Here is a 72089-nt window from a genome sequence, read left to right on the forward strand (position 1 = left end):
ACAAGTTGACCAAATAGCTGGACTTCAGATTTCTCCCTGACTGTCACTTGAATTTCTTACTCTGGGCCACTGTAGTAGCCAAGGGGTGCGTCCAGATGAGGCTTGGTTCTTTCTTGCATATATCTTCTTACCATGGAAAATCCATTAATGGAGGAAAGGGTGAAATACTGCATGATGCCTTCTAAAGAAGAGAGACCTCAGGTTCAGTCTTAGCACATGGCCACTCAGGCACCCTGACAACTAATGCCAACCCTGTGACCCCCTTCAAAAAAGAAACAATATTCTGATGCTCTGAAACAGCTTCTCATGCCTGGGAACCTGTAGTGTAATTTCTCACAAAGCTATGGAGTGACACTCTGTCAGGGGCATTGTGGGAAACCGAAATGGCTGTTCCCAGCCACTCAGTCTGGACCCAGAGCACTGCTGCCACCAAGAAGAAAGCCTGTTAGTTTTCATGGATATTGAGGGACCCAGAGAGAGCAGTTGGTTAGGGGCCCTCAAGCTTGGCCTTCTCAGAATGTAAATCAACATTCAAAAGTTCCAGATTTTATTTAAATTTCTTCCAAACAAAAAAGTGCTATCTTTTCCTTCCAAAAAGTTCAGTTTGGCTAACAAAGAAAAGGAAATGCGGAATAGATCAGGGTAAGTAAACTTTTGGCCCCTTGGGCACATAAAATGGCTGCCATCGATTGGCAAGCTAGTCACAAAGGATACATAACCTGCTCAGAGGCTTTCATGGGAAATTAAGATGGTGGTAGCTAAAGACTCCTACTTTACTTTCCAGTAATCCCAGACACCAGTAAGAAAATACAAAAATCTTTTAAATAAAAATTGAGAGAGGTATCTTAGTGGCCAACACAGCACATTGCCCTGCTATATATTGACAGATGATTGATTGGTTGATTGATTGAAAAATGCAAAGAATAAAAAAAAAAACCAATAAAATATATAGCCATAATTCCTTTAAATTAGAAACTCAGATAAATCTAGAAGGATCAAGCCAAAACAGTCACAAGTCAAGCAACATTCACTAAGGCTGTAAGCCTGTACATATCCACTTACCTGGGAAGAAAAGCCATTGTGTACGCCAGGTATGAATGTGTCATCTGTAAAAGTATGCCTATCCCCATTTCAGATCAAGATCTTAGCATTATGAAAGGAGGGGCAGTTTCAGCCCCACAGTCATTTTTTCCACAAAATTCTACCTGTTCATGGGGAAGGTGGAAAAGAAAAGGGGCGGGAAGCAGTTCACTGACTCCAGTGGAGACTTTGGGGAAGGAATTTTGCAAGAAGAAAAACAGAAGGCTTAATGCTCCTTCCTTGACATACTGAAACATGGAAATAAGGTAAACAAGCACACATTGTCTCACCACGCATGCTGAGCAGAAAGTTTCATTTTAACCTAAGTCCCACTGACTTGCAATGGGCCTTTATTATTATCATTATTATTATTATTATTATTATTATTATTATTATTATTACATTTCTATGCCTCCCCTTGCCGAAACCTCTGGGCGGCTTACAACACGATAAAATACAATGAAATACAATAGCACATAATAAATTACCATTAAATACAAAATACAAAAAATACATTGGTTTACAAATATAAGATTAAAATTATCAGTATAACTTAAGCCTTATTTCTAAATAGAGTCTAATGGACTGTATCATAAAGTCATGGACAACAGAGTTTGCAAAAAAGGGATGTCAAGGTATGAATGCACTAAATAGCATTATGCAAACTATGGATCTCTCAGCTTTAGCTCCTAGTCTGAAATATGGGGATTATAATACTGGTTTACCCCACAGTGCGTTGTAAAGAATCCCAGGATAATCTGAAGTTCTGACTGCTCAGAGCACTATTATAAATACTGAAGATGGCAAATTTCAGGTTGTTGAAAGAAGTATTTCAAATATTGAAATAAAATATTCTGCTTTTATAAAAGGTTCAAGGGAATTAAGGAAAATATGTGTAACAGATGATGGATACATAACGAGATTAAATGGAGGGGCAGAGAGATAGAATAGATGAGATCGAACAATAAAGATGCAATAAAATAAGAAAGTACCCTTATATCAGCAAAACTCAGAGAATTAAAGCTATGGGGAAAGTAAGAAAAACTCCTCAACCAAAGTTCACTAAGTTATTTACTATTTGAATACTTGTAAAAATGTTTTTAAAGCAATTGAAAACCTTTTTAATGTGTGTTTGTTTAGAGTTGCTTTTCCAGTTTCACAGCATTTTCTATTCATTTGTTTGCCTTGCATTATAAGAAAGCTTGAAATATTTCTTACATGGTGCAACATTTCTGTCTTTACAGTAGTAAATACATTCTAATATAAATATATATCACAATATGATGATTTTCAGCTTACAAATGGTGATAAAAGGAAGATAGCATTTTATTTTTAAGAGGGGGGAACACTTGGAATATACTTTGTAAGTAAACTCCTTTGATCCCTCTGCAAGGATCATATTGAAACTGACTAGGAAAAAAACAGAAACGGCTGTCTGCACAGAATAGAGGTCATAAAGTGCTGCAAAACTTCCAAAGGAATTTAGACTTCCACAATGCTTTCAGTTTTAATAATCTGAGGGGCCCTTTGCAAACAAGAACTGAATGATATGTGAGGTTGTGCAACCCCCAACTTCCTGACACAAGTGACTGTGAGCTGTAAATCATCCTGTTCCGCTACCAAGTGGGATTCCAGTGAGACATGGAAAAAAACAAGTCTTGAATCCTACCCTCCACACACACGCATACACCCCTTGTGCAAGCAAGAGCAGAGAAAGGGGAGAGATTTACACAAACATGCAGAGAAAAATGTTTACATCTAGTATCCACTAGACCCCTGACTTCCAAAGGGGAGCACTGCCAGATTTGACTTTCACTCCCCACTTCGCACAAGTAAAGATCACCTCCTTGCAAGCCACCAGCTAAGCTATGTGTGATAGTTCCTATCAAGTGACTTAGCAATACCACTTAAAATAAGGAAACTGCAGCTAGCAGTCCCCCATGCGTTTGATTCTTACATTTTTGACTCTCACACACCTACTCTAAGCCAGTAAAGGCACCTGGTGTGCTCCCTCCTGTCTGACAACCCTGTGAAGAATGGGAGCCCAGGTCCCCATCATCCAAATCTGACCATCATCTGCTTGACGTCCACTGGCTCCAATCAAAAATGGTCATCAGAGACTATGCCACTTGCTCCTGATCCTCTCTTATACACGACATTCATTCCCAGAAACAAATATTCTCCGGTTACAGAAGCCAGTCATCGTAGCACACCAAACTACTATGAAAATCCCAACCGTGAGCACACTAGGCTGCTTCAGAGAACAAATCCATAATGTTTTATGTTTTTAATATATTATATTTTAATTTATGTTGTGAGCCGCCCCGAGGCTTCGCCGAATGGGGCAGCATAGAAATGTTTTAAATAAATAAATAATAAAATCATGCAGACTTTGCACAGAATAACAGTAAATTTGAAGCTGTAATTTTGAATTGTGATTTTAACCAATCTTAAGAGCTGTCCATTCAGAGAAGGGGAGAATTTGGCCTTTGGACCGATCTGTGCACTCACTCCAAATGCTCATACACCAGGGGAGGCTGCCTTGGGCTCTCTGTTGGTGGTAGCAACAGGGCCTGCTCAGAGCCACCGCTTCGCAGCTTGCCTGTCTTGGGGAGACTGACAGGGAGTAAAGTTCATGGAAAAAAACCATAGCAAAACCTACCCACTAGAACACACTCAAATCCACTGACTTTGCACAGAACAAAATCCCTACATGGAAATACACTGGAAAAGATGGTTTCTCAATGGTAGAAAGCGGCAGCCAGATATAATTTTCCACAGGGCTGATCCAAGACATTTTGCTGCCTGTGGGCACGTACCCTTGCAACACTGCTGCCCGAGTCAAGATGCATGGGCTTTACTGACGACTAGTCCAGTTATTTTGGTGCCTGAACAAAACACACATGCGTGCGCGCACACACACAAGTGCCTTTCCTCTTCCCTGGCAGGAAAAATACAGCAGTGGTGCAATGAGCATTTACTACCTTTTCGTAATACCCACAATCTGCTGCCTCACTCGGCTAAATGGCAGGGCAAGCCTTGGCTTCCCAGCAAGTGCACACACTGCAAAATGCAGGGCTGCTGCTCCCACGAGGAGAGGTGAAACCCCTGCCTCAGGCAGGAGCCCCAAATTATGCCCTGCCCTGCCCCACACCCAGATGGGACTGCCTGCTGACTCCGCCAGGTGCTCTAGGGAGCCCCCTGGTCACACTTCCACACTGCCACAATGAGAGAGTGACCAGGGCAGGCTTTGGAGCAACAGCCCGTTTCCAGGTTCGGTCTGAGAGGCTCCCCCAGGTATAATTATACAAGGGGGGACCCCTCTGGTTCTGCCAGGGTCCTTCCTCAGAACCAGGACTTGTGGAAGGCCTGTCTTCACAATCTCCCAGGACAGCCCTTTCTTCACCATGCCTCTGAAGAGGTGGAATGGGGGTGACAGACATAAGGGGGCCTGGCACAGCACCTGTACAACTCAGGTGTGGGTGGTAACACCTGTGCACTGGTGCCAGCAAGCATCCCCATGACTGCAAAAATGCCATAATCTGCATGGGCACGTAGGTCTTCTCTATACACTGATTGCATGCTCATGATCCAGGTGTGTGGGGCCTTCTCATGATGTTATTGACTTCCTGGGACTCTGCAATTTCCCATCATTTCTGCCAGAGTATGGAAAGTTGCTATTAAATTTCAAGCAGAACAAGAGCTTGCATAGGGTCACAAATCCTCTATACTGCAGCTATACTATGGTGCCACCTTGTGGCTGTTTAATAGAATATACAGAAAGCAAAGAAGTATAGACCACCAGAAAAAAACACTTGCAAAGGACACGCTTTTCCCCTGCAGTGGAAACAGGAGAAGATGCGCCAGTAAAGCAGCAAGTTTATATCATGTAGAAGATCCCTATATCTTTGGTCACCATTAAACCATTCTGCAACCTTTTTTTGCAAGCAGAGAACTAAGCCATGGAATTTCAAAACTGGCTAAAAATAATCTAGGCCTAAATTTTCAGAATGTAGATAAGGAGCTTTAGACAATTTCAAGGGATTCCTTGCAGGCATTGAAACTGATCCACTGCTGCTGGAAGGCAAACATGGCCTGAGGAGACCTCCCTCTCTTTCTTATCCTCAGACATCAGATTTTGTAATTCTGCAAGCAACAGCTGGAAAGAAATGCTCACTGCATTAGAATTCATCAGCAGGTGTAATTCTATTGCCCATGGCTTGAATCAGAAAAGGATCTGAATCACACTATATGTGTAAACTGCCTTGCCTTCCTTCTACCAGGTTATTTCTTATCAGAGACACTGCACTGCAAATCACACTGCTCACAGCATGTCTGTGTTTGCATTTAGTTTCCTTCTTACCACACTGTTCACAATCCCCCCGTCCTCTCCTACCACCACATATAATACATAAAACCCTGAAATTCTCCATAACCCGTCAGATGAAGTGGCCATAGTTTATGTCAGCTAATTCCAGCATAAATTTGTTAGCCTTTATGTTTTCCTGACATTCTTTGTTAACGCCCTCATCAGAAAGGCAAACCCAGAAGATGCCAGATAAGTTCACAAGATGGTGATGGGAAGAGGAAAATGGAGTCACTGTAGCATTTTTTATTCTCCCTTTTGCCAGCTCACATGCACAGATTCTGTGGCCTCTAAAGCTGGTCTGGGGCAGGTTTACACAAGACTCCTAGAAAGTTGAGCAAGCAAAGCAGGAGAAGTTAAGGCAAGTTAAGAAAAAGTTTCCAAATGTATGTATGCATATATCTGTTACAGCTAGTTAGAATAAAGCAGAGAAAAGAATGAAGAGCCTTGTGGGATCCTGAAGAAACTGTGGGCACAGGCTTGGTGGACTACAGCCCACTTCATCAGTTGTGTGATGAGTCAGTCGGGCTCCTTGTGATGACTGACCAGCTGAAAACAAAACCACTCAGCCTGCATACCAAGGCGAAAGTGTTGTGTGCAGGTTGCACTTTCGCCCTGCAGAGTGGCCAAACGAGTCTGCGCCCCACCTGGGAGAGAGGAAGGATGCTTTGGGGGCTGTTTACATCTCAAGTTGCCCGCTCGCTGCCATTGGTGGGTGCTTTTGCTTCCCGAAAGGGAGGGGGCCCGGCTGGAATGAGAGGCTGGGGATGCTGCCCCCTGTCACATGATGGAAATTTCCACTCTTTCTGAAAGGAGGAAAGAAAAGAAAGGAGAGAGAGAGTGGGAGAGGGAGAGAGAGAGAGGGAGAGGGAGAGAGAGGTGGAGGTCGCTGCTCTCATTTTTCTAGTCGCCCTTCTGGGGAGCAAAAGCCACACCTCGGCTCTGCGCCAAGTGTCTTTTCCTAAAAGTTGCCAAAATACAAGGTGCGTGGCTGAAGACCGTTCTTTCCTCTCGATGAAACCCTGAGCGGGCTCGGAGCGCCCAGGAGCACTTTTCTGCCTCGGTCCTGAATCGCGGCTCTCGCCCGCCGCCGCCGCCTCCCCCGCAGCCCGCAGCCCCGTCACCAGGTAAGGGCTACCTCCGACCGCCGGGCTTCTGCCTCCTTGGCCAGCTGCTGCCTCTCTCGGAATCACGGGTTGGCTTTTCCCATTTCAAACCATCCCGCGTTGGGAGGGTCGCAGCGGCAGTGCGTGATGCAGCCCGTTCGCTCGCTCGCTCGCTCGCTGAGCGTCTGCAGCCCGCCAGCTCGGTCCGCTCGACGGCAAGGGCTTGCGCGGCGTGGGGAAGGAGATGCGCAGAGGATGTGGCAGCGCAGCGGCGACGAGCAGAGCAAAACCGCGGGCCCTTTTATCGACTTAGGCGTGCTTTGGGTGGCTCGACTTCTCGGGAGCGCACCTGGCGTTTGCACCTCCGGAGTCCTTTCCCAGCGATCGGCTCCTTTTATCCCTGCGCTTAGCTGCCGGTCCAGCTGAGCCGGGCAGGACAAGGGGTGCGAGGGCCCCGAAAACGAGCAGAGGCTGGGGCAAGGAAAGAAGCAGGCTGCCCCCCAGCTGACCATTCTGCAATGTACCTTGCGTGGATCCTGCGAGGGAAAGTGCGTGGGGAAGACGAGACAGAGGTTCTGTGGGGCGCCCTGGCCGCAGCCTTCGCCGCCCTGTCTCCCGCGGCCGCCCACGCCAGGCGGTAGCGCCATCCAGTGCAGGAAACTGCCCCACGCGCAAGCGGAGACAGAAAGGCAGCCTTCGTTTCAGTGTCTAGAGCAGCCTGCCCAACCTGTGGCCCTTCAGGATGCTGGATATGGTAGTCCAACACATGTGGAAGGCCACAGGTCGGGGTAGGCTGGGATATAGCGTGTCCTGGCAAGGGTACACCGGGGTGGGGGGGTAGCCAGTCCCGAGTTGCAGCGCTGGCGGCGTGGGAAAGCAGCCGGTCGTGGCATCGCTGGCGGCGCCTTTCCTGTGAGCGAGTGAGTCCGCACAAACCCCAGGCAGGGAGCGCTCCGGGCAAGCTCTCTTTTTTGGTGACCCTGCGCTCCTCGCTGCGCTGAGCAAGGAAGCGTCCAGGCAGGAAAGTGGGGACCGTCCTTTCTGTGTTCTCTGTGTGTGCGCGCACAGACGGTGCGTCCGCTAAGCTTTACACACACACACACACACACACACACACACACACACACACACACACACACGGACCCCGACCGCAGCTGAAGAGAGGCCGCTTAGTGGTCGAGCGAGCGGGTGGCGAGGCTGGCGGGACCGATCGCCTCCTTTGTTTCTTCCCGGGAGGCGCTCTCGGGCTGCCTCGGGAGCAGCTAGGCCCGAGCTCCGCTTCCGCGCGCGGAGCATGCGGCGCTGAGAAGGCGCTCCCCGGTCCCTTGTCGGTGGCGGCGCATGCAGACGAAGCGCCGATGCGAGCGTCGCTCGCCTTGTCACATGGCACGTGGGGCCGCAGCGGCGGAAGCGGGGGCAGGAATCCCCTCTCGCCTTCGCCCTCCGCGACCGTTTGGCCCAATGGCCCTTCGGCGGGCCGGGGCGCGCCGAAGGGCTTCTCCCTCTAGGGGGCGTTGCAGAGCGACTCGCCTTTTTTTTTCGTTTCCCTTCGGTCCCCTGCCCTGGCGCCGCCGCCTGGTGCCAGCGGGTGATGGACTTGCAGCGCCCTCGCTGCCCACGGTTTGCCCGCACTTTCTCGTCGTGTGGAATGATTGGGATCGTGCAGTACACAACTGATTCGTCTCCCATCTCACGCGTACCACTTGACGCTTTAAAACCGCTGCAACGTGGTTGCATGTCGTGGCGGAAAAGCAAAGGGGTTTTAAAAACTGAGTGTGCTGAAGCGTGAATATGTGTCGCTTGTCAGAGTGATAGTCTGCTTGGATTCGCGGGGAGAAAAGGATCCTTGCAAGTCCAGCTCGATAGCACTTCCTGTGTATGAATATCTTAGCATACAAGATGCGTCCTTTCTCTGTTAGATATAGGAGGAGGAAAAAGCGGATTGAGTGGATAAGTGTGTGTCAATCTCATGATTCAGTTTGCCAGACTGCCTGCTTGCCTGCCATTCTTTCGTTCTTCAAAAAATAGCCTTTGTTTTCTTGGGGTTTTTTTCCTGTTGCATTTAAACATAAGTAACTATGTGAGGCCATATATATACTTACATACATATATCACTGTCCTTTGCAGCAAAACGTGTCTCCTCATTCCCAGCTCCAATTACAACCCTTTCTGTTCACCACCACTTTTAAAAGCATATTTCAGAGCCTCAAAAAGTGTACTTGAGGTCATCTTTCTTTTCAGCCTTTAAAACCTGTGCAGCTGCCTTACTACCACTACTGCTACTGTTACATGGTCAGCCTGTCACATGCTGATCTTACAGCTGTCCGGTATATTTCCGCTGTCACAGAGAGTGGGGAAGGGGAGCAGGTAGGCTGCATATAGGCTAATTTTGCGTGGTTGCTAGGAACCCATTGTCAGAAGGGGCAGGGACAATATCTCCCACTTAGCAACATAATTTTCTTGATCTTAGGTGTTGGATTGACTCTTCTTACCTCTCCGCACTTTTTCAGCACCTCCTCGACAAAGAAGCTACTCCAGAAAGGTGAAATATTGGCTCTCTTCCCCTCTCACAGCTCCTTTTCAGAGTACTTATTGTTGTAGTTACTGCAGTTTATTTATTTATTTAAAACATTTTTATGCCACCCCCATCGCAAAAGCCTCGGGGCGGCTTACAACTAAAACAAAAATATACAAAATTATACAAAAACAAAAATATTAAAACCCGGTGCATCTTGGCTTAAATTTTTTTTTAAATCCTACACAATAAATTAACACTTAAAATAAGTTTTAAATAAAAAGGTCTTAGCCTGGCACCGAAAAACAAATAACGACAGTGCCAGGCGGACCTCTCTGGGGAGCGCATTCCATAGGTGGGGCACCACCGCAGAGAAGGCCCTCCTCCAGGTACTCACCCTCCTAATATCATTCACAGAGGGTTCCCGGAGAAGGGCATCCATTGCTGATCTCAAGGGGCAGGAGGGCATATATGGGCACAAGTGTTCCTTTAGATACCCAGGGCCCAAGCTGTTGAGGGCTTTATAGGTCATAACCAACACCTTGAATTGGGCCTGGACTTAAATCGGGAGCCAGTGGAGCTGACGGAGAACTGGGGTTATATGAGAACAACGCTCAGTCCCCGTCAGCAGCCTGGCAGCTCTATTCTGCACCAATTGAAGTATCCGAACTGTCTTCAAGGGTAGCCCCACGTAGAGCGCATTGCAGAAATCTAATCGGGAAGTTACCAATGCGTGTGTCGCTGTTGCCAGGCAATCATTATCCAGGAAGGGACGCAGCTGATGGATCAGCCGAAGCTGAAGGAAAGCGCTCCTCGCCACTGCCGTCACCTGGGCTTCTAAAGACAGCTCAGGCCGAGGAGCACTCCTAAGCTGCGAACCCTGTCCCTCAGAGGGAGTTCAACCCCATTTAGGACAAGGTCCAATTCCCCCATCCCTAGTCCCGAGCCACTCACCAACAGGACCTCCGTCTTGTCTGGACTGAGCTTCAGTTTATTGGCCCTCATCCAGCCCATTACCATGGCCAGGCACCAGTTCAGCACAGCCACTGCCTCACCTGGATTGGTGGAAAATGAGAGGTAGAGCTGGGTATCATCAGCGTACTGATGATTCCGCAGCCCACACCTCCTGATGACATCTCCCAGCGGTTTCATGTAGGTGTTAAATAGCAAAGGGGACAAAATGGACCCCTGTGGAACTCCATGGCATAACTGCCATGGCGCAGAGCCATAGTTGCCCAGCACCACCTTCTGGAATCGGCCATTGAGATAGGAGCGGAACCACCGCCACGCGGTGCCTCCAACTCCCAATCCTGCCAGCCTATTCAGAAGGATACCATGGTCGATGGTATTGAAAGCCACTGAGAGGTCCAGGAGAACTAACAGGGACGCACTCCCCCTTCTCTCTCCCTGCACAGGTCATTGTAAAGGGCGACCAAGGCAGATTCAGTGCCGTACCTGGATCTGAAGCTGGACTGAAATGGGTCCAGATAATTAGTTTCATCCAAGAATGCTTGGAGTTGTCCCGCCACCACCTGCTCTAGCACCTTGCCCAGGAACGGGATGTTGACCACCGGTCTATAATTGGCAGCCACCTCTGGATCCAGGGATGCCTTCTTTAGGACTGGTTGGACTACCGCCTCTTTTAAAGAGGACGGTACCTGACCGTCTCTTAAAGAGGCATTGACCACCTCCAGGATCCAGGTGCCAATCCCGTCCTTGGCTTTCTTAAGTAGCCAGGATGGGCATGGGTCTAGTAAGCAGGTGGTAGGGCGTACTTGTCCAAGCACCTTGTCCACATCAACAGGCCACAACAACTGAAATTCATCCATTAATTGTGGACTTGACGGCGTCGTTGGCATCTCCTCAGTAGAATCTGGTTCAATAGTAGAGTCAAGCTTGTGATGAATCTGAGCGATTTTCTCCCTGAAATGCCTGGCAAAGTCGTCACAGCAGGCCTTTGGGGGTGGTATGAGATCTTTCTTTGGGCCTGGATGTATCAGCCCTTGCACCACCTGAAAGAGCTCCGCCGGACGGCATTGCGAGGAGGCAATGGAAGCAGAGAAGAATTTCTTCTTCGCCGTCCTCACCGCCACAGCATGGGCCCGATAATGGGCTCTTAAGTGTGTTCGGTCAGATTCACCCCGTGATCTCCTCCACCTATGCTCTAGATGTCTCCCAACCTGCTTCATCGCCCATAATTCAGGTGTATACCAAGGAGATGAACAGGCTCTGCCATGTGGGAGAGGACGCTTGGGAGCGATCGTGTCAATAGCCCTGGTCATCTCCCCATTCCACAATTCAACCAGGGCATCGACAGGATCACCAGCCTTGTCAACCGGAAAATCCCCCAGAGCTTAAAGGAATCCATCAGGATCCATCCGGCTCTGGGGACAGACCAATACAATCTGGTCCATGCCCTTACAGAGGGAAAGGCCGCTCTCGAGCTCAAACCTTATGAGGAAGTGATCTGACCATGACAAGGGCATCAAACTTAAATTTCTCACCCTCAGATCACCCTCTTCCTGCCCCATCGAGAAAACTAGGTCCAGAGTGTGTCCATGTTCATGGGTTGGGCCACTGATGTGTTGAGACATCCCCATGGCCGCCATGGAGGCCATGAAGTCCTGAGCCGCCCCGGTTAGAACCATCTCGGCATAGAGATTGAAGTCCCCCAGGACCAACATCCTGGGACTCCTCAACACCAGGTCCGAGACGATCTCCGTCAGCTCAGGCAGGGAGTCTTTTGGGCAGAAGGGTACACCAGCAGAATCCCCAATCTGTCTCAGTCGCCCAACACCAAGTGGAGGCACTCCAGCCCCGGCCTCGAGAGGACAGGAAGCCCCACAAGGGAAATAGAAGCTCGATAAACCAGAGCGACCCCCCTCCCCTCCCCACCGGGCGTGGTCGGTGCTGGACCAGGTACCCGGGTGGGCACAGTTGTGAGAGGGTGACATCCCCCCCCTGACAGTTTCTTTATGTGGAAATATATGTGCATTTAATGGCTGGGAAGTAAATGGAAGGCAAATGAATGCACATACAGTGACTGCTGTGAAAAGGAAGGAGAGTTCATATCTCCCCTTTGTGGAATGTCTGGAAGCTTGAGGAAATGTTGAAATGGTGGGAAACATTGAGAAGTGTCACTCCAGTACTTCCAACAGAGAGGGGTACATTGCTAAGGGATTATATTCTCCCTGTTTTCAGGTATACCTGATTTTGGCACTCCCCCTTCCAACACCATTATTTTTCAGATGGCAATCCACCAATTGGTCCTTGGGAATGAAAATAAAACAATTAAAAATTTGCAAAAATGAAAAGTGTGGTAATTAAAAAAAAAAATATTAGGCAACCTTCAGCCCCAGGAACTCTCTGAGGCACTTTAAAGTGACTCCTGGTAGCTGTCAAAATGAGGATCTTTTCAGCTTTCAAGATTCCAAGCAGAAAAGAAAGAAGTTATAACTGCAAAAAAGCCAGAGCAAGCCGGAAATAGCTCAGGGTCATGGCAGCGAGAGGGTAAGCTAGTGCTGCTTGTGCACTTCTGGAACAGCTGACAATTGTGGGCACCTCGGAACCATTTAGAAAGAGTAGCAATGGGTATCGCCACACTTGCCAAATGGTCTGGTGACCAGTTGCCAATACTCACAATGGGGTTGGCTGCCTGAGTGCAGATGACATTACACAATGGGGTTGGCTGCCCGAGTGTAATGACTTTGTAATACAACAACCCCTCATGGGTACCACAACCCCTGTTATAACCTATCAGTTGTCAAGATGGCATGTGGATTTCAAACAAGCTACCCTACTGAGAATCAGTTTGGGTTTCCATGACACAACAATCAAGTTGTCATGTCATGCAAACAGTATGTGTTGATCTCTGAAAACACTAAGTTCCAAAGGATGTTTATGCCTAAATAATACAGTTTGCTTGAAATGAATACAATCTGGCTCCTTATGATCTTTAAGAGTAGTTAAAGGGAGTAGTAGGAGGACCTTTGGAAGATGAGCAGAAGCATCCCATCCTTTGTAATGTCCTGACAATCTGCTTTTGTGTATGCCAGGTTGGTATTGCAGCTGGAAGGAGAAAAATGGGGCTCTGTCAAGTGCTATGAGGATCTCTCTGCACTGGAAAGCGTTATGATTTGTGGCATAAAGCTATCAAATTGACTCCAGATTTGCTGATAGAAATGGACACTTATCACTGAAGAAGAGGCATGATAATGATGATAATTCTGGCAACATTGTTTGAATATGTACTGTCCTTGGGGTTCATTTGCACATTTGTAAAAGAGCCAATTTTCTGTTAGGAAGGCTCAGATTATTCCGTTCAGGGTTCCACAGAAATGTTAAGCTAGGATCTAAGAGTCTTGTTAAGGCATGGCCAAGAGTTTGCATGCACCTAGCAGGATTTCTGATGTTAGTCTGGTCTTATTCTTTGACCATACCCAATAAAAAGCACTATTTGAAAATGCCCCCCCCCCCGCCCGCAATTTCAAAAGCAGTTTGTCATGCCTCCTTGCTCTTTGGAGAATACAAGTCCAAAACACCACCTGCTGGCTCACCCCCAAAATCTGCTAAATAAGAAAAGATGGCATATCTGCATGATGCCTTCTCATGGCTGGTACTTGGATCCCCTTGGTCTGGAAGCATCTGTAGTTGCTGCCGTTTCAGAATGATCAGGGCAGCCAGTTCGAGAAGACAGTGCCAGATGTTGACACCCACTCAAAAGTAACTGAATGTATTTTTCTGTATCAGGTTTTGTTTTGTTAATACACAAAGAACAGTTCTAAGAAGTTTCCTTCAGTGGTTTTAATATAGAAAAGAACAAGTCTAGGGTAGGAATGGTGTGGCAGGGAGCAATAAATGAAAAGCCAGAGGGTGAATGGCAGGGTATGCGTGTGTAATATACATAAAAATAATTATGTATGTGATCACACACGGTAAATATTAACATATGTGTGTGATTTATTATTGTAGGGATATATCACTCTGTGTGTGTATAATTATACATTATTCACATCAGATTATTAATATATCTAATGTGAAAATGATAGAGATACAAACATTAATTTACGTTTCTTTAGAAAGGTTCTCTGTTTCTTAGAAGCAGCATGGCAGCTCTGTGATGTGGAAGTTGCTATGGTGAGTCCACATCCCTTATTTAATGCAGTACCAAAGTAAACAGCCGCACCATCACAGCCAGCTCTCTTAGTGCTGTTTTCATGAAGGTTGTCCGCACAACTCTCACTAGCTCCCTGCCCCTCCCTCCCCTTGTTTTGATGTGGATCTCAGCTTCTGGGAAAGGCTGGGCCAAAGGGGGGGAAGTAGTGGACATGAAAACATATGCAATACTTCTGTCTAAGGTACCATTATTTTAGGGTTGTGTTTTAGCTCAGAGGGGCCAGCCAAATGTTTCACCCTACAACTTCCAACTGTACTAGCCACCTAGCTAAGGCTGATCTGTTGGAAAATCACATTTTCCCAACAGTGTCTGCAATGAGCATGTAGGAAAGATGAACATGAAAACTCAGAGAATACCCAGGAAATATAAGGTTTTGCTATGAAAGCTCACGTGTTGATTTTGGGCAGCTGGGGACCAAAAAGTCTCAGGAACTAATCTGAAGCTGGTTTCACTGGCCATATCTATGGCAAATGTGCCTCTGTTCTTTTTGAATCAAAGCAAGGAGAGGGAGAAGTGGGGAGACAGAGGCTGTCTTTGGAGGCTGCCCTACAGAGCTTCCAGTAGGCCACGTGCCATGCAATGACAACCTCTGATATGGCCACTAATGCATTGCCTTATGCACCACACAGTGGGACAATCTGGACATGCAAGTTAAATTCTGTCCGTGGGTTACTCACTACAGACCAAAGATTCTAACCCCACTTGAAAGATTCTGTTCATAAAATGCTTACCATCTTCTGGAAGTTTCATCCATGCACCCATGCTCATGGAAGGAGGCAGAAGAAGAAGGGGTCCATCACAGAGAAACCCACAACATGGCAACATGGTGTGTACAGAGAGTTCCTGCTGCAATCATAAATTGGTTTAATTTAATTGTGCTTTGTCATGCAGAATGTAAGCATATTCTTAACAAGATGCAATTATGCTTTGAATTCTGAATTCATAATTAAAATTATTTTTCAAAGCCTCAATTATTTTTCAGAGCCTAATTCTGAATCTGAATTATGTGAGTATGAAATTAATATTGAACATCAAGGGTCCCTGTGTTCTATGATGTGTTCCTATGTTAACTCTCCAGAGTATAACAGAATAGCTTTTAAAAGAAGAAGAGCCATGCACAATCAGCCCATGGGTCCATCTCATCCAGCTTACTATCTATCTATTTATTTATTTATTTTTCAATTTATATCCTGCCTTTTTCCTACAAAGGGCTCAAGGCAGCTTACATCACTCTCCTCCTCCATCTTATCCCCACAACAACAACGCTGTGAGGTAGGTTGGGCTGAGAGTCTGTGACTGGCCCAGAGTCACCCAGTTGGCTCCATGGCTGAGCGGGGACTGTTCATGCAGTGGCCAGCCCACCATCCATGGGTTATCCCCACAGAGGATATGAGTGTGATACCACCCTTCCAGTTGTCTTCCCCAGCACCTGGTATACATAGGCATACTCCCACTGTTAGTGGAGGTAGCATATAGACAGCAGGACCAGCAGCCACTGATAGCCTCCTCCTCCATGAATTTGTCTAACTCCCTTTTAAAGCCATTCCAGCTCAGAGCTTGATTCTGAACTCTGTGAAGTACCTCCTTTTTATCTGTCCTTTATCTTGCACCAATAACTTCACAGGATTAGCCCAAGGTTCTAATATGTGAGAAAATGAGAAAAACATCTCCTACCTACTTTCTCCTCACAATGCATAATTTGTGCACCCCATGAAAGCATGCATTATATATAAAATACGTATATTGTGACAAAACATTTTAGTTGCAGTGATGTAAACTAATTTACAATCCACGTAATAAGAGCTGGCATCACAGATAGGACCCCATTATCCTCTGATGGTATAAAAATATACATTGCTTGTCCTGAGGGTGTATAGCTCCCAAGAAAACATCTCTCCAGTTATGAAACAAAACAGGAATGGGGTGGCTCTAGTCAGCCACCCTACTCAAAACCAGAAGAGTGCCTCAAATCTTCTGTACATGCACATGCATGCATTCACACATATTTCTGCAAAATTGGGTTGATAACTTTTTAAAGGAGACCCATTTATACACAGACAGGAGAACTGGATCCGGCAGAGATCAGTCAATATAATTTTCAGCATAGAGTTTCACTTCCAAGTTAACCACTAAGAAAACTGCTTGCAAGAAACATTTGTTTTTGCCATATGATGAGAGCTGTAAAAAATGAACTGCTTGGTCCAAGCAGCTTTGCCCATCTCACTGTTGCCTCTCCCTTCCATTTACATGCCAACTTTATGTTACAGAGGGTCAGAAGCATGTACCATGTGTCATGTTATTATCACATGGCAAATCAGATAGAGAAAACACAGCCTTGATGCATGGAAGCATTTTCCTTTCCTCTGCAGAAGCCACAGGTTCTTCTGCCTCAAGCTTTTTCGAAAGATTGAGGGGGGGGAGGAGTCTTGCGGGAATAGTATCAGCACCTGGAAAAAATACTAAGTGCACAGGGTCCAACATGATAGTTTTAATGAGATATGTAATTCACTTACTCCTTGATATTGGTAAATTACCTTTATCTATGGGGGTCTTTTGTAATCTTAACCATGCAGGATGCATCAACTTATTTAAATAGTGCCTTTGAGAAAGGATTCAGGAACAAATATGTACCATAGCACTGGGCAGCCACACTTTTGGAGTTCAAGCTAAGCAAACATCTGTTACAAAGTCTCATAATGGGGTTGTTTTCTTAGATTTTTTTCAAGGGGTCATGGACACAACCTTGCAAATTGTGTTTTTGAGATTTACGAAACTGCTAATCAGCGTTATCACAAAATTACACAATAGTGTCATAAGCAGCGCAAGTGCTTTCTGAAATGGGAAAATGCATTTGCTGCCGATAGAGCTTAGCGTTTTTTTAATCGTCAGTTTGAGCAGGCAATGCATTTCAGGTGTCTCTAAATGCTATCTGGCTGCAAGAAAAAAATGACAGGTTTTAAACCCTTTTATACTAATTTGTATAAATGTATTAATTTGTATAAATCAGTGTGAAGACTTATCAAAATACAGAAGGCCCATTGTATCATAGGTGAGTGAATTTGCAGGCCCCTCCTTCCCTCATGATCATTGCAAACACTGTGATGTGAATACCAGGAAACTGATTTCTCCACACTCAAAGAACTACATCCAGGAAAGGTAGGAAACTGTGATACAGCTGCAGAGCTGAGCTGAAGGGGACTCCAACACATCAGTGACTGAACAGCTGTGAATTTATTGTATGAAAAGCAACACACGGAAGCTCCTTATAACACTTGGGAAATTTGAAATATGCGATAATCGTGAGGTGTTGCTTAAAAGATGTGAGTCTGATAAAACTGATGCAATTCTGCACAGACTTCCGGAGATGCCCAGAATTGCCTCGTGGTCCTCCATAGGAAGGAAGTTCAGCCTTGCTTCCTGAAATATGGCTTGCCCATCATGTTGAGACATCCCCTGCAATGTGAAGCTATTATGATGGATTATAGTAGCCAAACATCCAAGAGGGAGGTGGAGCCTTAAGGCTAGAAATGCACATTTAAGATGTCCCATAGACCAGACACGCAGACAGCCTACCATGGGGTCGGAAGACTCTCATTTGATCATATTCTGGTAGAAACAGCTACACCGAGTTATGTGGTATCTATTCTGCTTTAGACCCTTCTATGCTCCAGCATATCCATCAGAAAGAGCGTGTTCCTCTGTCATACTCAGTGGGTGTTTCTGAGCACCAGTCTGAGGCTGCCCGACTCCCATTGGTTTTCTAGCCTTTTGGTGCTACCTTCATTTTCTTCTGTTTGCATGCTATGGTTCATCCTCAGAACTAGTGACTGGTAACCCTAGCTAGCTCTTTCCAAAAAGCATCCCAGTATGACCAGTAGTCAGGGATGATAGGTGTTGTAGTCCAAGAGCCTGTGGACCCATACCAGCTGTCCACTCCTGCCTTAAAAGACCAAGTCCACCCATTCTTCTCTTTTTTCTTCTGAACTTATCGCAAGCAATTTCATTTGCATCTGTTGGGTTAGAGCAACTGGAGTTGCCCCATTTTAACCTCCTTTTGCAATCCTACATGCAACACTACAACCATTTCCAACACAGCTGGGGAACCAGTTCAGTGTTCGCAGCAAAGGCCAAATATGTTACATAACCCTTTGGTAATACACGGAAGTCTATGAACAATGAAATATTTGACAGGTTTTACAGTTTCTCCGGGGCCCTTAACCATGGTGGATCCTCATTCTGTGCAAGTTCTTATGAGTGATTTCTTAAAGGACTGAAAATAAAACTGGTCATGTCAGTCACAGACACATGGTGCATTTTCTGTGCCTGCCCACAGTTAAGAGGCAGAGCCTTAACTGCCAGGTAGGCAGGCTGAAAAGGACAGCTGAATATTTAGCCCTTCTGCACCTTGTCTGCCTCTCAGTCTGTAAGACGGTGAGTGAGGAATGCAGGAAACTGCTTGGAGCAATGGACGGAAGGCAGGTAAGGTATAGGAGGAATTTTCCCATGCATTCCTTTCAGAGGTAACATTAAGACACACCCACTCCTCACTTTCCATGTAGGCACAGGAATGAATGATGGCCCATCATACCTAGTTTAGTCCTCAACTTTAATTTCTGTACACATTTGTGAGGCTTTCTGATTGAAATGCAGCTTTTCGAAATGCAGCACTGGGCAACCATCAAGACAAAGACTTGATCATGGGTAAGTCCTGACATTACATCTCTTTGCTACTTTCCAAACTTTTAGACCAGCATTTGGCTGAAAGGAGGAAACTGTAGTTCCGCTGGACAAGTTCACATGTAACACAAACCATGGGAGTAATATACCATGATCGCTTGGGGAAACCCACGAAAACAAGCTTGCCCTCTCCTTCTCCTACATCCCTCCCTGTGATATGCCAGAGGACCTTGCCGGACCACTGAGCCCTTTCTCCCACGCAGCCATGATAGCAAGCCGATGTCAACGCACCGCAGTCACCCGCTTAAGTTTTCCAACCTCGAGACTGTGGAGGCTACCACTCCAGAAGGCTTTCATGGCTCCCTCAGGATTATCCCAGCAGAAGGGCGTTCTACTACTCCTAGAGTTGCAATATCCTTTGTGCCTGCACGTTGCTCCAGCTGAAAAAGGCTGAAAGCTGCCCACAGGATGCCCCTCAGGAACTGAGCCCTGCCTGTGCTGTGGGACGAATCCAGCGGTGTTGAAGCAGTGTCACTGGAGCTGGGACGATATCCAGTCCGGGTCATTCATGCTTGTCAGGCTGTGATGGTGAATGGAGAGGAAGTGGTACACATGGTGTGGCAGAGGCAATGAATGGGGAGGGGCAGGTCAAAGATAGTGGAGGGGAAGGACTTGAGCCCCCCTGTCAAAACAAAGAAGACGTCCCCACCCTCTCTGTAAAATTTCTCAGGTCCGTAACTAGCACTTGCATGTCCCAGGCGGATTCTGATGAGTGTAGCCAACAGAATTATTTTAGCTGGAGGGTTTAAAGGTTCCCTGTTAGAGTGGATGTAGCTGATAATTAATGTTCATGTCTAGAAAGAGTACAGCCTCACCAAACAAGGACTTCTCAGATCTGTCTATGCAATGTATTATTGCATAATACATGCAATAAGCTTCTTGCTTAACATTTCACAGTGCTTTGAACTGGCTACCGCCTCCCTTTCAACCGCTAAAAGCAAAGCTTTTGCTTCAGTGTTTATGCACCTCTGGCCTGTCCTCTACCTGAGAGGTTGTGGTTTTCTTCAACAACCCCCCACACCCTTTCAGTTTATGGTGGGGAGGGACTTGTTTTCCTTCCATATATCAATCAAGAGTTTGACGTGGCCTGAAAGAACATGGGATCCTGCTGTAGACCCATAAACTTGATGGATGGGCAAGTCACAGACTTGTTATCAACACAGTTTCTTGGCAACTTCAAACTGGCTAGATATTTTTATTCACTGGCTCACATTAGTCAGCACATTAATTAAGCATTAACTTTTCTGTCTTGGACTCCCCTTGAATTCAACATGTCAGGTCATACTCAAGTATTCAGTTACAGCGCACTGCCCATGCATCTTCCAGCAGGCTCCCTAGAATTACAGATGATGGAGAGGGCTGGCTCCAGGATTTGGGGGACCCTTGGGCAAAGGACCCTTAAAAGCTCCCTCTCTCAGCAATTTGCCCTCCCAGCACTGCCACTGTGGCACTTGCTCCTCCCTCCCTTTCCCATCCCTGATCCCGTGACACAGCAAACCGTGCCATCACCTGGACCAGTGCAAACGCAGCACATGAGACAAGGCAAGGTGCACAAAACCCAAAGCCAGTCAAGGAATCCTGTCCCACAGAGCAGAACATCCCACAAGCATCTCTCTCCATCCCTGTCAGCTACATTTGCAACATCAGCTTATGAAACAAATCATTTGCTGTGCTTTCCTGACACCCCAAAACTGCCTGAGGCAGCCACCTGCCCCCCTTTGATAGTGGGGCTAGCCCTGGGGGTGGTTGCCCAAAGGTGACACTTTCAGCTCTGAGCAGCGAGGGCAGTGCTGATCCTCAACTTTCCAGTACCCTTGGGCAAGAGGCCCTTAGGGGGGTGTCCTCTGAGTGGGCCACAATCCTTTGCTGCATTCGCAACAGCCACTTGGCTTGCCCTGTCTCTTCTCCAGGTGGCAAGGGGGAAAGGGTAAGGCCAATGGAAAATTCCGCTCCATCTCCCTGCCCCAGTCCCTGCTCGCTTTCAGAAATGAAACAAATGGACAGATTTTCAGAAGCTGCAAGCAGGATGAGGGGCTGTTCCAGAGGTTGGTGCAAAGCCCCTGCTGGAAAATACTCCACTGTTGGCCCCAGTGGGGAACAGGCATTTGGTGCATGCTCAAAAGCATCCTTTTAGCTATTGAAAAGCATTGAAAATGTCATTGAAAAAACATTCTAAAATGAACCCCTGGTCAAATGAAGCCCCAGGAATATCCATACCTTAAGAAAACTTCATAAATAAAAGAATGCTTTTGAGAATGCATAAAATGTCTGTCCCTCACCAGGATAAAATGAGAAATAAAATTAAGCTTGAAGATTGCCAGAAAAACACCCAAAGCCAGCTTTTGAAACGTGGATGATGGTAATATTTGTCATGATGCAAACTTATTAGGATCATAGAACTTCAGAGCTGGAAGGATCTTGGACACACTTCGTCTGATCTCCTGCTCAATTCTGGATTGACATGGCAGGCTGTAACTACAGCGTCCCCGCCTGATTCGATCCATTCTTTGCTTAAAGGACAGTGTCAAACTGCCATTGCAGCAGAACACTTCTTCAGCTTCTGGATGACTCGAGCGCCTCTTCCTCCTCATCCTCCTTGACAGCACTGCTGCTGCTTGCTTGCTGGACAAGTCCAGCATTTGCAAACAGGCATCCATTGCTGCTGCTGCTTCCCACTACCACCACTGTTGGGCCAGAGTGAGAGGGAGCTGAACAAGCAGCTCCAAACAAACAAGAGCAGGAACATCTCCAGAAGGATGATGTGGCTCCTCAGCAGTGCCAAGCCTACCCCTGGCAGATATTTGAGGGAATTAGTTTTAAGGACACATGGAGGATATGTGACCACCTGTAATGCAGAGAACCATGCTGTCTTCTTATTTGGATGAAATGCAAACTTGGAGCTGTTGGAGTTAGAATCTACATATGGTGCACACCTTCTGGAATTGTGATAGCAAATGATGAGAGATCACATCTTTGAATGTGGACCAATATACAGATATGCACATTGCAAGTGGAAAACTAGCATAGTAGGCTTCAGATTACACTTCTAATGCGCTAGTTTCTCCCATTCTAATTACTTTTAAATGTTGCCGTATGTCTGACTATGTGATTTCTCTCTGTGCAGTCCAGAACTGGAAAGCCTCAGGAGGGCTGTTACATGAGTTACATGAATGCACAGAATGCCCCAAATCATTATGACTGGCCTCTATGGAATTACAATGGTACCCACAGCCCATTACAAACATTAGCTGTTATGCTTATGTCCCTGCTTTTGTTAGTTGATAATTGTCATGGCTTTTTCTATATCCTGGGTATCTAGATATATCCAGAAGACACCAGGATAGATCCAAAAGTACCTTTCACAAGGTCCCTGAAACCACCAACTCTGCACATCCTTTCCTCCTCCTTCAGCCCCCTACATTCCTTCTGCACCTTTCCTGAAAGCAAACATTCATGTGACACAGGCAAATGCAATGAGGACGTTGTAGGAAAGCATGAACAAGGCACTGCTCACATTTCTCTGGATCTTACCTAGTATTTTGTTGTACCTTGGCTGTAGATAGAAAATTGCTGAGTGATCTATCTTTTACTTTGGAAGAGATCAATGATCCATCTAATGCAGCATTCTGTTTTCTGAGTGTCAGTGGCCAGCGCCACAGGCAAATTAACTTTTAAGATATGAGAACAATATTAGTTCTGTCTTGCTAATCCCCAAAGTCTAATAATCTGATCCATTCTTAATAATAATAGTAACAGCAATAATAACTTTCACAGAAAGCACCTATAATATTGAAAAATAAGATAGCTCTTGCCTGCCAGCTGACAATCTAATAAACATAATACAAATGAAAAACAGGAATGGGGAAGAAAGAGGAAAGCAAGGACTGGAGCTATAACTTCTTTTTTGACTGATGGAAAGCTATACTGTCTTTGAAGGTAGAAGTTAGCTCTCGGGTTAATAAATGTGGAATATAAACTTAACAAATAAATAAGTTCACTTCTGGTCTTGTATCATGATAACCTTCTGTTCCCTTTTGGAGATGTTTTAGTTAGTGGCTTCCTGTGGTCAGGTATTGTTTATTTATGATTTCAGTTACATCCAACCTGTTTCCTCTTGCAAGGAATCAAAGGAGACCTATCAGTCCTGTTCTTCTCCATCTTATCCCTACAGCATCCCTACGAAGCAGGCTATTCTGAGATTCCATCATTGGCCCACAGTCACCCAATGAGCTTCATGGGCAAGTGGAAACCAAACCCCAGATCTAAGTCCAACACTAACCACTGGACTATACTGGCTTCTACACTGGTGTTCCATAATTTATTCTGTGTTATGTGAAATTGTACCTCTTTTCATTTGTTTGACTTCATAATCTCCTGGAAAATGTAAATGATTTGGAAAACTCAGTGGAGCATCAGGACCTATTTTGGAAATGGAGAACTAAAAGATAAAGGCAAAGTAGCTGCTGTTGCTGTTTATACTGCAGAAAAAATAATATTTAAGAAAATCACCATACAACTAACATCCCTCTTTTTTGAGAGTCATGGTTAGCAAAATAGACCATCAACAGTGGCCTGACAGCATGACAAATATATATGTCAAACCTTCTACAGATGTGCATTTTGTTCTTATGCCAAGTTCACAAAGCAAATAGCTTCGGTTACAGTGATGTTTGCCCTGAAAGTGCACCAGATTTTTTTTTTTTTTATCTTTTTCTTCTCCCCTTTTTTAAAGAGCTGACGCAAGTCTGAGAAAGGGAGGTGTTGAGTTATCGTCATTGTTGATTGGTTTGTCTGATACACTCCCATTTGCCTTTAAATTATTCATTGTCTAGCTGTTGAAGGTCTTCTACAAGGAAACTCTGAAAGATAGGTGCCATTTTTTAAATTAATGTTATAGCTTAGTGTGAAGAAAGTGTGGGAGAGAAAGGAACGAAGAAAAATAGAAAGAAACATAGAGGTAATTATTTTTTTCTTGGTGACTTCCAGCACATTTCAAAGTAAAGGATCTAAAATGAAGATCAATTTATAATTCATATTTAAATGTAAAATATGGGAGGGAATATTTAATTGAAATTAAGGTTTTCTATGATTATTGCCAAATTTTCTTCAGAAGTTGGATTTTTTGTAAGAATTCAATACTATAATTGAGTCTAAATTTTTAGAGATAACTTCACTGATTTGGTCTAGAACAGATTTACATGCATCATTATTACATTGGTCTTAGATACATGAAAAGTATACATTTGCTTTTGCTCATTTTTTATATAAGTTCTCATTCTTTTCATTCATTCTTCCACAAAGTTAATACATTAGTTCTCAAAACAAATTGCCTTTGTGGCTATTTTTGAAACCTTCTCTGCAGTGTGATTGACTAAACAAGGTAATATCAAGTTTAGATCCTATTGATCCAAAAAGGATCTAATCCCAATCATGGGTTTCCTCAGTGGTCTCCCATTCAGGTACTGATCCCATCAGGACTTGCTAAGTTTCAGCAGAGTTGTGGTATCATGTGCCTTAGGACTATGCCTTGAACCAATGGTTCTTCTTCATACTTTCTCTGTACATCACATATATGGGTTTCTGTTCTAGCATGGAGCCTCATTTCAGGAAATTTCCATGGCTAAGGGAGACACGTTCCCCTCCATTCCAGTGCACATGTCCTTAGTGGGTTCCTGTCTATTCCCTCAGTTCCTGAAAGCTCCTATTGCGACTTTGGAACCGAGAGAAATCTGAGCCTCAACCCTGATACAGAGATTGGCATTGAGACCAACAGGCCACCTAGCTGAAAAACCAATATGACTCTGGCAATCCAAATGCGGATTTCCAGTGTGTGGGTTCTGTGCATGCATAGATGACTATTTGAAGAACTACAATTAGAGGTAAGCAACCTGTCTTTTTTAGTCCAATAGAAGCCCATGTTCATAAAAAAAATATGCAGGATATGTAACCTGCAAATAAGGATCCTCTCAGGTTTATGGTCCTGGGGATTGAGGGCATTCTTCACAACATAGACTCCAACTCTTTTGCTTTTTGTACAGAATAAAACAGTTCTGTTGAAGTGGGGACCCACTGGGAGCATGCAGAATTCATGGTTCCAGACAGATCCTAGATTGTGTTGGCACAATAGGTGCTATTTACCCAGTGAAAGAATTCCAGAGCACATTATAGCCTAACGTATTTTGGACATATAAAAGGAAGTTCCAACTTATTGCAGTATGACTTACTTCGAAGTCCATTTCAATAGGGCTGACTTTTAAGTAAATGTCTTTTTTACCGTAGCTTTGTACTCCAATCCTATAAATATCTACTGAAGAGGAAGTCACATTATGTTTAATGGACTTACTCCCAGGTAAATGAATATAGGATTTCAGCTCAGGTGTATCTTTTGCTCCTCTCTTGGTTCATCCGCAGGTCACTGTGAGCCTGAAAAGCATTTTGAACTCTACTCAGTATCTCACGTAGCCAAGGTACTGGCGTCAGTTACATTGTCAGGGTCACCTATCCTGTGATGAACAGAGTGTGGACATGCTCTACCTCTGAATGCACTTATCAGAATAAGGCACTGAATTTTGCAAGCAATTTCACGACTGAAGCAAATCAGGAGTGTCAGCGTAACCCACCATTTAAATCATATTCTCTCTTACATGCTCGGGTTCCCCTACCCCTTGCAATTCTGCCCCAATCCAATTTTTGTTATATTCAGCTAATAGCACAGAACAGACAGGAGTCGCACATGGAATGCACATCCATGTGGCCTATATGAGCACTGGAAGATGGATGCACACAGAGACGTGCATTTGCAATGCATTGGTATGCGTGAGAAAACTAGCCTTCCTGGGTCATGGTGATTATCCTTACCCCAATTCGTTTTGTAAGCCAAAGTTACCATTGGAAAGGAATGAAACACTGATGGGAAGTATAATTCTTAAAGACTTAACTAAATGTATATTAACCAAAAGCCCTGAATTGAATAACATAAGTAAAAACAATGATCAGTAAGACATCCTGGTAATTCCCACAACGTTTGTTGCTACCTGTTTGTTCTGTCACAACTTATTTTTCTCCAATTTTAACAGATTCTAGGTAGCTATTAACTATTAATTAGTTCATTGTTGCTATCTTTTAAAAATAGGGATGTAACTATAGATACAGACCAGGGTCATTGCATGGCAGTCAATGGGGTGCCCATGTCTCCACCAGCTGCTCTGTGCCTCACTGGTTCTGCTGTGCAGACGGCGGGTCCCACCAGTTCCACTGCATGAGTGGGACCCACTGCCAGTGAAAGGACTTAGTATTTCCAGGGAAATGTTCCTTGCTTGTTAGGAACAGGTCAGCAGAAATCCCCTAGGTGGGCTTCACTGATCTGCCCTGTTCCAGAAAGGAGCACCTTTGCTGGTTTCCATTTGCCCCAAAACATACAATCTTCCTTGCATAAACCTGTAGAAAGGAATGGGGTATGAGAGAATTTGTAGAGGTATAAACATGCCATGGGGTTCTACCTATTCCATTTGCCTGAAGACAAATACCTGCCATTGCACTTTTAGCACAACGGAGACAATATAGTTTTGTGCTGCTGTAACGGGAGCTCTTTGTATCTCAGGAATCAGGTCTCTGTAATGTAAACTTCACTAGCTTTCTCTGACCTCATGCCAAATTAGGTGATCACTCTCAGTAACAAGACTGGCGTGATCATGGATGGGAATGTGCAGATCGGCGATCTCTGGTAGGAAACTATATCAGGCAATCCAGCATTTTCTTGCTTTTTAAGACTAGATTGTAGATTTTCAATAACAGGTTTGGCTACCTAGCTTTCCAGAAGTCTATTTTACTCTGGTTGTTGTGCTGTAAAAATACTTTAATGTTCTATGTATATCCACATTTAATGCTCTCATTCTGTAAGAAAATATATAAGTGGGTGTCTTTTGAGAACAGAATGGTAATGGTTTTGTACTCATCTCCTCTAGTTGGAAAATTAGAAAATATGTATTATATCAGTAAAACTTAGAGTTAAGGAAAAAAGGAAGAATTTGCAACTTTTTATGCTGCTGAAGTTTCTCATATTAACTTTAAGAACTGCAACCATTATTTTCAGTAGTAAATATATATGTGGTGGGTAATATTTACGGTGTTTAATTTGCTGGTACACTGTGTCCAATTAATCTGTTATACTGGCAGTCACAGAATCAAATCTTAAGTGTTGATCATTCTTTGGCTAACAAGTGTGTGATTCAGCTTCCTCTCCCCGCTAATATTATTTTTAGCACTAATCGCCATTGTAAGTAATGGGATAGTTTTTGAGCCATGAGAAAAACACACCATTTAACAGTGTTTTGGTATATTGTGTAGGAAATTAAATATTGGTTTCATGTGCATCTGTGCATTTGGATCAAATTGCTGTTAAGGCCAATGCATTAAAATGCTAATGAAAGCATTTGTGACTGTTCATTGAATAAATCGATATTTTATTTCCTCACATGGAAAACAAATGGTTTTGTCAGCCACCTGAAACTGATATAGTTGTGGTAATTCCCACAGGAATGATTTCCACATGTGTAGATTTTGTAATCCTGTTTATGAATGACATTGGCTTACATACTTAGACATTCATCTAGGATGCAGTAGGAGAGGCGTATATACTAAGATCGAATCATACATTACAGTAAGGAATGTAATTATCTGTTAGAAAGGCACATTAGTGTCTGTGAATCTGTGACTTTTGCGATTCTTCCCTCCATTCAGTCCAGATTCAAAAGAAAGAACTAAGTGGAGACTATAGGTATAATGTGTAATCTAGACAGTTCCACTGAGAAGGCATAAGGCAGTGTGTCAGGAAGAAATTAGACTGTAAAAAAAGAAACTGGACTGAAAACCCATTTTGAAATTCTGCTAAACTTGCCGTTCTTCACACATAAGCAATTGTGTGTCTGAAGAGCAACTAATGGCGTTAAAGAGCTAGGTGATGGATCTCAAAGTGGAGCAGACAGATTCTCCAGAGTCCTGCCTGAAAAGAAGATAGTAAAGAGATCCCTAAAGAGGAGAGGGAAGAGAAGCAAAGAGAGGTGGGATCCAAGCCAAGTGGAAAGGCAACTATAGCAACAGAAATAAGGGTCATTGAACTGGAGAAACTTGCTGTGGTGAAGCAGGCCTTGCAGCAACAAGAAAAATTCTTTATTCTGGTATTCACAGTTTGCGGTTTCTTGAAATGACCACAAGGATGGAAGATATGGAGAGATGGTGTTCATAAGATGATGAAGGGAGGGACCTGAGAGAGTTTCCCTGACATCTAATTAGAATTCAAGCACAAGGAGTTGGACAAAGGGATGGACAGGAGGCAGGCAGGAGTCTGAAATAATCATATATGTGACCTCTTTAAGATTTAATGTATTGCACAAGTTCCTTTTGACCATTCACTTTATCTTCATCAGCATCAGTCCATGGCCACTGCATGTGTCTTAGCCATTATACTCTATGGTGTAGTGTTACCACTGTGCATTTTACCTCCTGGGGCAATGCTATTATCAGCCAACTGATAATAGACTAGAAGAGAAACATTTTCTCAAATAAAGGCTGTTTTTTACCTGTAACTGTAATTGTTGCATTAAATATACATCCCAGTTGATGTATATTATGCCAGTAACACATGTAATATAAATTTGTTCAGTATAAATTAGACATTTCACACTAAAAACAATTGTTTGACTATGATGCATTACTTGTGAACATGGCCAATTTCAAACAAAAAGCAGGATGCCTGAAAGTACAATCAAATGTATATTCTATCAACTATACATGATGCATTGAATTATGACATATTTCAAGATAATGTAATTTCTTTCAGGAGAATTTGATTAAAATGTAATCATTATGATTCATGTGTGCCATTCTACTCAGACAGTATTAAACAATATTTCAAGTGAGCTCAAAAGTCTTCCGACTTTTCAAAGCAGGCTTGCTAGTTTATAAATTAATCAGTAAACTTTTATAACTGCAGTGTTACATTTTAAATATAACACTGTTATGGTGTGATTCAGTGTTGCACCCGTAACGCTGCAAACTCAAAGGATTCACACATTCTATCAAGGATGGACAGATCATGGAGGCAAAAGTCACCTTCACATTTCTCCCACCCTGCAGAGGACTTAGATAGCTATCATCACTGCTTGGAAAGAGGAGAGGCTGAGCTGGCGGCTGCACTGCCAGCACACTTCTCCCTTTCCTGTCCCCAGGAACTCCCACCAAATTCTGGCCTCAAGATTGGTCTTCTGGCCTTGGAGGAGCAGCCAGCACAGAAGGAGCTGCAATGGCTGCAAGGATGGAGGGAAGGCGCTCCAAGGTGGCAATCCCAATACCAGTCTCAAGGGGGCGTTTCAGAGGTTGGAACTGGACTCGTCTTCCATAGACAGCACCTAGCTGCCTTGCAATCACAGTGTTAGGCATATTTAAATAACTTCGTAAAACTGCAATTTTACATACTGGCTTTTTCCAAAGTATTATCATTTTTTTCCCTTGCAGATGTTTTTTATCCTTTTTGATAAGCTAACCTGAGCCAAATTTGGAAGAAAAGGCTGGGCGCAAATACATTAATAGAATCAGTTAATGTTGCTGAAGAAAACAATTTGATTGTCATAAATTAGAAACAATTTGAGAATTCTAGATACGTTTGAATTAATCCAAATTTTCAAATACAAAATTATTCCACCTTTCCCCCCGCACGCACACACACAAAAACATATACATAGAGTGATGTTCATGAATGTATCTAATCTGAGATCATTTTTAATGAATGCCTTGGTGTCTTGTTTATAGAACAGAGTGTTCCAAGAGTCCATCTCTTTCAAGCAGAAGGTACAGTTCTGTTGACACTGAAGACACCTCGTTGTGTGTGTGTGTGTGTGTGCATGTACTGGAAATTGCTGACAGCTCAAATGGATCGCATGGAATTACAAAAAGTCAACACAGAACTTGACGAGGAGAGCAACAGTGGTGAAAGCACTGAAGACAACTATACCGATATGGTAGATCCAGAGAAGGCTACTATGAGCAGGTACGTTATCAAGAGTGTAAGAAAAGCAACAGGGGACTGTTCTGCCAAGAAAAAAATGGCCTTGTTTTTAAAGAGTTAAGTTGAGTTCCTGTATTTCTTGCAGTATTGAGCCTAGTTTTAAAAAATCCTTCTATCAAAGTAGTCTAAAGATTAACCTTCAAGACAAACTGGGCATAAATCTATGCTCAGTGTAGGTTATTCATTATGCATTCTTTTAAGCTATTTGAATCTGCATTTAATGCATTTGTATCCTCTGGATAATTACTACTCTTCATTTTACAGGTATTTGAGGGTGGGGAGTGTATGTAAGAGTGGTGATTTTATATTCATGGCACTATATTTTTATGTTGTATTCATTGTTTCCATACCACCTAATGAGGGCTTTGAAGTCCTAGCTGAAGTGTTAGAGATTCTCCAGTAAATAAATGAATGCATCTACTGACCTTATTCCAAGAAGAACAAGGCAGTCTGATTGGTTCTGATCTCAATTTTTATCTTCACAGTAATCCTGCGAAGTAGGTTAGGTTGACAAAAGGTTGACTGGCCCAGGTTCACTCAGCAAGCTTCATCACTGAAGGCACAGATGTATGCATGTTCAGAGTGCGTGTGTCGAGGGGGAGCGCACAACTCCCATATGCCCAAGCCAGCACAGGTGGAAATTCTAGGTCCTTTTTCTTTTTAAACATGCATGGGGTTGCACCCTATTTGATTCTAGCTCTTCTGACTCCTAGTCCAATACATTAACTGACTTCACCACACTGCCTCAAAATACATGGCAATCCATTTCATAAACTAATCAAACTGCATGACATTCTTACAGTGTGCAGTTGCATTGATCTTTCAGTTAGAAAAGGCCCAGCATAAGAGATGAAAAAGAAGTCTGAGGTTGGCCTAGTGGCCTAGGTTCAAAGAACTTGGGTGAAGTAGCATGCAAACATTCATTCCCCCTCCTGAAATGCTACTTTGCAGAAAGAGATATGTCACTTCTTGGGCCTTTTGAATATCTGTTTTTACTTGTCAGATTCTCACTTATTCTAACATCCAATCCATGTGTTTTCTGGCTGGGATCTAGCAGGGTACTTCCATCTGGGAAAGAAGTTTTGACCTGCAGAGTCCTCAGCTAGTGGAACAGGAGGGTGCTATTTTTGCTGGTTCCTCTTTTATCCTGAAGCCCCTTCAAATGTGCCCCAGAGGGCTGGAGGACTCTCCAGAGTAGTGTGGAAGATGGCACTGAGATTTATTAGCATTGCGGTACAATAAATAAGAATGGCAAGTTGGAGAAGGTTGGGATAGAATGCTATAGTTCTAATGGGGAGAGAAGGGTCAAATCATGCCTAGCTGTGAAGCTCACTTGAAGACTTTGAAAGAGTCAGAGCTTCCCACTCCACCATATCATACAGAGTTGCTGTGATAATAAGATTGGATCACCCTATGTGCTCTTCACAGAGTTCACAAAAGAAATAGAGCAAGACAGGCATACAGGCTCAACTCTGTGTCATCAGGAATGGTGTTTTTCTTGCTGATGTGTTAAACGTGATTTTCTGACCCAAAATTCCCAGGGCATCCTAAGAAGCTGGGCAGGGGTGTGGCTCAGTGATTGTTTTTCATGCAGAAGTTTCCAGGTTCAATTCCTGATGTCTTTGGGCAGGGCTGGAAAGCTTTCTACTTGAAACCATGGAGAGTTGCTGCTGGTCAGTGTCAACATTATTGGGCTAGATGGGCCTATAGGTTGACTTAGTATAAAATAACTTCATCTGTTTCTGGTAGCATGTCAAAGACAGCAATGTCACCTTCCACCCCAGGCATGGACCCTGTTCGTTTTAAGACCTCTGCTGCAGAACACCTTGGTGTGCAATTCTTCTCCATACCCATATCCCTGTCTCTCCCACACACACACACACACACACACACACACACACAGAGAGAGAGAGAGAGAGAGAGAGAGAGAGAGAGAGAGAGACTGCCAAGCAACAGCTGAATGACCAAGATAATCAAAGAGGGTCTTTGATTCTCTGAAAGTTACAGGAGAAAAATATATCCCTTGACACAGGGCAAGGAACTCAGTGAGACTTTCTTATTCACTGCAATGCCCCACCCCAGCTTTATAGTAGCTATCCTTGGTGCTGAAATCCATCTGCACCATGTTCACCATGTATACTTCAATAAAGCTGAAAAGAAAAGCTGCAATGGATGAGGAGCCCCACAGACATAGGTGTCAATTTCCTTGTCAGCACCAGCCATAGGAAGAACAGTAAAGGAGCTGCGACCAGTGGCTGGTGGAGGCTAATCCTGGAGGACAGAGATCCACAGCCAAATGTGAATGGACTTTGCTGAATTACCTCATTTCATTGTGCGCGCTCTCTCTCTCTGTCATCCCGAGTGAAATTACATTAAGGAGTGAACACAATTCAGTTGACGGGAGACTTTTTATTTGATATGTTCTTAAGAGGTCCATGATTTAGACTCTGTGGCCTTCCATGTTTTCTCAGATGTCTGTGAATGGTTTGGATAGTAGGTAGAATACATTTTATCCTGCCTATTCAACAGAATGGACCATAAACAATAAGAATGAGTAGCAAAAAGGGACTTTCCAAAGTGAATTTTATGGGAGGCAGGTTGGAATCTTTCACCAGTTTTATTATAATTGGGAAGTCCTTCATAAATTGAGTATGTAGACAAGAAATACTACTCAAACTCATAGCAAGAACAGTCACTTTTGATTTAGTATTTCCACCTCCCGTGCAAATTTTTTATTTGAATTGCACAATAATCTTTCAAAGTTTTAGAATGCAATAACAGTTGTTTATTTTCTTGCTTTTCTCCCCCATTCAGTCAGTTTGTTGGTGGTGACACAGAAAGTCAGAAGTTCCTTACCAACGGCTTTCTGGGTAAAAAGAAGTTGGAAGATTATACAGATGAATATGTAAGTTTGTTATAATGATCAAGTTTTTGAGCTATTATCACAGATACACAGTATAACTAACTGCATGCTTTTATCACCCCTTTCAACAGCATCCAGGAAATACTTCGTTTGGAATATCAGCATTTAACCTCAGCAATGCAATCATGGGCAGTGGAATCTTGGGATTATCCTACGCCATGGCCAACACTGGAATAGTACTTTTTACGTAGGTAACTGAATGTGGTTTAGAAAATAGCTTAACAAAATAGGGAGAGTCAGATTTGAAGGTACAACACCATGAACTAAGAAATGTTTATATTCTATGTATAATATTATATTCTGTGGTCCATCACTTATACAATTGAACCCCAGATGTGGTGTTGACACTGCATTGCACATGTCTATATTAGTCACTGTTTTTCCTTTCAAGTAGATAACAGCAGCAATAGGAAAAGGATTAGCATTCCACTTTTGAGTACTGGGAAGGGAAAAGTAGAGAGAATATTAGTCATGCCATTTCTATTTTGAAATGTGTGCCCAAATAAAAACAGTAGTATGAGAAGCAGCCCAATACAATTATAATCAAAACCTTTAAAAGCTTTCAGATTTTCAGACTACCATTGTTAGAATTTTTAAACAAAGAAACTATAAACTAATAACAACTTCATTTAAACCAGTTAACAGCTGCATTCTTGCAGCATGATAACCCATGCACCAGGGAATGAATGTGAGTTGTTGCTGAAACACGGGTTGTTGTGTTGTCTGAACCCAGCCGACATAGCAAACCATGGTGAACAATACACAGTTTCTAATCAAACAACAAACTATGAGTTCTCTTCATGGCTTATTAGTACAACTGGATTTGGATAACATGATAACCCATGTTTCAGCAACAACTCGCACTCAATCCTTACTTCTTGAAAGTGAATTATAATGTTGTGAGAACCCAGTATTTCTGGGTTCATACAACATAATATGCCATGGTAATGTATAAGCCGTGGGTGGCTTGGCATGTTGTTCAACCCAGCCACAGTGGTCCACAAACCATGTTGCTAATTTCAGACACTATGACAAGCCACCATTGGCTTATCATCCATGGTGTCTTACTTCATTGAGTGAGCCCAGGCTTCATCTGTACAGATGGACTTAGCAGAATTTATTCTATTGGTTATCATTTTCAAATCAATGCAGATAAGTCCAAAATGTTCAGGCGCAGTCACTCATGTTGCATTTTTATGGAAAGAAAACAAGTTGAGTTGTTCCATCCTCTGTAGCATCATCCAATCATGATATTTTGAAACATCCTGTGGGTGGTTCCAGATAGATGACTCCTACTGGTACAAATCAAAGGAAAATGGAATGATAAAGGTAGAAGTTGATGTTGTCTAGACCCCCACTACAATTCTATGAGGCCAGGTGGTTGCACAATAAAAGTCATGTCTAGAAGCAAAAGCCCCATAGCCTCTGAAAGCCCAGTGACTATAGGACAGACCTTAAATATTTAAACACAGGACTTGGAAATGTCTTTATTACTGATCAGCTACACTCCTGATGTCTTTGATGCAAATTGATATCCTTTGCAAGCAAAAAATATAAATTACAACTCTTTCCATCTTCCATTCTATAACATCAATGATGGGACTGCAATTTCAACTGGGAGAAATCTACTAAAAGAATAAATAATTCACCTACTTCATCTCTGTGGAACTAAAGTGATACATGGGAGAAAAATGCTTTCTGCCCATATGGCATGATAGCTCACACTCTGTGAATAGAACCACAGCTATGGACTCACTGTCCAGGCCAAATATGCTAGCAGCGCTGATGGTAATAAGATGTAGCTGCCATACACTATCCATACAGCATATGCCTTGACGGGCAACAACAGATGCCTCTGAGAGACTTTTAAGCCACAGCTAGAGCCCTCTGTCCTGGAGAGAACTTTTAAAATTGTTCCAGTTCAGCAAATGGTTTTGGCTCTTCAGACCTGGAGCAATGTCTTCTAATTTAAGAAAATGCTGCAAATGGAATTGATATTGGGTTTGTTTTCCTATTATTTAAAGAAAATAAGTCAAATATACTCTGTTTATACCAAATTAGATTAAAAGCCCAAACTTATGCTTGTTTAGGCAAAAACAAGTCCTGCAATCTGAGGGTTTCCACACAGCTGAAGGGTTTGCTAAGAATGATAAAATGCATGTTTGGCCTTCATTGTTGGATTGAAAAATCTGACTCCTAGACTTAAAATACACTTGTATTATACATTTTATCAAATATACTAAAAATTTCGGAATTTATCATATATCATTTTCCCTTACATTTGGTCATGTAATTCCTTTTTTTAAAAGACATTTAGGGAAATGAAATTTCATATTTGGGCATTACTGAGAGTCTGAAGATTCCCTAATATAAGGGCCAACTGAAGCCATGGGGCCATTTAAAGAGGTGGTAGCCTGTTCCTAGAGGCTTTCCATTTCAGACCATATAATTATAGGCTGTGGCAGTTATAGGTGGCCCATAAATACACGTATGTATGTATGTATGTATGTATAAATAAATAAATAAATGTGTCACAGTACATTTTATCTATTTGATGCACTGCCTAAGCAATGTAATATGTTTGAAATGCACTGAGTGTTGTTGCATGAGGAAGCCTTTGAACCTTACTATAAATCTAGTCTCCTCTACAGAAGAAGCTCTTTCACCCACTACAGAATCAAAATGGCACTCCTCAATTGAAATCTGAATTTAGAATATATACCAGTTTATCCTCAATCACAGATTTCCAACTTCTTTCATTCCTTACAGAATCTTACTGCTCATTGTAGCTATAATGTCTCTCTATTCAGTTCATCTGCTGCTGAAGACTGCCAAAGAAGGAGGTACGATACGTTTAACTTTGGAAGGGTTCAGTTGGGGTGAGCACCTCCCAAGAGGTAGACAAAAATACAGGCTAATGAGCACTGCTTTTATCAGGCAGTTGGCAAGGACAGGAGCCTATTACTAAAATCTCCTTGTAGCGATGGGAGTATTGCCTTCTGCCTCACATCATGGGCACAATTATCCAAGCAAACTTGAAAAAACTTACTTGCTGCTGATTTCAGCAGGAAAGATTTGAGCACATTTAATTTTTCAATTGAAATAACAGACTTCAGAAATGCTCTGAGTTTGGCTAAATTGGAACTCAAGCTGTTGAACAAAGTAACTCTCTGAATGTGCTTTTTTAAAGAGCCATGCCAAATCCAATCAATCAAAATGGCTTCTAATAAAACTTTTCCTTCTCTGTTGCCCCTAGGCTCACTAATATATGAAAAATTAGGTGAAAGGGCATTTGGATGGCCTGGAAAAATTGGTGCTTTTATTTCACTGACAATGCAGAACATTGGAGGTAAGTGGGATTTGGCTTTTTAATGAGAGGGTTTAACATGAGAATAATTTGTCTCACAATGGAATGCATTATCTGCTGTTCATGGCACAGCAGTCCTGAACACTTTATGATAGGAAGAAACTTAATTACTCTGTGTAGTACATGAGCAATAATTACACTATGGAGGCTAATTTTAGAGCGATTTAGGGTGCTCTCCCAGGCAAGTTCAGACAGAAGAAAGCCCTACAGTTCATGGCATGCCCCAGACAGAATGACTGAAAAAAGTGAAAGGTCAGTTCTCATGTGAAGTTGTGCAGCCGTAGATGGATGCTGCCTGGTTATGATATTTGTAATAGGAAATCCTTATAATGTTGTAAGCCGCCCCGAGGCTTCGGTGAATGGGGCAACATAGAGGTTTACTAAATAAATAAATAATACTTTGCATGGAACATAGCACACCGCCTTAAACTGAAACAGTCCCTTTGCATCTGGCCCAATTCTGCCAACACTGACTGGAGCAGCCTTGCCAGGCTTCAGGCAGGATTCTTGGTCCTACCTGGAGATGCCAAAGACTAAACCTGGAACACTGTCCTTGCAAAGCATGCACTCTGCCAATCCCTTTTCCAAGTTTCGTGCATACTTTGGTCTCTTTGATCTTTGGTTGCTTCTTGAGTTTAAAATACAGGAAGCTGATGGGAGTAGCCCTCTTCTACAAAAGGCTCCACTGGAAATAGCGTTTAAGCTGCAGACCTATATGCACTGACCAAAAATAAAAAGCATCTTCTATTGAACTCAGTGGAGCTTCCTTCTCCATAGGCATGTAAAGGACAATGTTTTCAGAAACTCAAGTGCTTTTAATCCAGTTCAGGTCCTTACTACTACTGTAATCACTATCCTTCCCACTTGTTGAATTGAATGGAGTGATATTATGCTTTCTCTTATTCTGGATATTCCTGTCTGTAAGTTACTTTTCAAAATATTTCACAGTTGTGGATTAGCCATACAAATGGTCTGGCATCCACAGTTCAGTAATTACACTGAAGCTTAGTGATTTCAGCTCTAGGAAAGAATGTTTATTCGCAGTACTCCACAAATTTAAAATTTCTGTTTTTCTGAATGACCAATTTATCCCTGTAGGCCAAAATGAATGGCATATCTGTTCAGGTAGAAATTAAATCATCTGAATGTTTTGGATGTCCATTTTAAGCAAGGTGGTAAAACATTCTAAGTTAATCTATTTGTCTTTTCAGCAATGTCAAGCTACCTCTTTATTATAAAATATGAACTTCCTGAAGTAATCAGAGCATTTCTAGGGCTTGAAGAGAATTCCGGGTATGGCTTTGTTTTCATTCCAAAAAATCAATAAAAATTATATCTGCTTATAAATTAAATAGTATGATTGATACATACTTATGTTGCTCTCTCATTCTAGGGAATGGTATCTGAATGGTAGCTACCTCGTTATATTGGTGAGCATTGGAATTATTCTTCCACTCGCACTTCTAAAGAATTTAGGTAAAACAATTACCTCATTAAAATACATATAAAATACATACCTCTAACAGATATTTGAATTAACAGGCTGATTCACCTGTGATTTAACTGTGCATTCACTTATTGTTTTTGAAGGTTATCTTGGTTATACAAGTGGATTTTCACTTACTTGCATGGTGTTCTTTCTGAGTGTGGTAAGTAATTATACTGTGCAGTTTAGCACTAACATGGGCTGAACCTTTGCATTCTTAATGCATGGAGCAACTGAGTGGGTATAGCTCATGGCTCCAGCTTTTTGCAGTGGGAACCCATCTTTGCTCACCATGTGTCTTCTTGGTGTTTATTAGATCTACCCAGGTTTGGGGTCCTGATAGGAAAAATACATAAGAATTCTGATCGCAACAAAGGTTGCATCTCCCACAAGTTATGCTATGAATCACTCATCATGGTATAGAAGAAAGGAAGGCAGCCGTGCCCCAAAGGAAAAAAACTGTCAATAAATAGCTGACCGCTGCTATAGACGACTGAAACCACAAGAGAATAAGCAGCAATGTTTGCCATTGCAATAGAAGAGTGTGTCCATGTTTAGGACATGGGACTGAGTAATGCAAGGGGATCAGAATTAAGCACTCCTTTGGTGAAAGCATATAAGACTCTTGTCTGGCATAGATAGCTTTGCCATGAATAAGCTCAGGAAGCAGAAAAACAAGGTCACTTAATCATGATCAAGTTGCAGACTACACCCACAAACTTCTTCAGTACCGTTGTATCTTTAAAGAGCAGTCCTTCCAATTCGGTGCTGTTTAGACAGAAGCCATTCCCTGCAATAGCCAGACAGTGGGTGGAATGACGGAGGCATTTTTGCCTCACATTCTAGCTTGACAATCATTTTCAGCAGGACAGGCTGCTCAACTCATTTAGCTATTTAGGAGAGGGCAGGATGGTTGAAGGAGAAGCTCGTGCTTCTAGCAGATCCACTATCTCCTTTCTCCTTCCCTCTCTATTTATGGTCACATTTCTTTTCCTCCCAACCCACCTCTGAGGGTGCAAAAGCAAGAACAGAAGAACCACCCCAGAACTTTCCACAGCTGCTGGGGAGAAATCCCTACTTAAATTCCCCACCCCTCTACCCCTCCACAGCAGCTTGGAGGTCAGCCTTGGGCTGGTGGGAATCTGCACCATCCCATGGTGCCTATGGGCCAATTAACTCCAAAGCATACAGAGACAAATGTCCTATAAAACTATTTGCTTTAGAAAATTAAAACTTCCTTCTGGTAAATACTAGATGACTGTATTTTAGCTTAATTTCAGTGCTGCTACTATGTAACAAACAGGATAAGAATGGGTAAGCCACATGATAACCAGAATGTCAGTAGAGCACTTTAATTGATGCAAAATTCACATGGATGAATTTAATAAACACTAAAGAATGGGCTTTTTTCTACATGAAGCATGTATTGTATGCTTTTCATTCCTTACTCATGGTTTATGGATTCCTTAGACAAAGTCACGACCCTCCAGTTTTGCTTCCTAGTATGACTAGCACTTGTAATTAATTTTTTTAGTGCAGGGATAATGCAGCATTTAATTGTAACAGCAAAATGAAGCAGGACTTCCTTCATGTATTCGTGCTATACCACAGTGCCACCCAGTGCATACAGTGGAAAAACAAGAAAGAAAAATTGCCCCAGAGTGCGGTGATCTCAATTCTGCAACATAAGCAAAAGCAGATAGAGCAGACTAGAAACATTCAGTATCACCAAGACAAGGAAAATAGAAATCTAACCTCATCAAGTATAGCCTTTTGAGAGACAGCAACATTTTATGAGGAGATTTATTTATATTATATTTATATTGTGATTTATATCCTGCCTTTTTCCTACAAAGGGCTCAAGGCAGCTTACATGTCTGTGACTTCACATATTTAGTCTGATGATGCATATTTTAATCTTAGGTCATCTATAAGAAATCCCAGATCCCATGTCCTCTCCCACTCTTGGGTCATACTGTTGGCAACTGGTCCCATAACAGCACCACAGTTCCACTACATGTAGTGGTGATGTTGCCAAATGACTCTGCTGATTCAGAGGTGAACTTTATGATGGACAGCAACCTCAAGCAGTACTCGTCAGGGTTTGAAGAAACCAAGGACAAGCTACATCAAAGTGGAGTCGAATATGAAGCCCATGGAGAGGAGGACGACAAGTGCCAACCGAAGTATTTCGTGTTTAGCTCACGGGTAAGGTACTCTTACTGCGCTTGACAGACAATTGCCTGTACACAGCCTACAGTTTTCCCTTGCCTGAAATGACCCTGGGAGTTGTTCTGAGAGAAGACATCCTGGGAGGTTTGCATGTAGCCAAGGAATCCCAACCAGTACTCCAGCCTGAAACATTTCCTGGAGTCTCCTTAAGATCAAATACCCACTGGGTGCATATCCTTATTGGGATGGCGTGTTATCCTTTTTTCCTGCACAGTGCTTAGCAATACATAGATGTTGCAGTAGCAAGTAGCTATGCCAACATTTGCCAAAGCTGATTGGAGATGATGGCCATGCTAGTACAAAACCGCTGGAAGGCACCAGGCCAGGCTCTTCCATCTCCTAACTTCCTTCATGGGTCTTTATAGACAAGGTATCTTTTCCACAACCCAATCGAATGACTAATTTAAATTCTATTGATTTCCATGGCTCCACCTCAAGTGTGACTAAGCAAGTCTGGAACCAACCCATCATGAAGCATTCCTTCACAAGGTCCCTTGTGCCAAGAGGAGGTACAGCATGGGATAGCGGCCAACTATCTGTCCAAGCTTTTTTATTTGGTGCTTCTGTCATGGACAGAGCTTCTTCAGGAAAGTTGCAGCATAAAGCCGCGTTAACATTGCTTAATAAACCAAATTCAGGTTATTCAGTGAGAAACAAAAATGCTAACCAAAGATGTTTGTGTGCTCATTTTGTTTTTTAGACTGCCTATACGATACCCATCCTGGCATTTGCTTTTGTGTGCCACCCTGAAGTTCTACCCATATACAGTGAACTGAAAAAGTAAGATACTGTATTTTTCGCTCTATAAGATGCACCTGACCATAAGACGCACCTAGTTTTTAGAGGAGGGATCCATGGAAAGCTTCCTGATAATCACAGGCACATTCCCCATCACTTTCCCATGGCTTCATTAAAAGTCGGGTTGCCATTTGACAACACCCACCAACCTGTGATTAACAGCTCTCACCTGCACCAGAGAAGGGGGGCGGAGCAGGGTGTGCCGAGGGCATGCCGGCCAGGTGTGGTGCGGCCGGGCCGGCAGCATGCCAGCAGTGGTCTTCCAGGTGGTGCAGCAGCAGCGGCAGGTCTTCCCAGGCAGTGGGGGTGAGCAGTCCGTCTCTCCATGCGGCCGGCGGGTTAGAGCCCGCAGCTCCTCCTCCTCTGCATCACTCTCCCTGAGCAGCACAGCTCTCACGTGCGCTGGAGGAGGGGGTGGAGCAGCGCGCGCCGAGTGCGTGCCAGCCAGGTGGTGCCACGTGGTGCAGGCAGCCGGCAGCATCCCGGGCGTTGGGCACACACACATTTGCTCCATAAGACGCACAGACATTCCCCCTTACTTTTGAGGGGGGGGGGAAGTGCGTCTTATAGAGCAAAAAATACGGTAACTTTTCATAAATGTACTCATATCAACCAACCTCTGTGCTTAAGCTGGGCTTGTGACTGAGGTCCTTTTTGTTGGTTCTCTTGCTTTAGTTCCTAAAGCATGAATAAGCTTCCCACTAGTAAATAATTATTTCTCTTAAAATCTCTTAAAATAAAATGAGTTTATTTGCTCATTTCCGTACATACCTGCATGACTGCTTTGAAAGTATATATACCTTCAATGTTTGCATTATATTCCTCCCATGTCTTCCCACAAAACCAAAGCATGGACCCATTGAATTTTATCCCTTGCCTAATATAGCCTTCCTAATGACTGTGTTTAAAAGATTAGGCATGGCCAACAAAAGAGATTTGCTGTCTGAAAGTTAATCATGCTCTTATTTTCCTGTCCTGCTTTTGGGATGTTTGTTTGTTCCTGCACAGAAAAAGCATGATCTCAAACATTCATTTTTGAAATAACACGCATGAAGGTGTGACCCCGTGGCTGCTAAACAGAGTCTGAAAGCTGTAGGATTATTCAAAGTCCCAATTCCAACTTCAGAAATTCGCTCTGAGGTCAGAGCTGGAATTCGGAACACCCTCCATCTAAACCACACAGCCAATGAAAAAACAAAACCAAAAAATGCCCAAAAACAGAAAACACAAAAAACCTGAATGGCTACAACCCTGAGGATGTAACGCAACCTCTGCAATCAGGCCTGGGGAGAAGAAGCAACCTCCCCTCGTGTACACAGTATCCTGCTGGCACCTCAGCCTCCTTCCTTCTCATGCCAAAGCACTACACTTAAACTGCTGGAATAGCCGTCCAGGTGCTTGGCATAGAAGGTAGAGCATGGGAACCACCTTCAGCTCCACATGGCTTGTCCCTCTGTAGGATGGTGGTAATCTTCCAAGTTGGAGGGTTATGGGCAGCCTCCTTGAACTGCTCTATGAATACAGTTAAATAGGCAGGAAGAGGCGCTGTAGCACCAAGAAATGTATTTTTGCAAGGAACCAAGAATTTTCTCCCGCCTCTCCAAACTGCAATTCCCTGAATTCCTGGGGGAAGGAATAATTGTTAAAGCAGTTTAAAACTGGCTGTAGGTCTGGAATGTAGGTGTAGCACTGTGGTGTGTCTTACTTTTTACAAAGTAGCTGTAAAATCCAAAATAGAAATAGCACAAAGAAAAGGAATAGCATCTCTCTGGAGGATTGTGCAATATGTGTGCTGGCTTGATTCGATCTTTTTTGCACTTTCCTTCTCAGCCGATCTCGCAAACGGATGCAAAACGTTGCCAACGTCTCCATCACTGGGATGCTCGCCATGTATTTCCTTGCTGCCCTGTTTGGCTATCTTACTTTCTATGGTGAGTCTAAGCAGCTTCTCTCAGAGATTGAAATGGTGTCTATTCTCCTAGCATTTCCTTTCATTCTTTCAGTATCCTTCAGTGTCCTGGAACATATTTTCACACATGTCCCATTTAAATGCACTTCATCCTCAGAATTTCTGGACCAAGTTTCTATTATTTTCCCCTTAAGTCTTGTTGTACAGGAAGGATATTATTTTGCACATTCATGAACGAATTGATACTTCTCCGTATGAAAGACATGCCTGCTTTATAAAAGCAGTAATGCCTTCATTTGCAATTGTTTCTTCACTGTGAAAAGCCATTAAACTGTAACCAGGTGGGCTTTATTCTGAGAGAGAGGGGGGGTGGGGTAGAATGATTTTCTAAGAAAGCTCATTTTGGCCTTTTTTTTTTTTTTTTGCAGGAGAAGTTGAAGATGAGCTGCTTCATACATACACTAAAGCATACAGTTTTGATACATTTGACATCTTGCTTTTGATGGTTCGCCTTGCAGTACTTGTAGCTGTGACACTGACTGTGCCAATAGTCCTATTCCCAGTAAGTCGAAAGACAACCCATTAAATAATTCTCAGCATTCCATATGTTAGAACCTTAATTTCTGTCTTTTTCCCCTTCTTTCTTCTTTCCTTTTTTAATTTATGGTAACTCCATTGTATCAATGCACTCATTCAGTTTAGCACTGCAGTAAACCAAACCTTGTATTTATTTTGAACTCTGAATTTAGCTTCCGCCAAAGAAGTATTGTTATTAAATAGTCAGAATACTACACATTCACATCTAGAAAGCTTTCTACAGTTTTCTCAGGATACTTCAGGCTGCTCAGGAGGAATTTCAAATGAACAAAATGGCATTCCAGAAATTGTACAGATGAACTTGAGTTGTTGAAGAAACTTGCATTATGGTTAATTCCCATCAAGTTCTTCCATATTTGTGCCAGTGTACATATCTGCAACACACTGAAATCCGAGGCATCAAAGAGCTCTTTTCAGCAGCGAATATAGCTTGGCCTTTATCACATGCAAGCCAAATTTGGGGGTTTGGCTTATTCCAGCTGAATTTTTATTTTAAGACCCATACCACTTTTTTGAACCACCTGTGTGCTGGTATTTTCAAACATTCCATTCAGCTGCACCAACACCAAGAAGGTCCTGTTTCTTCTCCACACTTGCTTGATAATTCATGATGAAGGCAGGACCTCCAAAGGAGAACAAGAAACCCAAGCAGATGGATACGTGAACTTGAAATAACTTCATCCAAGACAACTTTAGGCTTGATGAATCAAGACATAATTGAGCCCACAAACAAGAAAGTATCCAAGAATGCAGGAACAAAACCAGAATTGCGAAAACTAGATTCAGGAACCAGGTATAAGACTTTCTGCCACATTTTGGAATAATCCAAGTCCCTGTGCTGTTATAAAAAGGAGCTCTTTACAGAAAGCATAGAAATGGCTCCCTGCCCACCATGCCTACCCTTGACACCAGTTCTGATTTGGGGCTCCTTTACTCTCCAGACTGTTCCAGTCCCAACCATTTGGGTGAGTTTTGAATATTTAAGGAGAATTGGCTGAGATGCAAGGACAGGACACTGGGCAAAGAAAACTTACTTGACCCTCAGTTTTAGCAACACCCATACACTGGCTTTAGGCTATTTACCTATTTCTTCATCAACCCCATTCATGTTTAGACTCAAAAAAAAAAAGACCTACGTTTCCTGGAATTTCTGCCACCAGGCTGGGAATTGTTGGCTACAACTAGAATTGCACCTCTGAAATGTGCAGGGCTGCTGCTGCCCAGGCACCAGTTCAATGTGCCGCCTTGCCATACCCTCCTCCAACATGCTCTGTTCCGTCCCACTGTGAAGACCCGCGATGGGTCGGACACGACTTCGCAACTAACAACAACAATGAAGACCCACCATTCAGTGGGCGCCAGGCATGCTCAGGCTTCACTGGACTGGTTGGGTGAGCTGCCTCCCCCCACCACAGCATGTGTCCCCATCCCTAATGATTTCTCTTACTCCTGCAGACCTTTGGAGATCCACCAAGCAGGCTGATGCTTTTTGGCTGTGCATAGGAGACGTTTCTGGCTACTTTTGGATTGGCACCATCTCTGAATGCTGCTAGTAGAGAATGGGCAAAATCATGATTATGAGTAACATGCAGGAGCAGTCTGCAGACACTGAAATCCACCACATTCACGTGATTTTTTAAGAGCTCTGATGTATCAGCACTAACAGGCTAGTGCTATTTTTGCTGTGGAGGTTTTGCATTCAAGGCTTTGCATTTCACTATCAGAAGATGCCCATGAAATCCTATCCACCCACCAGTGCCAAGTAGAGCCGCTCCTCGCCTTTCACCTACTTACTATCCCTGCAAGAACTTCAGAAATGCTGTTTAGGTTTGGGATGTTTGCATGAGCAGAGCCCAACAGATTGCTGCCTCTTGCCATTTTCCCTTGATACTGCCAGCTGTAGATTAAGGTCCAAACAAAATGCACAAGCTTCTGGAAGCATGCTTTGATATGGAAAGCCAATGCCTTTCAACAAGAGTTTCCACAGCATGTATTAGTTTGTGTTGCCGCGTTATATAATAATGTTTTATGGTCGTTTTATTGGTTTTGACACGATGCACACCACGATTTTTTGTGGGGGGGAGGGTTAAAGGGGCTAAAATACTATAATTAGGATGCAGTTGAATTCCTGCTGTACATGATGCACAGAAGCTTCTGCACTTGGAGGGTTCTGGGACTCCAATGCAGGGACCGAAACACAGCAGTTGCTATGTGCATTCCAGCAAGATGGCTATTTCCAAGCCCCAGCACTGAGCATGCAGGACTGCAGAAAGCTTCCCCTCACACAATACGAGGACGCTGTGGCATTGTGCCACGAATTAATTAGAAAGTAATTAAAGCTGCTCCATAACAGACTTTTTCTGCATGGTTCACAAAAAAAGAGTCTAAATAATATTCTTCATGTATTTCACTGTTTCTATTTAAGTGTGTGGGTGATATATATAAATTTAGATATGAAATGTTCTTCTAACAGCAGAAGTTTTTTTCTGCAAATATTTTCCTCTTGTATGCTTGTTTGTTCTTCTGCACTCTGAACTATATTTTATATTTTGCCTCAAAGTATGCCTACTATTCATAAAACCATGAACATCATACAAAAATATATCTAAAATGTTATAAAATATATTAAAAATGTTTTAATAAAATAAATAAAATAAATAAAACTAAAGGACATATACCATTTGTGTTATCAAATTGCAAGAGTACATCCTAAATTTAAAACTTGAAAGAAAATGAAACTAAGATGCTGTTATCCCTCCTTTTATTTCCCCTACAGATCCGTACATCCGTTACTACACTTTTATTCCCCAGAAGGCCTTTCAGTTGGATAAGACACTTCCTCATTGCTTCAGTCATCCTTGTATTTAATAACCTCTTAGTCATTTTTGTACCTTCTATTAGAGACATCTTTGGATTCATAGGTATGTTTTAAACACCCATCTTATTGTCTCTGCTAAATACAGAAATGTTTATCTAAAATATCCGTACAGAAACAGGAAATATGGAAGAAACAAAATCTGCCTCAGAGAAATGATAACACAGTCAATTTATAATTATATTAAGTTTCTAGTTCTAGGTGTCTGCTTTTTAAAATTTAAAGCAAGCATGTGGGGTCTAATTTAAAACAGGATCTCAGCAATCAGGGAAAGATTTAATTCTCCACCTCTAAGCTCTCTGGCAATCCAGGTCACTTAGGCTTGATGGGTTTTCCCCTGGCCCAGTGGGATCCATTTATTTCCTTCAAAGTTTAAAAAACACACATTAAATGTCATGCATGTTGTCCTTTAGCTAGTTTCACATGTAATCGACCCAACATTCTGACTTTGTTCTTAGAAATAGCAGATGTGGTACTAAACCTCATTTCCAGCATTTTTTCTTGGGCTCTAATTACCGAATATATAAAAATATACTGCATGTCTAGAAAATTAGATGTCAGAAAGACCTGCTCCAGTCAAGCCCTGTCCTTGAAATCTAGTCATCTGTGTTCTTTACCCCATGGAGGACCATTCTCTCATGTGAGCCCTCAGCTGTAGTCTGAAGTAGCACAATCCAAGTGTAGGCCTATTACATAAATTAGCTTTCCACACCTTCTACCAACTTAGCAATGCCCTGTCTGGACAGGAAATATCTGGCTTCAGTCGTCTATGCTCTGGCAACTTCCAGCCTACATTACTGCAATGCATTCTGTGTGGAGCTGTCTTTGAAAATGGTACCAGAACTGCAGCTCATGCAAAATGCAGCAAAGAAATTAATAGCCTGGACAAGAATATCTGAACTTGTATCACTGAATCTGGGCCACTTGCACTGGCAGCCTGACAGAGGTTCAAGGTTTGGATTTTAATCTATAAAGCTTACACAGCTTTTAATCACATAAATGAACCTGTACAGGAGTTGCTTCCTGTAGCCTGAAGTGCCTGATCCTGCCGAATCTTGGAAGCTAAGCAGGGTTGGGCCAGGATGAACTCTGGAAGGCACACTTGAGTTCTGCATTGAGCTGGCACTTGGACTCAATGGCCTTCTAGGCCCCTTCCAAACATATGTCTCTATGATTCTGTGTATACAAATTCATCATATAAGGCCCTCTTCCAGGAGCTTCTCCTCAGAGCAGCTTAGAAGGCAGCAAAATGAGAGAGAGTCTTCTTGGTGGTGACCCCTCAAATTATGAAATGATCTCCCTTATTATACAGTACTTGCCTGGCACCACCATTGCTATCTTCCTGGTCCAACGTTCAGCTTCCTCTTCTCTGTGGCATTTAGCAGCATACAATGCAAAGTCAGGTCTTTGCTTTTGATTGTTCTACAAAATTGTTTAGATATATGATGTCTCTCTGTGTGATGCCTGTCTATATGTTTGTATGTATAGGCAGTTTTCAGGATGTGTTTTTAAAGTTTTTAATCCTTGTAAACCACCCTAAGACCTTTGGCTATTGGACAATATGAAAATATAGTAAAGTACTACAGCTCTCATCATCCCCAGACAGCATAGCCAATAGCTGATATAATCTACTAGATATAGTTTCAGTGGAAATGGGTATGATGTGGAAATGGAATAGAATGGAATAAAATGGAAATCTACATTTACATTGTGGAGTAGAAGAAAAAATGCACATATCTGTGTTTCTTCATTCCGAGATGATCCCAAATGCTGACAATTTCTGTTTCCTATTTCAGGAGCCTCTGCTGCCACCATGCTGATCTTTATTCTTCCTGCTGCCTTTTATCTCCGGATTGTCAAGAAAGAGCCTTTCAGGTCACCTCAGAAGATCGGGGTAAGTGCACCAGAAAGAAGCGGCATCCTGGCTCAGCATTGTAGTATCTTAAGATGTCTTGCCTACTAATTTGGGATTTTTGCTTTGTTCCTTCTCAATTGCAGGCTCTGATTTTCCTCATTGTTGGAATTATCTTCATGTTCGGAAGCATTACTCTAATTGTCATGGACTGGATTTACAACTCTTCTGGTTCCAATCAGCACTAATCCAGAAGAAAATAAAGCATGGTTGGATTTTCCTTCCTTCTGGCTGAATGCCATCATCCAGTGAGGAAATAAAAAGACTTGCAACCTTTAGAAGGGAGCGTGACCCCTAGTCAAGAGCTACAAGATTCCAAAGACTTTGCTAGCGATGCCACTAGGAGGAACCTATGGAATATTAAAACACCCTTTAATAAAGGATCATTATTTATGCAACAAAGCCTATGCCAAACCTGGCTGGGCCAGATTAGGATGTGCTGGATGGGGGTGTACAGAGCTAATTATGTATATAGACCTCAAAATACTGTACTGTTACTGTAATTATTGTTTTGATAAGACTGTTTCTAGAATACTGAAAAGACAATGTAGCTGTTTGAAAGTTGCCCTGATGCCTTTTAAACTTGTATGTGGGTATGGTTTATGTTAATATATTATACCCTGTTTTCAAAAAGAGGCTGGGATATTTACCAGTTGTTGAAAAGCTGAGATGCTCAGAATCTCAAGCACAGTTGCCAAGGTGGCGTGTATATATGTATCTATACTGTATGTACATAGAAAACAGAAGAGAAAATAAATGTAACAATAGCTGTTTAAGTGGCTATCTATGAGGTTAAGAAGTACAATCAAAGCAGGATTTATACACACGGTGTGAGCACCGACCTTTGTAAGTATTTTTACATGTTAAGTGATAAATTATATTAAAGGGTGATTACAAGAATGCCCACAACTGAAGCTGTGCCAGTGTGATAAATTCCTTGCCATGCTAACATTCAACAGCTTTTCAAAAATAAACTCTTACAAGCATTGGCCACCATTGGCTGCCATAGAACAGGTCCATCACTGTCAGAAGGTCGCACCATTTCTTGGCAGCCATTTCTTGGCATTGGTGACTTCAGAAGAGAAAAGCTGGGACTACTGTTTAATGTGATCTGCTGGGTGCATAGCTACACTCTTTGGGCCAATGCATGCGTTACACAGACAAAATTAGTCTCTACGTAAGTAATCTGCAACCCAGCTGTAAATTTTTGAAGTATTTATATTGGTGAGAGGCATGTAAAGAGCCTTCACGCTCCTGTCAGATGTTCCTGGAGGCCATTGAATGAGGATTGGAATCATCAGTGTGACAACTGTGATCCAAGGATAAGCACATGTAAGCTTCGCAACCGGAACAGGGTAATTTTGCAGAGGGAGGCTGATTTAATTCCCATGGTAAGAATATTCTGTATATCAGCCAGAAACTCAATCCTGTTAACCTAATTCTATTTTGATATAAGCATGGAACAAGCAATTTTACGTTTGTAATTTGTCTTCCACCAATAACCCAGATGGATGTAAAAAGATCACAAGGAACATGGAAACACCCAAACTAGTATGATTTAATGCATTTTTATTTGATAAATTGGCAGTGCAGGAAACTCTGTCCTTGAAATACATGCACTACATAAATATTTAAATATACAATCTTATTTCTCAAATATCTTGGCAGAATACAGACTTAGCTTGCATTGATACAACCTATCATGGGTGATGACCAGATCATGAAAATTCAGCCCAGTTCCAGCTGGCCTATTTTTCACAAGCACATGCCTTGTTTGAGCACTTTTGATGCCCACAGTAACTTTCCATGTCCTCCAAACCTTGCAGGACAATTTCATCATGGCTTGTCCGCCAGCTGCCTCTTTAGAACAAGGAACCTCCCTCCCCCTCCTTTGCACTCTCACTGACATTACCACCTTTATCCTTCACTACTTTTCAGCTGACAGCTACCTTTACATTATAGCAATTTCTCCCACAGTATTACTGCTTGGTCATTACAGTTGCGTACATCTCCCAATCATACACATTACTCTGTAACCCATCCCAAAATAAAGCTTGCAATGGAGGGAAGCAACAAGCAGGAAGTGGAGGGATTTCTTAGTTCGTGACCATGCTAACTTTAACAAGAAAAAAAGTGTTTGTTAGGTAGTAATTTAAGCATGGAAGCAGATGATGGGAATACAGCAATGTGTAGTTAAATTTTCAGTGAAGTGGACTTGCTCAATTGCAAAAGTCCCTGGGGCAAAAGTACTGGCAAACAGATTACTCTGTTCATAAGGGTTCATAAAATTTATATATTTGTTGAGCTGATGTGGGAAGGTGGAATTTCTCTCTACAGCCAGCAATGTCAGTGGACCCATTAAGAAAAGGGATCCATTTCACAGGGACCAAGACAATGAGGAATTCTGCCATAAAGTCACAGGGGTTACATGTGGGAGACAGCAGGAAAACTGAGGTGTTCGGAAAGGAAGGCTAAGCCATGGTAAGCCAGTTGTCTGTCAGGAGTCCAGTAGGTTGTCTAGTGAACACCAACCATGGTGGTCTATTCACAGAGTGGCTTAACATGACATGAGAACCCATCCACGGCATTTTGATATTTATACTTGTGTGTGTTTTTGTTGTTGTTGTACCTCTAGTCATAAGCTTTCATATTATTCTGGAAAATATTATTTGGGTGGGATCAAAGGAAGTTCAGTTTACATATCAGTATTTGAAATGTATCCATGAATGACCAAGCAGTTATCTAGTAGAATGAGAAAATATGCCTAACATCATTTTCAATAAACTTCAAGAATTCAGGGTTGTTATCTGATTTTGTCAATCTGTTGTTCAAAATGTCTTATTTAAAGTAGACAAACCACATCTACAGCCCAATACTGGAAATACCTCACTGAGGACTGTATTTTCTTTTGAGTGCACAATATTGCTAATTGTGTTTTTTCACTTAAGCAGAATATAAATGCTTTGCAAAAGTACCTTAATAGAGAAGATAACACTTTTACAGTTTTCTATATTTTGAATTATCGTGTTGAATATAGAATGGGTCTGTTGACAAAAAGTACTCTATTGCAGAAAACACAATCCATCAAAATTTAAACATGTTTAAATTGTGTGTGTGTGTGTGGGTGGGTGGGTGTGTGGGTGCCTTATTATGAGAATGATTCAAACACATACTTGCCTCATTTACTGGAAGCAATGGAATTTAAAAATTGCTTACCTATCCATTAATTGTGCCCCATGAGTTTTATTTGGACAACTTTAAAAAAATCTGACCTTATGCTTTTAATGAAGCAAATATTAGTGGCAAAAATTTGGCATCTACAGCAACTTCTTATACATAAATTGTAAGCGAAATCCAATACACCAAACCCCAATACATGTAAGCATGACTGTTCAATCGCAGCCTTTTAATCAAAGTTGCAAAGGGAGATTACAAGGGTGAAGTGTGACATTCCCTTATTTCTTTAAGGATACAGCATCCGACCCATCAGTCAAACTTATTCTCCTCCAGTGAAGTGCACATGTACAATAACAGATAAATGAACAAACTAATCCCCTTGAAACAAAGAGAATTGGTCCCAAAGTGTGCCGCCAGGCTCCAGCGGGATAGGAGCTGACAGAAAAGGCCAGACTTCTCTTATCTGATAACACTTTTTCCAACTGCAGTTATGTTATGAGAAGCAAGAAAGGGTTTAACTGCCATGGGAGATCAAGGAAAAGTCAATGGGGTTATGGACCAGAAATAATGTCAGCAAGAGCAAGAATTCAAAAATGAAGATGGCCAGAATGAAAACCAATTCTGAAGCAAACCCTTCCTCCGCCTGCTCTGCTCCCACTGCTCAAAATTCCACCTCAGCTCATTATGCTTGAACCAGCCCCCTCATCTTCCAGTTCCCAAAGGCCCAAAGCAGATGTGACATTAATTGCCTGAAATCTATAGACACAATTACATACTCTCTGGGTCTAGATGGTATAGGAACATGGCCACTGGAGACATTATTAGTGGTGTGAGGCAAGCCCTCTCGACCTCATACCCATCACTGAAATTCCTGGACCAAAGTGGGGCACAAAAATAAAGGGAAACTTTCCTGATCTTTCTAAGATACATTTTGTGGAAGTAGGAAGAATCACCTTTTACAGGAACAGAAAGGTAATAGGAGAAGCATTAGGCAGCATGGAGATGCATTGCTAGTTTGCCTCCCCTGCTGAATTTCGGCCTGTTATAGAGTTTCTTCCTCCTTCCAGGGGAAAGTCATAGATTCCAATAGCAGGGAACTTTACCAGACCTGGAAGCTACATTTCCATAGGACGAGTCCAGTGCTATTGTAATGTCTAGAGGTCCATGGTCATAGGAAGTAGGCCAACTATGTGGGTTCTTATCTAGAAAATGTTATCCTCAGCTCAGCATTGAAGTGCTCTTTAAATGGAAAGGTTTCCCAAGATGGGAAGGCCTCTCTCATTGATAGAGCTCAGGCTAGCAAATACTGTAGCAATGCCATGCAGTGAACCCACAGGAAAACAGCTTCCATGGGGTTTCCATAATATTTAAAGCATACCTTAGAAGTGTTATGAGAAATTGATCCGCAAAGCAACAGTGTTGTTTCAAGCCAATCAAGGAGCACATGGTGGCAAGCGGGGTCTGAATCCTGTTCAGAAGTATTCAGAAATGGAACATAAAGAAAGTAAGACCAGCAAGGGGGCAGTCAAGTCCCTGCCAGAGGCTCAGACATCAGCAAGGGCCCCCTTGCAGCATATGGCACGACTTCCTGCATCTCCTCTTTGCAGTTGCAGCTTGTTGACCTGGCCTGTCCAAGTGAGCAAGCAGCGACCAGAAAACAAAAGAGGGCGCAGCATCTAGAGACTGTACCTGAAAACAGAGGACAAGAGAATGGGCAGAGAAAAGGCGCTACTGAACAAACCTTGTCTACTGGCCACACAAAACCTGGAGCTGGCAGTTAGGATGAAAGATAAACATTAATGAAAAGCCTGGGTTAAACATCCACCTACGCACATCCTTTTGTTCGGTGTTGGCAAGCTACATTTATGGAGTTCCAAAACTTTTAACCTTTCCTTTGGCCTTGAAGGTCTAAATAGCCAGGAGGAAAAAAGGAATGGGCATAAAATTGGACTCGCTGAAGCAATGACAAGAAGAGGCAGCGATTAGATGAATTGGTCTCCAAGACACCCAGCCTGCAAAGCATAGGAAAGCACCGGGCCCAGTTGGATTTTATCTTTCTAAACTAAGAGCATTAGTATCCCTCTAGGTTTCCATTCCTTTTCACAAGCATAACTTGGAAGTAGGCCATGTGGTGTATTGCACCAACTGTGAGTGGGGGAATAATTGCTAGCCGCCCATTCACTCAAAAGAACCAAAGGCCTGAACATACATGCATGGGCACACTTTAGAATCCTGCACAGCTTATTAAACCAGTTTGGTGAAGGCAATAATCACAGGATGATGAAATATTGTTGAAACTCATGAAATATATTGCAGTTTCATCTGTTAGTGCAACGTTTGAAATATATGCAGATAACTAGACTGAGGGGCTTGGTGCCACTGGCATCCTGCACCAACAGGGGTTGAACTCAACGGCCTTCTTCGACCCTTCCGATCCAACCATTCCATGTGATTTGCCAATTCAAAACATTCTGTTTTCTTAGAACAACCTCAGATATTCTCTTGGATGACTGTGCCTGACACAAAGCCATATAAAGAGGGAGATTCCTCTGAAAGGTTGCTTTAAAGTATTCTGGGGACACCCTTAAATACAAGCTGAGGCACTGAAAACACAGAGGACTTTTATCTGGGATATTTTGCAGTGGCTAGTGTGGAGTTTTTAAGAGTATGGGGTTTTAAACTGTAAACCACTCCAATTTTTCATGCTATTCTAGAAGTTTTACATGAATAGCATAGGAGTTGGAAGTCCAACCCCCTGCTCCTCTTCCACATGTAGTCACCCATCCAGCTACAAGCCCATGACTTTCCAGCTTAGCACTGGTGGCTTGGCATTCTAGCTCAGTCTGGGAATAAAAAGTCTCATTGGTTTTGTTGAATTGACCCCTGTGTAGACATTCATAGGATTGTGCTGTAATGTATATGTATATATATGTGTGTGTGTATAGTCCTATGTATGTATAGTCCTAGCACTTTAAAGAGCAACAAACCTCAGTTTCTGTGTATTAATAATTTGGATAAAAGCACTATAAAACAGATTGTGATAATAAAAAATAAACAACCACCGAAAAAAATAAAAATTATGCGGCAGCAAAATATAATAGCAGAATATATATAAAAAGACACACAAATGATATGCTAGGTTTTTCATATTTCTTACTGTGAGAGAAATAGTGTTTCCAAACTCAAAAAGAAATGACATATGACAATTATAACTGTATATTTTATTTTATTGCATTACATGAAACTGAGTAGATATTCTGGGAAGCAACAACTGGCGACAGCTTCCTAGCACTTGTGCACAGTGAGAACTGCAGTCATTGCACTTAATTATCTTGCCACAGCTTACAGGATATTATCCATATCACGTGCTTTCCCTGTGTAACCATTTTGTTGATGCAGCTGTTTTCTATCTGCTTCCTGTACTACCTGATAACCTGAGAATGATTACCAATTCAGCTGTAGCAATGCTGCCCTCTACTGGGAGTTATTGCAAATTTGTGGAAAAGAGTGTATTCTGTTTTGTTCGGTGATTCATGCATGCAGCTCTAAACGTATTGATTATTTTATTCCAAAAAATAAGCTAGTTGGCCATTGCTGAGGTGAAACTGAGGAGGTCAGGCAGGAAGGTGAGAAGCAGAGGAAGCAACAATCAGTTTTTACCTTCTTTATATCAGTGATTGATTGTTCATCACTTGACTCACAAAATACTTCACAGACATTATTGATTCCTTCCTCCTAACAGCCCTCTAAATCAGGCAATTAATATCTCCATTTAACATATGGGACTCCACTATATGGCACTGCCTCTCATCAGCAAGATTAAAGGAAATGTGTATTATTTTGTTGTGTTAAATCTGCCTGAAGAACAATGTTCTCCAGGCAGATTACAAATATTAGGCAAACAGCATACACACTACCTAAGAAACTGCAGAATATAAGAAACAACCTGCTCAAGAACTGACTTCTTTCATCTAGGCCGAATCCTAACCCACCATTATTCATGGGTGTGTAGCTATGTGTGCCCATGGTGAGTGAAATGAGAAATATATTTATTTTATATACCACCTTTCTCTTTGCTAAACAAATCAAAATGGTGTACAACAATTTCCAACCCTACAACTCAAACATCAAGAATAGTCTATGGGCCATAGATTGTTCCCATGGAGGGAGAGAGTCTAGGGTCCCTAGAGAGGGTCTCAAGCACCAAGAGTGTTTGGATCCATGACCTGAGGTCAAAGACAACACCCCACCTTTGGGCTGGAATCAAAGCTCCAACTCCCTTCCCTGCTTCTAGTAACTAGGAAAGTGATCCCTAGAGAGAGGGAAGGGAAAGATATTCCGGTGGCCAGGGAGGAAAAGAGCCTGGAAAAGTCAGCATATGAGCTAACCTGATGCCTCACTTATGCTCGCCCTTCAAAATGTTCCAGCTTCATGGGCCAAAAAGCCCATCTAGGAAATATGCAGGGCAGGAGAAGCAGTAGAACCAAGATCTGCTCTGCCACTCCTCCCACCCTGCCTCAGATGACAAGTTCAGGAGTTTGAGCGCTCCAACAGGGCTGAGCCCTACATCATTCAAACAACTTGTGTTTTAGTCACTAAGTCATGCCCAGCCTTTCAGCCTGGAGGACAACACTCTTCCAGGCTCTCCTGTCCTCCACCTCCCGTCAAAGTCCACCCAAGCCCACACCCACTGCCCCAGTGACCCCATCTAGCCAACTCAACCTCCACTGTCCCCTTCTCCTTTTGTCTCCAGTAGTTCCCAGGATTAGGGTCTTTTCCAGGGAGTCCTTCCTTCTCATTAGGTGGCCAAAGTATTTGAGTTTCATTTTTAGTATCTGACTTTCTAAAGAACAGTCAGGATTGATTTCCTTTAAGATTGTCTGCTTTGATTTCTTTGCAATCCAAGGGACTCTTGGGACTCTTCTGCAGCACCACAGTTTAAAGGTGACAATTCTTCAGCACTCAGTTTTCCTTATGGCCCACCTCTCACAGTATACATTACAACTGGGAAAACCATAGCTTTGACTATACAAACTTTTCTGGGCAGGGTGATGTCTCTGCTTTTTAGTATGCTGTCTAGATTTGCCATTTATTTATTTATTTATTTATTTTTCAATTTATATCCTGCCTTTTTCCTACAAAGGGCTCAAGGCAGCTTGCATCATTCTCCTCCTCCATCTTATCCCCACAACAACCCTGTGAGGTAGGCTGGGCTGAGAGTCGGTGACTGGCCCAAAGTCACCAGGTGGCTCCATGGCTGAGCGGGGACTTGAACCCAGATCCTCTGAGTCCCAGTCCCGTGCTCTGAACCACTGCACCAAGTATCTTTAATTTCTTGACTGCAGTCACCATCTGCAGTGATCTTGGAGCCCAAGAAAATAAAATCTGTCACTACCTCCAAACAACTTTACCTTAAAACACCTACATAACTTAAAAGGTTGTATTGGAAAGGTAAGCCTGCAATTCCTTCCTAAAGCTAAAGAAATGCAGGCCAATCATCGTTTTTGAAAGAGTGCATTCCACGGCTTGGGAGTAACTCAAGGGAAAGCACCTCTAGATCTCCACTGGTAGAGTGTTCTCAAGCCAGCCCCTCCTGCAGAACTTAATAACTGGGCAGGTTTCTCTTAAGACAGGTGTCTCCTTAGATAACCAGAGCTCATTTAAATAGCACTTCACACATATTAAGTGGGTGGTGATTTACATTTATATCTGGAGAGGCTAAACTTCTCCAGCTATATAGATGTAAAGACCTTTTTGAAAGACTTTCAAACATTCTTCCTGTGCATTTGTAAACTGCTAGCCTCTTGTTTATGAGAAAACTGCTCCTTGTCCTGCTTCTAAGGCATGCAATCCTATTCATACTTACTCAGCAGTAACCCTCAATGTATTCAGTGGGATTTGCTCTCATAGACACATGCTTAGGATTGCATATAGCCATGTATGGATATTATGTCTGTGCATTTAATCATGAATGTGCTTTTGCATTGCATTTAAAAAACAATGAAGCTTGGGTTTTCTAGTTATGTGGGGGGGGGGAGACTTCCTGAACCCCTCCTCAAAAGGCAATGTGCCACTATTTCAACTTTATTTTTAACAGATTTTCTCCAGTATGGAAAAAAGAGTGCAGGAAGCTGTGGGTAAACATGGGAGGGTTACAGATGTTAAACAATGTTATTTGGATCCTCCTTAAAATTGTAGGTATGAGACAGAGATTACACAATAAAATATCTTCTGGAAACAGCTTGGAAAAAGAACTGTGATTCATTTCAAAATGGAGATTATATGTCTCAAAGCCATCCTTTTCTTACTTTCTCAGTTCTCCAAAACTTCAGGCACACTCTTTAAGCTTGCTTCATAATCATGAAGGCATTTAGTTATGTGGGCCTGAAAAAATACTTTGTATCCTTTCCTCAGTTCTGGATTTTGCATCTTTGAATAGACAGGACAATTTCCTGTGAATTTGCAATAGCAAGCGATGTTCTTGTTAATACTTGTGAGATAATAATCTGAAGGCTAGACTTTCTCCAGATAACTGAGTTATGCAGTGCATTTTTGCAAAACTCTTTGAAAGCTGGTCTCCTTTTAATTTTACATCTCATACATGCTCATACATACAATGAAGCCCTTTCCACACCCACAGATTGGTTATGTACTATAATAACTGAGTCTCATACTAGTGAGAGCTTAAAAAATGTTGACAAAAAATAACAAAGAATGCCTCTAATAAAAAGTAAACCAGTTTCCTCAATGGAACAATTGACTAAACACTGCTGAACATATGGAAAAATTTCCAATTTTCTGGTACATCCGCAAAATACTACACCTACCATTTATAAATTGTGTGATATAGTACCCAAAGAATATACATAAACATATTTTAGAAACACCTTTGGAATGAGAATTCCATTAATTTAAAAATATTTACTTGGTAAGGAGCATAATTATTTTGTGACCGCAAGAATCTTGCTACATTTGACCGAGAGGTATAATCTGCCTGCCCCAAAAGGCATCTCATTCTTTGCAGGAAATTTTGTGTGTGAAAATCCAAGGACAAAGTCTGGCACAAACAAAAACTTGTCAGATAAAAACATTGTCTTGTTATGAAGATTTCACAGGCCAGCTAAGAACAATTAAATATTCCAAGTTTTTAATTGCTAAACATTGCTAATAAATTCATTAAGAGACTGCTTTTGGAGTATATGTAAAACAGAAGGTTCTTTCTAAGAGAGTTGCACACTTGTTTGGAAACATAACACAAATAAAGGAAAACTGTAATACAGTGTTGCAGTGTATCCCCACAAGCATATGCTAATTTATATGCACAAGTGCACTTTTTAGAAATAATAATTACTAAATAATTGGTCCAGTAAGGACCAGTGCCTTTTCCATGGTGACTACATTAAAGAATTCCTTCCTGCAGGATGTATGCCTGGCAACCTTGTTGATTGCTTTTAAACCAGCTCAAAACACCTGGTTGTTTACAGAGCGTGCAGTTGTATAATCTGAAGTTGTTCCATGCCCTTAAATTGTAACCTTGATTTGTTGTTCATATTTTACTTGCTGGGCTTTTGAAAGAATTGTTTGATTTATTATTTTCTTTTCTTTTGATAACTGCCTTGAGAAGACAGTACAGATTTAAAGGTGGTGCGTAAAAGCTTAAATAAATAATAAATATTTTAAAGAAATATATTCAAGAAATATAAAAATACATATTGAGAACATCTCGCGATAGAGGGAAGCCTGTTTTCTGTGCAGATATTAATTGCTGGACAACTTCAGTTTATCTTTAAAATGAACTTGAACTGAATGGTCCTTTAAACAGAAGGTGTCTCTGAATGGAAGACTGCCTTCTCTAGAGTAGGATACAGGGATTGCTTTCCAAACAGAGAGTTAAAATACACTCTTTGATGCCTTTGCCTAGAGCAGGGGTCGGCAACCTTAAACACTCAAAGAGTCATTTGGACCCGTTTCCCACAGAAAAGAAAACACCAGGAGCCACAAAACCCTTTTGACATCTAAAATGAAGATAACACTACATATATCATTTTTTACCTTTATGGCATGTATAAAAAAACTATAGTGTGTTGCATCTCCATCCAGATATTTTTCAGCAAAGGCTGTGTGTTTATTCTGGAAATGTCTTGCAACATTCAACTTTTTGTTTTTTGCCAATTTCTCACCACATATTAAGCATACTGGTAAACCAGTCTCATCAGCAGTGAAAGCAAATGAATCTGCCCACGTACCATTAAACATTCTGTTTTCTTCTGAAACTTTTCTTTTCTTGGATTTATCTGTGGTTGGCCTACTGGGGGTCGAAAAGCTCAATAAATCATGTGCCGGCGGGTGTCACACATTGGCAGTTGTGACGCATATTTTGAGCGACAGGGAGCCACAGAAGAGGGATGAAAGAGCCACATGTGGCTCCAGAGCCATGGGTTGCTGACCCCTGGCCCAGAGGAAATCATTTTGTTTATCCACATTCAATCCTAACAGTAGCTTCTCATTCACAAGGATAATCAAGTCCTAACTCACCCACCCATTAATTTGAGGACCATCCATAACTTCTTGTGATCCATACAGGCTTTGCTGTAGCCTATTAAACACAGATGGATTTTCTTCTGAAATGCTTTGGTGTGGTTCTGATAGCCAACTCTTCCTTTTCTTCCCTTTTTGCTCTTCACTTGACACTTGAACATCCTGCATCTCATCCATAGACTTAATTATTATTAAGGAACCCCAGACAGTTTACAAAATTCTCATCTTCATTTTATCCTTACAGCAGCAGCAGGACTGTGTGGTACGTTGGGCTGATAGGCAGCAACCAGCCCCAACTCACCCAGTGAATGTTATGACTAACTGGATACTTGAACCCAGACCTCCTGTGCCCCAGTCCAGCACACCTAACCATTTCACCAAGCTGGCTCTTTATCTAATTGATAAATTCTCATAAAGCAATGTAGACAGAATCTTTGTCACATAGTTAACCTTGGAAAGCAGGCTTTAAAATAAAAGCCAACACAGGGTGGAGCCAGTATGATCTGAGCAGGACCCTTTCGTGTGTATAGCGGAGGTTTAACTCTCTGGTCCCAATTTCATTGGGTAAGCGACTCTTCATTGCATGAAAGGAACGTCTCATTACTGTCTTTTTCCTGATGCCTACACACTACGAATAACTTCAGGGCAAATGTCACAATGAGGCTGGCCCAAGGTCTTCCTGATACCTGGTTCCTTAACAGTGCTTTACCCCTCCCCAACTTCACCTGTTTCTCCCTTGACCAGTTGCCACCAACATTCTGTAAGTCTGGAAATTCACAGGTACCTGTTAAGCTGTTTGTCTTTTAGTGCATAAATTTATGCTGTACACTTCTCCATACTTAGGGAGTCCCCAAGTATATTGAAACAATTGTATGGGGGTATGGAGAGAGAGAGTCCCATTTCAGTTCCAAAAACTTGGGCACTTGAACCCCTGACTATGCATTTAGAACAAGGGAAGACCCTGCAAATGTTTTGGCCTACAGCTCCCATCAGCCCTAGGCAGCATAGCATATGGGGAGGGATCATGGGAGCTTTAGGCCAAAACATCAGGAGGGCTGCAAGTTGCTGATTCCTGTATTAGAGGGAATGGTTCCATCTCAAGAGCCAACAAAGGAATGTGGCAGATTCCTTAGACCAAGGCTGAAGGTTTTCATAAAAGAAAAATCTTAGCATTACTGAACATCACAGCGGGTTATCAATGAGTCCTGTCTACTTTATAGGTTCCACTTTCCAAGGTATCTCCTCTAGTCAGCCTTACCACTAGCCTTCTTTTGAACCTTAGACTAGCATAAATCCAAAAAAGCACAAGTCAGGCTCTGTCATCTAGAAACACACGGATCTGATGGCCATTTCAGGATGTGTGACAGTACTGCAAAGTCTCACTCCTATCCAGTTGCATAACTCAAATCGTTCAGCTCTCCCCTTGAGACTGTGCTGTTTCTTAAGGAGTGTCATTAAAGCCCTTTTGAAACAGCACTGTCACAAGGCACAAGTCCTGCTAGTCATTAGCATTAATGAATTCTATTTTCATGGAAAACAGTTGGAAAATGTCATTTTATATCATTTTTCTTAAGGCGTCTTATGCTTCTTTATTTTGGAATATAGAAAGCCATGTGCTTGCTACAGCAAACACATTTAAAAGAACAGAGCTTTGTTTAAATGTCTTTTCAATTAAGGTTTACACTCCAGATATATGAAGACATTCTTTCTGGGACATCCAGTGGATATTGCATTTCATGATTCATCTCTTGAATGTTTAAAATTATATCAAGTGAGAGGCAAAGCAAGTCACAATAACATAAAGCTGGAACATCTTAAAAATATCCCATTCCAGGTGCTGAGCTAACCCAAATAATGAAATGGTATGTCCTGCTACCTTTAATTTCCTCTTCCCTTAACAGAGGCTTTATCTCCTAGAACCTGGCTAAAGAAACATTTAAAATTCTGTATGTAAGATATTTTCTCGGCCTTGCATATCTAGTCTTCCCACCCTCAAAACCTGCACTTTCACCTGGACTCTTGTGCCTTATGCTAGCAATCCGCTACAGAGACATAGCAGACTGTTTATATCTTCCCAGAAGCACCCACCAAATGGTTCCCTGCTCTATGAGGATTAGAGGAGGATTAGATGAGGATAAGTCTTGGGCACAGCAGGACTCCTGGGCCAGAGGTGACTCGACTGGCATCTTCAGTCAAAAGCATCTTCTTTCTTTAGGCACAGGGGCAAAGGGTGACACTTCCTGGCAAGACAAGTTGTGCTGCAGCCAAGGACAGCAAAATTATTTTAGCATCTGAAGCAACCCCCTGACAAATGCCCCCAGTAACAATACTGTTCTTGCTATAACAATATAATAATGATAAATCAGTAACAATTTTCTGTCCTTTCATAACACCCCAAAATCGATGGCTGGTGGGAAAGCCTTGCTCTGGTGTCACCAGGTCATGGATCGTTACCCTCCTCATTCACATAATTCTTTGCCGAGGCTGGGCAAGAAGTGGGTGTATGGCTATGTATGTAACATTTACTGATGAAAGGGAGCTTTGGAAGGATGTAGATCTTAACTGTGCAGCACTATGCATATCGACCCAGAAATCAGCTTTACTAAGTTCAAAAGGGAGGTGATCGCTATGAAATTACAGAGCTCATTTGTAAGTGGAGTGATCAAACTTCTGGTCGAAGAAAGTTTTATCACCAATGCTGTGTGTTTGCATTGCAATAATTGCTAGTTCCCATAGATAAGTAGTGCTGCAATGATAGCTTCTGTAAGCAACTGTTTAGAAATATATGGACAGTGAGGTATAGTGCTTAGAGTGTTGGGCAAGGACTTGGGTTCTAGTCTCCACTCAGCCAGGAAGTTCAGTGGGTGAGTTTGGACCAGTCACTGATTCTGAGTCTAACCTACCTTATAGGGTCCTTGTGAAGATAAAATGGTATGGAGGACCATCACAGAAGCTGGATTTTGTTCCTTGCAAGAGGGAAAAGACAGGCTATAGTTGTAATCATAATTTTGATATAGTAACACAGGAATTAAGACTAAAAGTACTATTGGTTCAAAAACATAAAACAAAAACAGTTGTACATCTATAAGCTGAGTAAGTGTATGTCACATATTCTTTCATTCAACTTCCCTGATTTCCTGCTGGGAATGTTACATTGATGCTCACCTAATATTGTTCAGTTTATTAAGACACAACCCCCAAAGCAATATTTGGCCTAAGGTATTTCTTCTCTTAAGATGGAAGATGTTTAGGACATCGCTCTGCAACTCATTCGGACATCTTCAACAATGATAATATTTCATGCTTGTTTAACTTTGGAATTCCTTAAAGCTGTATTTAGGCTGTATCTGCTTGCCATGTAATCTTAGGAAATTAATGGCCCCTGCAAGTCGCATTCCAGTGCAGCTAACTATTAAGAGCTTGTTACCCTAGGCCCCAGCAATTGTACAGAATGCATTATACATAATGACTCCTGGAATTCTGTAGTTTGCGTTCTAATAAAATGAATAGACGTAGGATCAAATGACTTAGCTCATAAATTTTAAATCAAGCTAGCTGATTTGACAAAAAGAAAAGAAAAAGAAAAGAAATGAAGAAAAGTGGGGGGGGGGACACACAGTCCAATGACATGTTCTACTATGTAATATCCATTTAAAGGAATTAGAGCTACATAAACCGGGTCCATTTCAATGCACTTTTCACAGAACACTTTTCCACTGGATTGTACCTGATATTTTTAAGTTAAAATAGAAAAAGAAGGATGTCAAATTCAAAAAAACAAACCTTTCAAATGTGGAGTATTATAATAGAAACACTGGTTTATATTTTAAATTGCCAATGAATGCAAGAATGACCTATTTATAATTTCTGGTCAGTTTCACTTTTGTTCCTGTTGCAGTTTTTCAAAACAAAGTTAACAACAATCATTTCACAAGATTACTATTAAATGCTGTTGCATGACTTGTTGATTTGAATGTGCACGGGAAGAGGATTTCTTGCAAAACAAAAAGCAAAAACAAAAAACCTTTAGTACAATGACCCAAATAACAACATGAGCTTTTATAAGACCTTAAAAGCTTCAAGTTAATAGCTTTTATAATCTCAAAAAATGGAATTATATTTAGGCAACAATCCAGTAACAGTACTTAGGTTGGATGGAGGGCAGATAAAATGTCAGACTATGGTATATTTGAGGATGTGCTACATGAACTCAAATACACTCTGCATGAATGATGGAATGTGAGATGTGTCCATGCATACGACTATCTGTGTGATCCATGCATTCCTTCTCATTTTCTTTTTTATAAGTGGAATCAAGGTTATAAAGAGACGAGTAATATGCATCATACATAATAGCAGGGCTTTTTTTGTCATAGAACGCACCGGAACGGTGTTCCAGCACCTTTTTTTTCAATGGATTTTACGAAGTGATTTTGGCGTAGCAGATCAGCAGCAAACATCATTAACACAGTGCCTGCAGGCTGCTTTTGTGTCTGTGATCTGCTATCTGCTAGTGAGAGAGAGCTGCTCCGGGCGCTGCTCCGCTACTAGGCTTGGGATTGGTGTGTGTGCTTACTGCCCGTGGTGAGGTGAGTTCCGGCACCTTTTTTTTTTTTTTTGCAAAAAAAGCACTGCATAATACTATGCATGCCAGGTATACCACGTAACGGCAAAGTTTCTCTTGCTCATTTCCTTGTGTAATTTTTTCAGCTTTTGATTTTCTATCATAAAATACAAAACCCTGGAAACAAACGCACATATGCTATTAGGGTTAGGGTTAGTGTCTCAAACTGTATGATGATTGATAAGCAATGATATCAATGTTTGTCAATATTTGAAAGATGATTCATGACGCGCATGTGTCATGTGTATTAGGCATGGATTTCACTTTCAGCGTGGTCATAGGCTTATTTTATTTGTAATATGATTCAGAGATGAAGTAGACTTCAAAGTCAAAAAAGAATCTATTTTGAAAAAGGAATCTTCCTTCTGTTCTTGTATTTACACTGCTAGGGCACAATACTACCTCCCAAATAGCATCAGGGAATCCATAGGATTATGCGGAATCTTCTGCTCTTGGAGCTTCCCCTTTGAAGACTGAGCTCCTGCCCCGTCCACCTTCAGAAAGAACTGAGCCAAAGTTGCAACTGGGCCTCAGAGGGCAACAGAGGGTGCCTGGAAGCTGGGTGAAGGGGAGGCTGGGATGCAGGGCTTACAGTGAGGCCGTGGATATATTTAACTCGTGCCCTGAAAGTGGCTGACTAAGGGCTAAAAAATGAAGCATAATCCAGTAAAGACTGAGATGCTGCTAGTGAGTGGTTCTTCTGACCAGCTGAAGGGAGTTTAACCTGTCTGGATAAGGTTGCATTCCCCCTAAAGAGCAGGTTCATAGTTTGGACATTGTCCTTTATCTACCTTTGTCACATGAGGCTCAGGTGGCCTCAGTGGCACTGAGTGCCTTCTACCAATTTCAGTGGGTGACTCTACTGCATCTTTATTTGGACTGTGATAGCAATGTTTCAGTAATCAGTGTTCTGGTAATCTCTAAGCTAGATTGCTAGAATGCATTCTACACGGGGCTATGCCTGAAGACTGTTCAGAAGCTGCAGCTTGTGCATAATGTAGCATTTAGTTTAATAATAGGGACCAGACTGTCCAAACATAGAACACCAGTTCCGACCTGGTTACATTGGCTGCCTACATGCTTTTGCATATAAAACCTATAAAGTCTAACATGGGACCATGATAAATGAGAGAATGCCTTTCCCACCCACAGCTTTGCCAGACATGTTGATCAAATCTGAGGCCAAACAAGCTTGGCTGATGAAAACAAGAAATGCCCTTTCAGTGTTTGCACCCCAGATAGGGAACAAGCTTCCCAAGGACCCCCCTGGTGCCAACTTGCTTTTCAGCACCAGGTTGCAACTGTCCTCTGGCACAGGGAATTGAATTAGTTTACTATGATACTGGGGCTTATGTTAGCTAGATAAACAGGTATACATTTGTATAAGGCATTGCAGCTTTTTACATTTGTTTTAAATTTGGTTTTTAAATTTCTTATTTTATGTGCAATGGAAATTGATGGGAGAGCTTGAGTTACTGAGCAATATCGATATTAAAATTAATCTTAGTAATATGAATTCATTCCCTTTGCTGTGACATGCCTAAATAAACTTGGTGTAACCCACTGCCTCCAGGAATCAGTTGAACAGAGTCCAGTGCCACATGATCTCAGAGTTAAAACACCTGTTTCTGAAAAGCCCCAGAGTCTGTGGAAGAGCAAGTCTAAACAAACAACACCATAAGGACCAAAGAGCTATCATAACAACTCTGAGCTAACATTGTGCAGAAAGACCAATTAGGGCTGGGTAATTTTAAGAGAATAGAACTGCAATTCTGCCTAGATAAGGTCATCCACCAAATTGTCTGGGTAAGGGGGGCAGCAGTCAGAGAAGCAACGAAGATGCCCATGGGAACTCTAAAGGAACTGAAAAGATCTGCAGCTGAGAGGAGAGACACTGTGCATGGCACAGCTAACACTCAGAAGCACCACAGAAGGTTCAAGTGGGACCAAAACCGAACTTTTGGCCTTGCTGCGAAATGCTGTCTGAGGTGAAGGCCAACAGTGCTCATTGCCATGGAAATATCATCCCAGTGGTGAAGCATGCAGGTGGTAGCATCCTGTTGCAGGGATGTTTTTCTTCACCATGGAATGTGAATTGGTCTGGATGAGAGGAAGAAAGATAGAACCAAATACAAGACAATTCTAGAGAAAAACCTGTATCAGTCTGCAAGAGACGTGAGGATGGGGCAAAGGCTCACCTTAAATACACAGCCAATGAAGTGTGTCTATACACCAAAGTGGATAACAGCCAGAACCTGAATGTCCACTCAAAACCCAGACTTCAATCCGAGTGAAAATCTGTGGCAAAACTGTTCACCGATGGTTCCCCATCCCACCTGACAGAGTTGGAGCAGTTCTGCCAGGAAAGACGAGCAAACATGGCAGGATTTGAATGCACAAAGCTATCAAGATTTGCAGCTCTTATTGCTTTCGAAGGTGCATCATCAAGTTTTGACTCAGGAGAGGAACCACCATATGCAACTGAGAAGTGCCAGGTTGTTTTGATTTCCTTAACTAGACCAAAGCAGGCTAGAACATTTCCTGGTATCAAAAATGATGGAAAACTAACATGGCCATCACACCTTTGGCACATCATGAGATGGCAAGAGTCCCTGGAGAAGACAGTGATGTAGTCAAGACAGTTTGACAGGAAAAGTCAAAAGCAGAAGAAGAAGGGGAAGCCCAAGATGAGGTGGATCAATTCCATAAAGGAAGGCAGAGTTTTGATTTTGCAAGTGCTGAGCAGGTCTATCAAGTGCAGGATAACTGGGGAGGCCTTCATTCATAGAGTCACCATAAGCTGGAGACAGCTTGACGGCATGCAACAAACAGCTATTGTGTCCAGTAAAAATAGTTTGCACCTTCACATTGCTGAGTATCTTGAGTACATCAAACAGTAATAACGCCAATTAAATCCATTCAGTTCCAGTTTGTAAGACAACAAAATGTGCAAAAGTTAACAGTGGGGTGAATACTTCTTCATCACACTGTCAATAGCCAAAAAGAGCAGTCCAGGTAAAACCCTAGCGCAGGTCTGGTGGCAACAGAGACAGCTGCTGCCATGCTTCGTTCCATGCGTAGGAAGCTCGTAAGCCTCTGAATTCAGAGATTAAGATGCAGGGAGTGCACAGGGCATTGGACTGCGCCCTTGGACATATTAAATCATATGCTTTCCCTGTCTAACTTTTGCTCTTCAGGTTCATATCTTGCAAAATAATCTTCTAATAATCAAGATACAATCCAGCTACCACTTAAACTTCCATTCATCTTAAGTACTATCCACAGAGCTCAGAACGTACTTGCATCATCAGACAACGGCCTTCTCCATTACACTGATAAAATTTATATTTTAGCCTGCAGCTAAGTGCTATAAACAGGCTTCTGCCTGCTGGAAATTAACAATTATGGTGCAATATAGCCAAGTGACATTTATAGCTTTCTCTGAGCTTTCTATTTCTTGTCACATTTGGAATAAACAATAAATGCTTTAATTCTGATTCCTGCCATAAAGTAATATTCAGATAAAATGCAAATTAAGATAGTTATCTCCTTTCCTTTTGTGCACTGAAAGTAAATAAATAAGCACTAAAAATAGATAACAGAATAGGTGAACAATGATAAATAATATTTTGGGGGATAGTCCTCAGAGGCAAATGAAAATAGTCAGAAGGTTCAGCTTATCCTATAGAAAATCACTACCTGCTAATATTTCTTCTATGCAGCTATTAAAGCATCAGAATCCCTGTTTTCTTTTGCAGTCAGACAGAAGCTTGGTTTGGTGTCCTCAGACCTGCAAACTAATAGTACTTTGCAGATTATTCTAATGAGGAATATTTCAACAAGGTTCGTGGTGGAACATTCTTTGCAAGGCGAATATGATATCCTGAGGGCCATGCTCTTGCAGGGGTTTTGTCAAGGGGAGAGTACAAGAACTGACTGTCTTGGGCCAAAAGCCATAGCCCAGAGTGGCTGGACAAAGTTACACTGTCTTTGTACAAAGAAGATTGAACATCTGGCTATCATGCTTATGGCCCCTGTTGACATTGTGATTTTCACCCCCAAGGCTTGAAGAGCACATTACAGGCTGATGTTGCTGCTGGAAACAAGAGATCTGAGTTTCTTCCATCTCTTCTCTGCCCTGGGAATGACGAATCATAAAAATGCATGGCATGACACCATTGCTCCTCAGTGTAATTGCTACAAACAACAGTCAATGAAGCATAATGGAGTGAAAAACCTTGGAATTAGAATGGCATCTTGTCACACATTTTGTTTTACTAAGTAGATACTCTGGGGACAGAATGGAGGAGCGGGATCCTTGAAACATTTGATGCTGTTGGCTGTTATCGGAGCCTGGAGGAATGACTTGCACACGAGAAGACTCCCTTCCTTCTGTTAAAGCAGCCACCATCACCTTTTCAGGACAACCTACCTCCTTGTACTTTATGAAACGATGCACGGTGCTCTCCCCACATCTCCGTTTCCTTCACTTTCTGCATGATTTTATAAACAGAGATCCCACCCACCCCACCAGCTCTCACACCATTTTTGCTGTTGCAGTTGAGAATGCAAGATCTTGCTGAAGACAGCAAATGTGTGCAGATGCAACACATTCATTCTCACATCGTATTCCAGTGCTGGCTACAAATGAAAGTGTTATCAGAGCTGGGCAGTCAAGGACAGAAACTGCTTAGCTGCTGTACTTCACACTTTGTTCTCAACGCTGAACCTCCTGGCAGCAGCATGGATGGGAGCAACTTCATGCCTGCTAATACTAAGACCAAGATAAAATGTGCTTTTCTGGAAGGCCTGTTATCAGTATGAACAGCACTGATGGCCCTTTTCAGCTCTACGGCTTCTCCCCCAGCTGAGAGATCCCAGCAACTGGAAACATGAATTTTCCATGTGCCGACATTACAGTTTCATAGGCACTCGTAAAATGCTGGGCCTGTACCCATAAAAATGTAATTGCGAAGCTAGCCTCATCATTACTAATGCTATATAGGGGCATGTAGGCCTTGAGGATTTATTTACATAAGAAGGTATTAACTTTTTATAAACTAGGTAAAGCAACCAAGAAAGCCAAATGCAGACACTGAAAATGTAGCTTTCTTCCTTTCGTTGTATTAAGGATTGGCCAAATTCAATTAATTTGGTGGCCCTTCTAGTTCAATATCATTACATTGTTAATTCCTCAGAATGCAGGGAGTGCAATATTTACATGCAGTGCTGAAACTGCATGTAAGGGAGGGTCTAAGACAATGGGAAAGGAAGGCAATCTGCACCTAGATAATATATTCCTTTCCAGAAACATAAAAGTTACATTGAGATGGATCATTTACGCAATATTTCAAAAAACAATGACACAGGAAGAATCCTAAGTTCCTCATAGATTCTACTAAGACTGCTCCAAGAAAGGTTATATGGCTGTCATATTATGACTTCCTTTCCCCCAGTAGCAGTTCTGCACCCCTGTTTCTTGTAATCATGCAGGTGAAGGATCTCAGAAACAAACCGTATGTCAGGGCCAAAACAGGCCTCTGTTTAACAACTTCTAGAAGTTCTAACACAGCCCTACACACGCCCTGCTTTTTGCTCTAGACTAGATACAAGGACTCTTCTAAAATCCAGGACCCTGTACCTAACCAGGGAACTAAATAGCTATATAGTTTCAGATTTAAAGTAACATTTGTTTTGCCCCCACTGATTATGGGATAACAAGCCTGCTTAGCTCTTGGGTGGCAACTTGCACAATGACCACCTACACTTCTGCCAGACCATCTTATATTAGGGCAGGGGTAGGACCTTTAGGCCTGGGGCTCCAACCAAGCCCAATCTAATCCTTAGGAGTTCCCCGTATGTCCATGGCCCTGATCCCTTTCATCCAAGTACCAGTCATGTGGTGATCTCCTGCCCTTCCTGCCTCCTCCCTATTCTGCAGAAATGGGATGCTCTCCTACGGTTCCATTACAGGCAATAAGCTACAACATACTTGTATCCTTGGTGGTTTTAGCCCATCTCCTTTGTTTTCTCCACTCCGTGTCCCACTAGGATACAGTACCTACAAGCTTCTCCAAACTTAATTCAGACCTCAAGCTGAAAAGGTGGCCCCATCCCTGCGTAACCCATTCCATACATCAAGACATAGGAACTACACGGAATCTGCAGAAAGACTAAACTTCAGTGCCACTTCAGATATCTCCAAGGTCTCTAAGGGAAAAACTAGCTACATCTTTGAAATAACACAGTCTGACCTTCAAAGAGTTTGGGCAAGGTTGGGGAAACAGAAGGACTGTGGTCTCACAGCACCTTTCTGAAAGTAGAAAGGTAGCAGAATGAAATTTGCTCATACTTTTTGTGTGGTACAAATATGAATTTATATTCCAAGCATACTTATTCATGTCAGGTCCAGGACATAGACAGCAGGTATCTGCAGCTGGAGCACCAGGACCAAAGATGATAGAAGGGTATGGAAATGTCGGTATAATGCAGCAGAAGGAGAACCAGAACCCAGAACAAAGCATGGCAGAGGGTAAAGGCAAAGATCAGGTACCTCACAGGGCAGCGTTACAATCAGTCATGAACAAAGGCTAAAGGTCAAACGCCATGATGCTGTGGCAAAGCTGAGGACTGTAGGGAATCCTTTATAGGGCATCCCCAGGCTTCCAGGCATGCTACATGATTGCACAGGCTCTGAGCCTTGAAAATACCTCCACATCAGATCCTGATCTGGCAGGTGTTCGCACAGTGAAGCATGTTGCAGATCCTGATCATTCAGATGGCTGTAAGAACCTAGCTGTATTCAGTCATTCTCATAGTGTGCAGCCTCTACATATAAGGAAAGGAAGCAAGGCTGAGCTCACTCATTCCACCCATTCCTTGCCATTCCCATTACTTTCTACATGCAGGGGGCAATTGTCCAGAGAGAACAATGGAAGTTCTCCCCTCCATACATTGCCTTTTTCTTGGTCAGAACAGATGCTCTGTGCTATCCTGGCCCTGTTTTTATTTATGAAGCCTTACTAATAAGTAGAGAGCTCTCTCACACAGTTTATGCCAGTTACCAACATGAACAAAATAGGAGGTGGATCAACTCAATGGAGTGGATTCTTCCAGTAAAACAATACAGCTGAGCTGCTTCATATGGCAATGAAAGAAACATGGCAAGCCAAGAAACGGGGAGCATCTGTTGTAAGAATGCACTGTGCAGACATTACAGAACTTCAGCACTAATCTCAGGGTTGTTAAGACATTACCTTTGGCTTCCAATTTCCCATCTTTGTAGAGCCTGATCCAGCATAAAATAACCTTAATTCTGCTCAGCTGGGAGGTTCTTTTTACCAGTGAATGACTCGTGGTAACAGTTATTGCATCCAGCAATTATACAACCAAGATCCATAGATGATCAGATAGAAGTTTTCCAAAGCTGATTATGTGCTTCAAAATTACCCACTTCATTAAAAATGTTTTCCTTTACGGTGTGGAAATATTATTAAACTGATCTCTGAACCACCTGTTGCTTCTAAAATGACAATTACTCACTCCTATTTTTATCACCTGACTGCACCACACTGCAGCTGACTGTACTCTGTTAAGCCTCCAGTTCTTG

At 42.3% G+C, this 72089-nt stretch overlaps 1 protein-coding gene across 1 annotated transcript; it reads left to right on the forward strand.

Moving 5' to 3' along the window:
- The first annotated feature begins 23896 nt into the window (after positions 1-23896).
- On the forward strand, positions 23897-49041 carry SLC38A4 (solute carrier family 38 member 4). The gene is made up of 16 exons (XM_044422936.1): positions 23897-23937; positions 29787-30024; positions 32857-32947; positions 33037-33152; positions 35735-35808; positions 36222-36314; positions 37544-37625; positions 37726-37808; positions 37923-37981; positions 39742-40026; positions 40751-40830; positions 42679-42779; positions 43186-43319; positions 46131-46275; positions 48026-48123; positions 48228-49041. Exons 2-16 carry the CDS (start codon positions 29879-29881, stop codon positions 48327-48329), a joined length of 1689 nt encoding a protein of 562 aa, XP_044278871.1. The 5' UTR covers positions 23897-23937; positions 29787-29878; the 3' UTR covers positions 48330-49041.
- Positions 49042-72089: the final 23048 nt, after the last annotated feature.

Source organism: Varanus komodoensis, unplaced genomic scaffold (genome assembly GCF_004798865.1).
Source record: "Varanus komodoensis strain SLA01 unplaced genomic scaffold, ASM479886v1 scaffold13_1, whole genome shotgun sequence".
Lineage (NCBI taxonomy): Eukaryota > Metazoa > Chordata > Lepidosauria > Squamata > Varanidae > Varanus > Varanus komodoensis.

What these genes read in the sequence shown, in the direction of transcription:
- SLC38A4 (XM_044422936.1), top strand. Translation starts at nt 29,879, where the DNA reads ATGTACTGGAAATTGCTGACAGCTCAAATGGATCGCATGGAATTACAA. An exon ending in ACTGGAATAGTACTTTTTAC is followed by an intron (nt 33,153 to 35,734) that starts GTAGGTAACTGA and finishes CATTCCTTACAG; the next exon opens with AATCTTACTGCTCATTGTAG. An exon ending in ATATACAGTGAACTGAAAAA is followed by an intron (nt 40,831 to 42,678) that starts GTAAGATACTGT and finishes TTTCCTTCTCAG; the next exon opens with CCGATCTCGCAAACGGATGC.